Source organism: Tenrec ecaudatus, chromosome 16 (assembly GCF_050624435.1).
Source record: "Tenrec ecaudatus isolate mTenEca1 chromosome 16, mTenEca1.hap1, whole genome shotgun sequence".
In the NCBI taxonomy this organism is placed as follows: domain Eukaryota; kingdom Metazoa; phylum Chordata; class Mammalia; order Afrosoricida; family Tenrecidae; genus Tenrec; species Tenrec ecaudatus.
The window spans coordinates 112,446,353-112,504,900 of record NC_134545.1 but is presented as its reverse complement, the minus strand read 5'-3'; the positions used below and the strand labels follow the sequence as shown (position 1 = coordinate 112,504,900).

General features: G+C 53.7%; 1 protein-coding gene across 1 annotated transcript; it reads right to left on the bottom strand.

Annotated features, from left to right (window-relative positions):
- Nucleotides 1–12,445: 12,445 nt before the first annotated feature.
- ADGRA1 (adhesion G protein-coupled receptor A1) lies at nt 12,446–34,307 on the bottom strand. Its single transcript, XM_075533489.1, has 8 exons — nt 34,075–34,307; nt 33,459–33,589; nt 33,388–33,416; nt 26,469–26,596; nt 25,440–25,563; nt 21,014–21,159; nt 13,929–14,027; nt 12,446–13,565 (listed from the first exon to the last, which is right to left on the bottom strand). The coding sequence occupies exons 1-8, from the start codon at nt 34,305–34,307 to the stop codon at nt 12,446–12,448; spliced, it is 2,010 nt and encodes a 669-aa protein (XP_075389604.1).
- Between the last annotated feature and the right edge of the window lie 24,241 nt (nt 34,308–58,548).

Here is a 58,548-nt window from a genome sequence, read left to right as displayed (position 1 = left end):
GGCGGCTGGAGGACGACAGTGGCCACCGAGAGGCCGCACTCGGCCCGGTACTTGTGGGCGGAGAGCCCAGGGGGTGGGGGTTCGGGAAGAATGGGTGCTCCGCGGGTGTCTTCGCCCCTTCGCGCGCCAGAGGCAGGGTCGCTTGGGGACAGCGGTACCTTTCTGGGGTGCTCCCAGAGCTGCGGCCTGTGCGTGTCGTGACTGTGTGCGGGCGGGGCAGTCTGGGTAGCCGGGGTCCCCAGAGGCGGCTTAGGCGGGCTGCCGCAGTCCCCATTAGGGGTGTGTGTGTTGCAGTGGGTCAGGTGAAGACCAGGCATCTGCGGGTCGGGTCGGGGCCAGGGGGAGCGTGTGAGGAGAAAAGCAGGCACGCCCAGCTTTGCCCTGACCCTAGCTTGAGTAGGGTTGGTGGATGGTGGTGGGCCCTCCACTGTCTCCTCCCCTCTGGGTGTCTGAGACCCAGGAAACAGATCCCCCACTAGCCCCTTACTCCCTGGGAAGGCCCTTGGCAGTCAGACTGAGGTTAACCAAGGTCCAGGACAGCCACCTGCCCCCACCCTAGCAGAGCCAAGACAACACCCTGCCCCCACCTCACATACCAGCAGAGCCAGGACAATTCCCCAGCCACCTCTAAGCCCAGCCAAGGACCAGGACAGTCTATCCCCTCCCCCTCCCCCACTTACCCAGTCTGCCAAAGGCATGGACAACACCTCAGCTACCCCAAAACCCAGACAAGGATAGAGACCAGCCTAGGAAAAAACTAGGACATCACTTTCAACCCAGCAAAGGGCCAGGACAACTCACAAGTCAGCACAGGAACAGAACAGGCCCCTCAGCACCCCAACAGCCCAGGGTGGAGGGCAACCTTATGTGCTGAGGCCACCTACAGATAACAGTGGGGCAGGTGCTCAGGGCCAACTGTCAGCTCCCTGCCTCATTGGTCCTATCCCTGGAGCCCGGCGGGACCCAGCAGACAGTAAGCACTGGTTCCTTCATAAAGGAGCCAGTGCCTGGGCAGGGGAGGGAAGGTAAGGCCCAGGAGGAGCCAGGAGACCTCAAGCCTGAAGCCAGGCAGCCCACCATGCTAGTGCTGATCCTTACCCATCCAGGAAACTGGGGGCTACAGGCATTGTCTAGTGGGGGCAGATGGAGACAGCTCGGGTTGGAGGAAAGGCCCACCCACCACACCTGAGCCCCCTACGGCCTTCTGCATGGGTTCAGCAGTAGCCTACCCTGCCCAACTGGAGGAGGCTGGGACCCATCCTTAGACCCAATCTAGGGGCCCACAGAACTGAATGCAGAGCCCAGCTGCCCTTGGCTGGGCCCAGAGCTTGGCTCTCTCATTCTTGGGAGCCAGGAGCCCTCTGGAGGATCCTAGAGCTGGGCGTTGCAGAACAGTGGGCTTGGTCTCTGGCTTTCACATAGCTCTCTGTGCTTAGGGATGGATCGTGGATGCTGAATGGGGGCGGTGAAGGTGAGCCCATGGCTCAGGGAGTGGTGGAGTCAGTCTTGTGGGCCTGGTGCCACCCTGCTGCTTCTGCAACCAGCACACCCAGTTTGAGGGACACGAGAATGTCCAGTACTTCTGGTGCTGCTTCAGCTTGGCTGCTGCACTTCTGCCAGTCCCAGCGGGCTTCCTGTGGGAAGGGGCCCTGGCTGAGCCAGCCTGGCAGGTGCTGGGCAAGGCCCTGTAGCAGTCTGTTAAGGCCTTGGGTCTTCAGTGTTCAGGGTGATGGGGAGCTTCTTGTTGTGAGTTGATGGGTGTTTGTGTATTGCTTGTGTATATGGCAAGCTTTGCTCCACAGGGAGGGGAGGGGGGCTTTGGTCCTGTGCCTCGGATGCAGTGGGCCCTCCATCAGGCTGGGGGTGAGGACAGGAGTCAGCTCAGACCGGGTCTGGAGCCCGTGAGGATGGAGGTGCCAGTGGAGATGTGGGCAGCCCAGAGGGGCCAGGCCTTCTGTGACCTAGGTGATGGCCTGCTAGGGCAGGCCTCTCCCCACCACACCCCTTTCTCCAGATTCTACCCAGGTGAGGGTAGAATTCTGCAGAGGTTTCCAGACCCCCAGGCCCAAGGTCCAAGGCTGGACGGCACTCTGGTCTTCACACTGCCTGACTCTGCCATCCTCCCTGCCCTTCCTCGTTGTCTCGTCTGTTATCACAGGTGGTTTCTGGCCAAGCTGCCCTCACCCCTCCTCGGGCTGTGTGCTATTCTCTGGGCCTCCCTGGACGGGGCCCCCTCCTTCGAGCCTGCCTCCGAGCACTGCCTGTGTGGACACATGCTCCTGCCTCGGGGCACTGCCTGCGTGGGTGGTGGCTCAGGCCACCCGATGAGTGGGGAGCTCGTCTCCCCAGAAAGGATTTTGAAAAGTGGTCAACCCACTTGTGTTTTCTGAAGTCAACATGTAATAAAATAAAAAGTAATTGCAAAGAGTGTAGTTTCTGATGTAAACATTGACATGTTGAAAAAAAAGGGAATCCTCTGTGTAAGATATCCAAGAAGCGAAATAGCAAAGTGAGTTTGAGACCCACCACCCGCCATTTAAAAATAGGCCGCTCTCTTGAAAAGTCACAGGCTTTCCACCGCCACATGTTCTTAACTTCATTACCGCCCTCTAATTTTGCCCAGAATTTTATTCTCCCATAAAACACTGATATGTGAACGCTTCTAGTCACCCCCACGCCAGCCCCGTGGCACCCGGCCACACTGGTACAGACGGCAGCCCCAGGCTCGGGGCAGCCCCTCCCCAAGGCCTCCACATGCCGCATTCCAAGCACAGACAGGTCCGTGAGAACAGACCCCCACGGGCGTGGGAGCAGCGTGGGTACTGTGTTGAAGCAGTGTAGTTTGCTGGGAGCTTTTCTTTATATTTTCAGAAAAGCACGTGTTCTATGACAAACCTTTCCCGTTACTTCCTGACTTACGCACAACTTGGCTTAGTAAAACAATCGAGTGGGATTTATTTGTGATCTGAGACCTATCTGCACCCCAACAATGGAAGTCTGGGCTCAAAGGCTGCTTGTCCACTCATGTTCATTATCCACTCCCCCCATCTAGAGGGACAAAGTCCTCATCATGCTCTGCCAGGCAGGATTTCTGAGCACGTGATTCTGAGGGAACTAAGCCAGCCACAGCCAGCATTTATGTGGCCCCCTTACATCAGACGTCTAGACTCGATGGATGCGTTGACATGGAAATGTGTTGGGGGCTCCTGGGGCTGGGGGAGAGGCAGCGGCGGGCACTTCCTGCTGAGGAGAGAAACTCTGGCTCTCTTGATGAGTGGAACCAGACAGTGGTGTCTGGGCCACCACACTGCATGGTCAGGACGTGCACAATTCAGCATTCAGATGCACCTGTGGGCTTGAAGAAATGGAACACTGATGGATAAAATATTCTAAGGGCACAGACCCCCTGGCGGCCCCACCCCCCACCAAAAGGCTGATTTTGGAGTGTATCCTTTGCCAATGACAATGTTTTTCAGGAATTCCCAAAGAGGCGCATGGCTGTGACATGCCGTTAGTGGGTTCTGACTCACAGAAACTCTGGAAAGAACTGCAGCCGGGCCACTGCCTGTTGTCCTCACAACCATTGCTATGCGGAGGTGCCCCCCCCTCCCAGTCCCAGGCAGTGGTTACATTGTCACAGTTGCTCTTGTCCCTGCTCTGAACGCCCCCCCCCTCCCGGTCAATGGTGTCCCTCTTTACCAATGTTAAAATTGGGTCACCTTACCCATTCTGGGTCAGCACAGCATGCCAAATGGGCAGGAGGGCCTTAAGTGGACGCACAAGGCTGTGCCCAGTACTGAGGGGCTGAAGTTTCTTAACACACGTGCCCTTCGCGCTTCTCGGGCTGTGGGAGAAGAGGGCAGGCAGGATCGTGGTGCCCACCTGGTCTACGATAGGGGGTGATGGCATGACCTCAGCTGAGAGGCCTGTTTTGAGAGATTTTTTCCCCAGGGAAGGTTACAGGTAACACCTTGCTTCCAGAGTGGTTGGCAAGATGAGTGTCGCTTTGAAATCCTTGAAACCAGCTGGTCACCAAAGGACCTCAGGGGCCTTGGCTCTACAGTTCCCTGCTTCCAGATCCTCTCAGAGGTTCTGGTCCTGCCCCAGGCATCCCTGGCTAGTCTCTCCAACTGTCACCCCTGGAGAGGGAAGGTAGGATGGCAGATGCTGAGCACTGCCTCCACAAAAGGGTGGGGCCTGGACAGCTCACTCTGCTAAATGCTCAGTGTCTGCCTACGTTTGCATTACTGGAATGGGTCTGATTGACTGGGAGAAATGACCATCTCCAAATATTGCTTAGTCAACTTTGGTCGACTAAGGAAATTCAATATAAGGATTTCTGCCTTAATTTTTATGGCCTGTGATTTGTCTTTTCCTAGTGTCCCTGTAAGGGTGAAATGTCAAGGGTATACTCGCTTCATGAAACAGTGGTTAGTCTTCTCCTCCAGCTTAGAATTCCCATAGAACTGCCCCTCCCCTTCTTAGACCTTTGAAAGATATCTAGCCATCTGGACTTGACTTTGATGACTCCTACTTCTCCTCCTTCTTGACTTATAGGAAGACTTAAATTCTTTATTAATCACATAGTTATTAGAAAGTTTACTCACTAACGTCAGATTCTAGGAATTTGCCAGTTCCATCCCAATTCTGGCATATCGGCATGAAGGCGTATTAGTTTTTTCTCTCTGGGGAAGTGTCTGTAGGGTCTGTAGGCATAGCAGCCCCTTCAATTCCTCACATTGGTTTTCTTTCTTTTCCTTAATCAGCTTGGCTAGGATATTGATCTCAATACTCGTATTTATTTTTTCAATCTTTTAAAAGAATATATAAGTTTATTTTATTAATATCATCTGATCTTTATTGTTGCATCCATTCTATCTTATTCTGGGGGGTGGGTGAGGAACTAATTTACTATTGGGGGTCTCTGGTTGGGTGGTACCAGTCCGTAGCAGGCTTGGGTATGACCTGAATGGTTGAGGATTGGGGGCCACTGGATGAGCCTGGTGGTCAGCTGCTAAAAAGTGAGGTGTGGCTCCCTAACACATGGGGCTGCTGTGAATTGAATTCAATGCGGTGGCTTCCACTGCTGTAATTCACTGTCATTTTTCTGAAGTTTTGGGGGTGAATTTTAAAGAAATATTTGAAAAGTCATTGGCTTTAGCTATTTGTGCATTTTCTCCAAGCACAAGTTTCATAGGACAGTGTCTGGTGTGCTGTATTTTCACTCTTCTTTCTTTCTTTTAATTAATTAATTAATTTTTAAACATTTTATTAGGGGCTCATACAACTCTTATCACAATCCATACATACATCAATTGTGTAAAGCACATCTGTACATTCATTGTCCTCACCATTCTCAAAGCATTTGCTCTCCACTTAAACCCTTGGCATCAGGTCCTCTTCCCCCCCCCCTGCTTCCCCCTCCCTCATGAGCCCTTGATAATTTATAAATTATTATTTTGTCATATCTTGCCCTGTCTGACGTCTCCCTTCACCCACTTTTCTGTTGTCCATGCCCCAGGGAGGAGGTCACATGTAGATCCTTGTAATCAGTTCCCTCTTTCCAACCCACTCTCCCTCTACCCTCCCAGCATTGCCACTCACACCACTGGTCCTGAAGGTATCATCCGCCCTGGATTCCCTGTGTTTCCAGTTTCTATCTGTACCAGTGTACATCCTCTGGTCTAGCCAGACTTTCAAGGTAGAATTCGGATCATGATAGTGGAGCAGGGGTGGAGGAAGCATTTAGGAACTAGAGGAAAGTTGTATTTTTCATCGGTGCTATATCACATCTTGACTGGCTCATCTCCTCCCCTGACCCCTCTACAAGGGGATCTCCAGTGGCTGACAAATGGGCTTTGGGTCTCCACTCTGCACTTCCCCCTTCATTCACTATGGTAAGATTTTTTTGTCCTGATGATGCCTTATACCCGATCCCTTCGGCACCTTGTGATCGCACAGGCTGGTGTACTTCTTCCATGTGGGCTTTGTTGCTTCTGAGCTAGATGGCCTTGTTTACCTTCAGGCCTTTAAGACCCAGACACTATCTCTTTTGATAGCCGGGCACCATCAGCTTTCTTCACCACATTTGCTTATGCACTTGTTTGTCCTCAGCGATCATATCATGGAGGTGTGCACTCAATGATATGATTTTTTGTTCTTTGATGCCTGATAACTGATCCCTTTGGAACCTCGTGATCACACAGGCTGGTGTGTTCTTCCATGTGGGCTTTGTTGCTTCTGAGCTAGATGGCCGCTTGTTTATCTTCAAACCTTTAAGACCCCAGACGCTATCTCCTTTGATAGCCAGGCACCATTAGCTTTCTTCACCACGTTTGCTTATTCACCCGCTTTGTCTTCAGCAGTTGTGTTGGGAGGGTGAGCATCATAGAATGCCAATTTAATAGAAGAAAGTATTCTGGCATTGAGGGAGTACTTGAGTGGAGGCCCAATGTCCTTCTGCTGCCTTAATACTAAACCTATAAATATAGGCACATTCTTATCAAGGCAAAACTGTTTTTTTCTGATTTCCACAGGTTTTTCTTCTTCTTTGATCCACTGTTGAGACACCACCTCTAAATTCCCAGACCTTCGGGGTCTTTCTAGTTACCTCCTGGCCAGTGTCTTTTAACGTCATGGGTGGTGACCACATCTGGAAGCGTGGCTGATGGTCAGGATGGGCACCGCTTTGCACGTGGTCACTGGGGGCTACTCTCCATGCACCATGAATCTGCAGGTGCAGCCCCAACCATTTCTTGCTGTCTCCTGTTCCGGTGGTCACAGGCATCCCTGGGTCCTGGCTCCGGGTTTGCTCTGCGAGCAGTGAGGACGCGCTGACGCTGGGGCTCTCCCTGGCAGCGGCCTGGGCCCCTGGTCCTCACTTGTCTGGGTTAACATTTGGATAGCGCTCACCATGGATTTCTTTTGCAACGATTTTGAATTTTGAAGACATGATATTAAAATAGCACATAGTCACTGGGGGGGTGAATCTGGGGTTGAGGGGAGCCATGCCTTTCCTTGAATTGTGTCCTTGAGTGACCTCGTCCAGGCCTGCCTGCCTATGTGCTAACAGTGTTTCCACCTGGTGTCCACCTGGGCCTCCACCCTAAGCTCAACTCAATTCTGCAGCCCACCTCAGCCACGAAGGTTTTGGGCTCCTGGCCGGCCAGGGGCACAGGACTCTCGCTAGGCTGTGTCTCCACTGCCTATCTGGTGGGCAGCGGCTCCTGCCTGCTCACGGGACACCATGCCTCTACCGAGCCAGGATCCCCTCAGTTAGCCCCGAAGCCTTCCTCAAAGGTTCTGCAGGAATGATGCCCCCCTATACCGCCTGGCCTGCTGGCCTCCGGCACTGCATTTCCTGTTCTGAGCTCCAGCTGGAAGGAGCAGGTGGTCCATCGATGGGGGGTGGTTTGTACTGGCTAGTCCCCTCAGAGGCTGACATCACTGGGAGACTTGGAGGTCAGTCTCAGCCTAAGTTGACGGTGAGCACTCTGAGGGGGGATTCAGAAAGAATTGGCTGAGCCCTGTCGTAGGGCCAGAGCATAGATGGCAGGGCCACCTTCTCACCTCAGCTACCTCCTGCCTGCACACAGGCCCCTTCCTGGTTCCTGTACTGGCCATGTAGACCGAGCACCCCCTCACTTCCAGTCCTGCCCAGTCTGCCTATCTGGGCTGGTCTCCTGGCATTGTGGGGGCACCTGTCATGGGTGCCAAGCCCTTGCCTTTGCTCCAGTGCCCCCCTGGAGCTGCCCATTCCCAGCCCCCCTATTCATTCTGACACCCTATCTCTCCTTCAGGAGGCTTGCTGATTCAGAGTGGGCCCCCAATGCCCAGCTGTGCCCATCTGGCTCTCCTCCCCTTTCCCTCTCACTGAGGGGGCTCTTCCATCCCAGACACCACTGCTGGACCACAGAGAGTCTGCGTCTGCAGACCACCTCCAGTCCCGTGTTTAATTTTCCATTCTAGACAGGGGGGCATTGCCTTGGCTACAAAGTCCATGCATAGCTGTTTAAACAGCCCCTGAAGCCTAGCATCAGGCCAAGGGCTGATGATTCAGTGCTGGGCCCAGAGCAGGGGCCCCAGGGTACTGAGGTAAGTGGGCCTCAGAGGAGGTGGATCAGAGCCCCAGACCATCCCCCAGAACCTCCAAGGAAAGTCCTAAGCCCCTTAGTCTGCTGAGAACTTGCTGGATCAAGTTCCCGCAGGTTTGGCCTCCCCTAACCCCAGCCAGCTCTGTGCCCCACACAGCCTGCCTGCCATTGCCCTGCCCTGTGAGGGACAAGAAGGGTGCAGCCCCCCCACCCCCTGGCCCGGCAACCTGAGCTGGCCCAGGATGCTTACACCTTGAGCTGCTGGGCAGTGGGGCTGTGCAGATGGCTGCTGGCCTGCTGGTTCCTGGAGCTGGAGGGGGAGAGGGGCGGCTGCCCAGGTCACATGGGGCAGAGGTGGGGGAGTCCTTCTTTTGTTTCACTAAAACACACTCTCATACAACCACACATGTGTCCATGAACATTCACTCAACCACACATGTGCATAGGCACACGTGCACGCAACCTCCTGTACATACACACACATAGTGAACCACATGTGTGTACATGCACACTCAACTACACAACTCCCTGTACATGCACATGTATAGATTGACTTATGTCCCTGAATGCATACATGGTAAACCCTGACCTCTGCGTGAGCGGCCATGAGCCACTTGGGAAAGCTGGTCTTTGTTAGGGGAAACCGGTGCTTTCCTATCTTTTCGATCCGTGAGATATAACAGAGATACAACAAGCAAGCTGTGTGGTGGGACCTCTCACCACACGGGGGTCCTCCAGGAGGCAGGAAACAAAGCTGATGGACCAAGACCAGCAGAGAGAGGGAGCTTCACCCCATAGCAGGGGCCCTGAGGTCAGACTCCACTCTTAAGCTGGGTGAGAGAGACGGTGGACAGCAGGACGGCAACCCAGGGCTCAAGCATGGAGGGACCCCGAGGACGGCACCTACGCTGTGAGAACATACATTTCTGTTTTAAAGTCGCCCTTTCCCGTGTATGGCATTGCCGTCACAGCAGCAAACAGATACTCAGCATTTGGTGTCGAGCAGTGGGAGCTGTCGTAACAGATCTCTAAGATATGCAAGTGGCCTTGAAATTGGGCAATAGGTGGAGGCAGGGAGAGCTTGACTGTGTTTACCAGTGAAAGGCCTGGACGGCCTTGCAGAGATTGCTGGTAGGGTTAGGGCGTCAGTGGTGAGTCCCGTGAGGAGAGCTACAGAGACAATCTGTGTCGCGGAGACTCCGTGTGGTGCCTGCAAGAGGGTGTTGCTGGGCACGTGCTTTATGTGAAGCTGATGAACACGGAAGAAGGGCGATGCTTTCTTACGCAAAGAGCTTACCTGAATCATGTTCCATTGTTTGGTGGAAGGTAGAACTTGGATATTTGGTGAAGGTTTCTAAGCCAGAGGTAGAGGTGCTGTGTCTGCGTCTTGCTGCTTATATGGCAATTTGAGAAGAAAGAGATGGATTTCAAAGTGAACAGTGCAAAATGAACCGGAGCTTCAAGCTTTGAAAATTCTGTTGCGCAAACTAAGGCTGCGTGTCCTAGAATGGTCACCAATCTATTGCATAATCTTTTGTTAGAGATGAAGCTTGTGACTGGTGGCTGTGAAACACAGGCTGCAGGGACAGAGGGAGAACAAAAGGAGGGAAAGCACTGTGTGTCTCTTGAACTTCCACAGGCAGGGAGTGGCCAGAGGAACTTCAGTTACTGTCCTCAAGGCCGCTAGGAAAGCTCAGAGCAAAGCTGCACTGTTGGAAGAAGACGGGCGTGTCTGGTGTCCACTGACTCGTTCCCTCCTAGTGTCTTACATGTGTGATGGGAATCCTGGAACTAGATGGCTTGTGCGAGAGTTCACGGCTCACAGATGAGGAGAACTTCCCCAGGTAGAAGTAACCTGGGGCTTCCCTCATTCAATTTAGTTGATTCATAAGATGGAGTTGATGGAATACTATTGGTATGATGTCATGAGGTAAGTGTGTTTGCATGTGGCCAGGTTATGGGATTTGGGGTGGAATGCTGTTGGTTGAAAGGTCTTGCCCAGAACTGTGTGTTGTAAACCCCCCATTTGGGAGTGGGTTGTCTTGGCTCTGTTCATCAGGCAGGACTGGTGTGGGGTGTATGGCTTGAGACCATCTGTTTTGAGATATAAAACCTAATGAGGATCCTCTCTCCAGGTATGCTGACTCAGGGCGGCCCCAAAAGGACAGGGTAGAACTGCCCGTGAGTTTCCAAAACTCTAACTTGTGAAGGAGCAGAAAACTTTATCTTTCTCCCCTGGAGTGGATGGTGGTTTTTGAACTGCTGAACTTGTGGTTAGGGGCCCAATGTGTAAGCTAGGGCTCCTGGAGATGCCCTAGGAACGAGACAGTGAAAATGAAGACAGGAGACTTGTCCCAGAGCCTACGGAGAATGACTTCCCTAGAGCAGGCACCCTGACTTGGGACTTGAGATAGTTAAAGTTTATTGTGCCAACCTGGCCGATAAACACACGTGGGGTTAATTGAAGGGTGGAGAGATAAATGGCTTGGTGAATCTCGCCTTTCTAGTTCTTGGGTCTCTTGCTTTGTGATGGTCGGACCAGGGTGTAGCTGCCTTAGACAGTTCCCTGCTTCAGCTGGCAAGGCTCACTTCCTGCAAGACATCTCTGAGGTGAAGCCACCTGGACCTACTCTGATGCAGCCCTGGGTGCTGGAGCACCCGTATGGAGACTGAGATGCTTACAGGCTCACTGATTCGGCTTTCCTCCTGCAGTTGGCGTCATTGCATGTGTTTTGTTGAATGGAAGAGGACTTTGTGGATTGATGTCTAACATATGGGCTAATGTTGGACTTGTGGGCATGGGTAGAACTGGATTGGGATGTTTTCTTGATGTGTATGCACACACACACACACACACACACGATGGGGGTGGGGCCTAGTCCTCTACAGTCCTTTCTGAAGCACTAGTCCTGCCAAGCTCCCTCTCCTCAGGGTGCTTGCTCTGAGGTGCAGCATGGGAGGGGCATGCCAGCCCTGTGGACTCACAAGGCTAAAGCAAACGCGGACACACCAAGGTTTAATGGTCAGTGAGATGCTCTTTGGTCTGCATGATGATGTGCCCTCACACTCTGTCCTCTGTCCCACGGAGGGGCTGTGGGCTCCCAGGTCTGTGCTGTTCATGTGGCCTGCCCCCTGTCGCAAGCAAGAGGCCACAGCCCAGCCTCCTGTGACAAGCAGACGCTGTCTTTCACCTGAGCCAGCTATGCAAAGCGACTTGAACAGTGTGGAGGTGGCCAACTGGGCACAGCAGGAGCAGAGGCTGCTGGGGTCTCTGAGGGTTCTAATAACACATGGGTTCTCCATGGGTGGGGAACACAGACAATGTCCACGTTTCAATAACAGGGCAGCGGGCTCCTCCCACTAGACCTGCTGGATCTGCCCGCCAATTGGGGCCCTCGGCTCTCCTACATCCCCTACGGAGTCGCGGTGTGTGGGAGGGGCCATGGCTGTGTCAGGACAGTCACAGTGAGCACATGGGTGAAGCATGTGTGTGAATGCGTGAGTGTATTAGTATGTACATGTGTGCAAGGCCGTGAGGATTTGTATGTCTGTGTTTTTGAAGGTGTGCATGTGTATCTGAGATGGAGGGGTCCCATGTGAGGGGCCCAGGAACCCACCCCTCTTTGTGGTCATCAACTTTACACCAACGTTTGAGCCCAGGTGTCCATGGTAATGCAGCACAGAGCAACCACGTGACAGCCGAGAGCCACCCCAGCCACTTGGCTTGTTGGAACAGAGAACTTTATTGTCCCCAAGGCCCGGTGGGGTGGCATCCAGGCAGGCTGAGGGGCCACTGAAGCATGTTTGGGCATTTCTAGGCAGTGGCTCCTACTGCCTGCCCCCCAGACGACCCTGCAGATGTCCACCTGAGAGTTGCAAGTGGGGCTCCCGTGTGGGCGGCCCAGGCCTGGGGGAGGAGGGTACTAGAGAAGCAGTTGGGGTTGGGTGCTGGGCCCCTAGCCAGGAGGCAGCTCCCCAGGGACAGCAGGGCAGCAGGAAAGCCCCTCAGACCTAGAAGTTCCACATCAGAAACCAGGGGGCAGCTGGCAGGTCTCTGTGTGTATATGTGTGTGGGCCCCTGTGCACGTTGGTGAAGGGGGTGGGGCTGCCAGAGGGGCGTGCTCAGGCTTTGAGGGCTGCGGACTCCCTAGGACCACTTCTCCAGGACCCTAGGTAGCCAGTGTGGGACGGTGGGGATAGGGTTTGGAGGGGGCTCAGTGCAGGGGGTCAGAGGTGCTTTCCCTCTGGTCCTTGGCCTTAGAGCTGCTCCACCCCCACTGCACCAGGCCTCTGCACGGAGCTCTCAGGGCGCAGGCCCTTGGGAGGTGGTGGGGCGCCACTGTGTGTCCTGCCTACACGGTGGTCTCGTTCCGCCAGGGCCCGGTGCGGATATTGCCGGTGCTGTCCGCACCATAGGGTAGCCCCTCGAGCATGGAGCCTTTGAGCGCCCCGTTTTGCCCAGGGCCGCCGAAGGGCAGGGACTGCGTCCGGCGGAGCATCTCGAAGTGCGCAGGGCCGGGCCGTGGGGTGCAGCCGTACAGCACGTTGCCCTCCGACTGGCCGGCCATTGGGAAGGGGTCCCCCTGGGCGCAGCAGGCCAGCGTGTGCGCGCCCGCTGGGCCCTCAAGCGAGCTGGGTGGGCTGTCGGTGGGCGAGCTGCGGGGGCTGCCGTCCAGGCTGGCCGGGATGTGGTAGGCTGCCCGAGGCCGGCCGAAGATGGGCGGCCGAGTCCTCCCGGGCAGGCAGCGGTGCGGCGGCGGGCCGGGCCCGAAGGCGTCCTCAGCGCCGTCCAGGCCTAGCGCCGCCTCCTCCAGCAGCTGCTCGCAGTGCATATTGGCGCAGCAGGGCGTGGTGGGCGACAGGCAGTGGGCGTGGCTCTGGGCGGCCTGCAGGTTGGTCATCTTGCAGTGGCCGGCGGGATGGTGACCGCAGCCCGGGTGGCCGGCGCGTGGCGAGTCTGGCAGGCAGTCCGCATTGGCGCCGGCGCGCCGGCGGGCGGGACAGCAGGACCACCAGCAGCGCCACACATCCTCGCGTTTGGCGCAGTGGTGGATGACCACGAAGAGTCCCAGCGTCACGCAGAAAGCCCCGTACAGGCAGCTGAAGATCATGTCCAGGAAGGGCCCCTGCGACACGGCGAGCGCCCCGAAGGCCCAGGTGGCCGTGAAGAGGAAGAGCGTGAAGGCGGCGGCGCGCAGCTGTGCCCGGAAGGAGTGCTCATTCCGCAGCAGCGAGGAGGCAGCTGCGCCCTCGCAGCAGGGTTCCGAGCCTGGCCCCGAGCGGTGGCCCGGGCCTGTGTCCGGCGCCGCCAGCCGCTGCTGCTCCTCGGTGCGTTCACGCAGCTCATACCGGCACTCGGGGTGGCGGCGCAGCTGGACGTAGGTGCCCAGGAAATACACGCAGCTGACCAGCGTGATGAAGGCCGCCGGGCCGTAGAAGGCGCCCAGGCTGGGCTCCCAGGACATCCAGCAGCTGTGGGGAGGGCAGCGTGGACAGCAGGGGCAGCGGTCAGGGACGGCTGCACACGGGGAAAGGCCCAAGGGGTGCAGCTCTCCAACGCCTCTCCCAAGCGCACCCCTCCTGGCCATTTAGTGCTCAGCGGCCTGGCCCCTCCCTCCTCTGCAGGGCCATGGGCTGAGGCTTTGTGGGGGGAAGGGTGAGCCCAGGGGGAGGAGAGGGGCTGGGCAGGGGGAGGGGGTATTCATTGCTTTCGGGAGGGCTGCAGTAGCCACAAGGCCTGGAGGGTCGCTGTGGGCAGAGCCCAGCTCCTGGAGTGGGAACCCCCCCTGGTGGGGCTCCTTGGAGCTGCCTGCCCGAGCAGTCCAAGATACTCACTACGCAGCTTCCCCGTCCTCGGCCCCGTAGTTCCTGATGTCCGTGGCTGCTGTCACCCCGCAGATGATGAAAGGCACCCCTCCACTGAGGAGATAGAACCTGCCAGAGGGTGAACGCCTCAGCATGGGGTGCCTGGGTCTGGAGCAGTGCTGGTCCTCAGTGTTCCTGGGGTCTGAAGTCCTGCCCCCCAGGGCTCCCCAAGGGCCCAGTTTGCTCTCACTCCCTCTGCTCCCCTAGGGGCCACAGCAAGGCCTGGGAGATGCATTCCCAGGACAGGTGACCCAGGGACCACCTGGTGACCCCCCCATTCACACCTAGTCCCCTCAGGAGGAGACTGCTCATTTCTCAGCTGTGTGTGCAGGGCTAGGGTGAGACTGCCTTGGGTGCTCAGCTGAGCTCACTGGGAACTGGCCTTAGCCAGGGTCTGAGGTCCCCCCCCCCTGCCCCTCCGGGGGCAGGTCTAGCCAGTGCTGGGGGCTCCAGATCTCACAAGTGCAGGGCGGGATCTCTGAAGGCCCTCGCCTCCTTGAAGGGTCTTCACGGAGGCTTCTGTGTGTCTGTGTCACAGCCCCACTTCCTGACCCAGAAAACAATCTGAGTCACATTTCAGGCCCCGGAAAAGGCAGAGAGGGTCAGAAGCAAGGAAAGGCAGGCCCATGTGTGTTGAGATCGTAGCTGTCCGTGTAGGGAGCCCTGGTGATTCAAAGCCACCAACTTGGAGATCATAGGCTCAGAACCCCCTCAGGGCAGCCTGCTCCACTGCGGGAGGATGGGCGTCATGTGGAGGGGTTTTTTGGTGGGGATTCATCTATTTATGACGGCCATTCATCAGGGCATTTTGAACAGAACGGTGCAGGAGGGTTGGAAGGACATGGGTGAAAAAGGCTATGCCAACCATGAGCCTAGGGACTTCCAGCCAACCAGAGACCTAGAGACTGAGGGTCCTTTCCCCGCAGGAACAGGGCGACCCCACGAGGCCACCCTCACAACTGTATCTGTGCGTGTGACACATAAATGGATAAAGGATGTGGCGAGGCCCCTAGCAATCGCAGTGGCCAGGTCAGCTGTCAGCCACCACGCCCCAGGTACTGCTTTCCATGGCCTGTCACAGTGGAAGACCAGCACACTGCCTCCACAGCACATTTCAAGGCTGGAACCCCCGCCCCCCCCCCCAGCCCCATCTCCTGAGGGTCTCTGGCCACAGTGAGATGGGTATAAGATGAATCTCAACGTATCTGTAAATCCAGGACACACGCCTCTAAGCCACTCACACACAGGTCAATGAAGTAGCCACAAGGGAATCCAGAAAATATCCAAAGCAGGATGATGGCAGGAACAAGCAATACCCCCTGGGGTACAGGGAGCAGCACTTTGGAGGGTGCCCACACTGGAAATAAAGGGGGACTTGGGATACACACACACACACACGCACGCACACACACACACGCATGCACGCATGCATGCGTGCGCACCCCATCAGCTGAGCCAAGTAAACACAGGAGGGAGATAATCACAAGGAGCCAACGACTGACCATGGGATGACCAAAGCTTCTGAAAGATCAAGGAAAGTGTCAGCCTGCCAGATGGCAGGAGGGAGGGAGAGGACTAGGGTGGCTGGCTGGCACCAAGCAGGGCTGCTCCTGTATGCCCTTCAGAAATTGACAGAATAACCAAAGGCCTCGGACCCGGCAATTTATAGGATTGGATAAATCCCTTGGAAAGATACCAGGTACCAACGATGAAACCAGAAGATTGAGAAATCCTGAGTATCCTGTGTCTAGTGCGGGAAGTTGAATTCAAGAATAAGAGAAACCGCCTAACCAAGAAAATGCTGGCCTGGCCCTGGAGCCAGTGAATTTCATCACACATTTGGGCAGGGTTGGGGGTGGGGTAACAAATTCTTCCAGGAAGTGGAGAAGGAAGGGCCCCTTGTGATCTCACCCTAGGGGTCAGCAGGCTCATAGTGCCAGAGCCCACAGACGTTACAAGGAGAGAGGACATCTTAGACTAGATGGTCAAACAAGATGGGGGCACATCGTAGACAGGATGCTGTCACTTCTGGGGAAGACTCACTGCCCCACTTAGAAACATGAGGCAGCAGAGAGCCTTCCTCGAACTCTTGGACAAAGCTGAGAACTAATGTTCCACCAAGACACCTCGCGAGCCAAGCTTGGGGAAGGAGCACCACTGCTCCATTATGAGACAGGCCTGCAGTAGCCTGGTCATTCCCGTTTGACTGCTGGCCTAAAGGCTGGTGGGTTGGACACACCCTGGGACCGTGAAGAAAGGACTGGTGACCTGTTTGCATTGAGCCCTGGGGCAGCCTGGTGCAACACCGTTTTTAAGGGACGTTCTCATAACCCCAAGATGTGCTGGTGGAAGAAGAGAGAACTGACAAAGGGGCCAGCGGAGTCCAGAAATAGAGCCTGACTTTCCAGGAAGCAGTGGGCAGGGGAGCCTCTCGAAGGCTGGGAAACGGGGCAGGGTACCTAGCAGCACTGCACTTCCCTGGGGTGGGTCACACCCAGCAAGTAGGGTGTGTTCAGAGGAAATAGGGGAGATGGTCTTTGCTGTGAGCAGCGACTTAATGTTGGGGCACAGGAGCATTTGGAGGGTGTCTTGCCATCTTCAGCTGCCTGGGGGTGCAGAGAATCATTGGGGTCCAGTGGGTTGGGGCCTGGGAGCACAGTCCGGTGGTGGTTAAGTGCAGGAGCTGAGTGGGAGGCCAGTGGAGGGCTTACTATAAGCTCCTTTGCGTTGTCCTGCAAGTATTCACAGTAAAGTGTTGGTGGTGGTGGTGGAGGTGGTGGTGGTGGTGGTGGAGGTGATGGAGGTGGTGGAGGTGGTGGTGGAGGTGGTGGAGGAGGTGGTGGTGGTGGTGGTGGTGGTGGTGGTGGAGGTGGAGGTGGAGGTGGTGGTGGTGGTGGTGGAGGAGGTGGTGGTGGTGGAGGTGGTCGTGGAGGTGGTGGTGGTGGTGGAGGTGGTGGTGGTGGTGGTGGTAGAGGTGGTAGTGGAGGTGGTGGTGGTGGAAGAGGTAGTGGAGGTGGTGGAACACTTCTGAGGACTTCCTTGCAAGGCAATTCCCTTCCCAAGGGTGCAGCTCTGCCTGTGGAGGGGGCTGAATTCAGTGGAGGAGGCTGGACCTTGGAGACCAGACCCAGAGGTGGTACCTCTAGGCTAGGGTAAGGACAGCGGACTCCCAGTGGGGACTCCCATCCCCAAGCTCCTGGATATTCTGCCCCAGTCCACCCAGGACCACCTGCACTTCGGTCCCTAGTCACCAGGAGGGAGGGGCTCACTAGGCCCTGGCCGAGATGTCCAGGGTCCTGGGCTCTTTGTGCGTGTGACCTCCTCCCTCCCAGTCCAGCAGGGACGCCGGCTGCAGCCAAGAGCAGTTCAACGCACGGGCAGCAGATGGCGCAGCAGGACTGTCTCCCCTCTGGAGAGCCCCACCGCCCAGCTACTTCCCACCAGGTCACCGGGTCTGTAGCCAGCCGGCGGGAGGGGCTTTCTAAGTCTCTCTCAGCCCGTCCCGCCCCATCCCCCCAGCACTTCCAAGTCATCACTACCACCCACTTATATCTGCCAGAGGCCCTGTTTACATCGGTGGAATAGGACAGGGCAGAGAGACTGGAGGTCCCCTCAGTCAGAGATTGGGGGTCTGGAAATCAGAGAGCACACTCAGAGAGCCTGGCCCCCCGGCCCCCCCACACCCCCTCCCGCATGTGGAGAGGCCACATCCAGCTGTGGGGAATGTGGGGAACCAGAGCAGGAGAAGGGCTGGTCCAGGTTGCCCAGGGTCCTGGAAGGGTACGCTGTGACTTCAACCCCTGAGGCCTGTTTAGTCATCCGTCTGGCTCCAGGGCTGTCAGCGGTGGACTTGTATCTTTTCCAACCTCTAAGGCTGCGGCCGTTGGGACAGCCCCCACCCACGGGCAGCAACGAGCTGCACCCCATCCACACTGCCCTGCAAGGACACCCCACCACAGCCGGTGGGCTTGACCCCGTTTGCATAGCCCATGACCTCCCGCAGCAACACCCCAACCAGGGGCATCTGGGCTACTGTGGGCCAGGCCATGTGGAGCCTGCGTGTGGGAGCTGAGTGTGCAGAGGCAGGTGGCCCTGTCTCTTGGCCCGAGCATTGGGGTTGATGGTGGTCAGTAAGCACCCGTCCCCTGCGGCCTTTGACCAGCATCTGCCTGAGGGACCTTGTGGAAGAAGCTGTCCCTGTTTACAGCCATCAGTCCTTAGAGCCACCCTGGACCTGGGAGTGCCCGCCCACCTGACTCCCCATGCCCCCAGCCTGGGGCTCCCAGCGACAAGTTCAGGCAAACAGAAACCGCAGGGTAGGAAGTACAGTTAGGGAGGGTAAGGCGGTACAGGGGGTGGAGGGTGTCTTCCTGTGGTCAGTGTGGGTCCCAGGGTGGCTATGGCGCCAGGTTGGTGCGGAAGGGGTGGAGGGGGCTTCACCTGCTGCTGCATGCACAACAGACTCCCATCCTGCGCCCCAGAGGCATCTGCAGGTGCTCCCCCACTCCCAGAACCTTCCACAGCCTCCCACTCCCAGACTCAGGTGTGGCCTTTACCCTGCTGCCGCCAGGGCGCTCAGCGCAAGTCCCAGCAGGAGCCCTGGACATGGGGTGATCACGCTGGCTCTGGATTTAGGGTGAGGGCACAGCGGCAGGCCCAGTGGCTGGTCTGAATTCGGGATGCTACTATGTGAGGGCCCAAGCCTCCTGCCTCTGCCCCTCCCTCAGGGACTCCTCAGCTTCCCCATCCCTTCCCAGCTCACCCACTCACCACCCTGTCCCTCTTGCTCTGCCCTGACTGTCTCAGTCTTCTCATCACTGTCCCACTGTAGTCACTGCTTGTCCTTCACGCCACACCCCATGTGGATGCGGTGACCTTCAAGGCTGCCATCACGGATGCACCTCACAGAGACCCTACACTGGAGACCCATCCCCTGACAGCGTCACACCTGCTCTGTGGTGGGAGGGCAGGGCAGAAACCCGGACATGCAGGGGGAGAGCCTCGTGCCCACTGCTGCCCACCTCCAGTGAGCTCCCACAGGGACGGAGCCAACCTGTGTCCACTGCTGCCACCTCCAGTGGCCCTAGTGCACAAGTTCCCCAAGAAGACTTTTCCAAGCCTCCCTTCATCCATCCTCTGGCTCCATCTTCACGGCCCCTGGTGGCCCCTGGAGGCCCCGACTGCTGAGTCACGTTCAGCCCCTTCACCAAGAAAACACTGCAATGTCCTCCACTTGCCACCAAGACAATCAGCCTTGGTCACACCTGTGGCAGTGACCCCATGTTGCCTGCTGTCTGCTGTGATCACGGCCCTGGGCCTGAGCCTGCCTGGACACCTGCTGTGCACTTGGAAAGATGCAGAGAGGACAGGGACAGCCTGCCTGAGGTCCCAGAGAGCAGCCTGATCCCAGGGGCGTGAGATAGTGGGCCCACACCCTGACCCTCAGGGTGCAGAGCTGCTGTCTGGCCAGCTGCCGAGGGGTGACATGGTGACTGGATCTAGCCATCAAGCTGCCCCAGTCACACATTCAGCAGACATCACTGTGCCTCTTAGACAACATTGGCAATGGTCCCATCTGCCTCAAATGACACTTCCCAGAGGTATGGGGATGCACTATGCTGGCCAGAGCTGCCACAGGGCCTGGGAGCCCACTGTCATGCCATGTGTCACCTGGGTGAGCAGTCAGGAATCCCACAGAGCCCAGTGTCAGCCAGCAGCTGGAAGCCTAGCCCTGGTGGCCCCAGCCCCTCCCGGGAAGGGCCTTTGAGGCTCAGGCTTGGTGGTAGATTTCTTGGGCCTACTGGGCCCTGGGCTCTGTGTCCTGTGTTCCATGTTCTGTGCCCTGTGTTCCATGTTCTGTGCTCTGTGCCCTGTGATCCATGTTCTGTTCCATGTTCTATGCTCCGTGTTCCATGTTCTGTGCTCCATGTTCCGTGTTCCATATTCTGTGCTCTCTGCCCTGTGTTCCATGTTCTGTGCTCCGCGTTCTGTGTTCCATGTTCTGTTCCGTGTTCCATGTTCTGTGCTCTGTGTTCTGTGCTCCATGTTCTGTGCTCTGTGCTTCGTGTTCCGTGCTCCATGTTCTGTGCTCCATGTTCCATGTTCCGTGTTCTGTGCTCCATGTTCCGTGTTCTGTGTTCCATGTTCTGTGCTCTGTGCTCCATGTTCTGTGCTCTGTGCTCCATGTTCTGTGCTCTGTGTTCCATGTTCTGTGTTCCATGTTCCATGCTCCGTGTTCCATGTTCTGTGTTCCATGTCCTATGTTCTGTGCTCCATGTTCTGTGCTCCGTGTTCTGTGCTCTGTGTTCCATGTTCCATGCTCTGTGTTCTGTGTTCGTGTTCTGTACTCTGGGCTCCATGTTCCGTGTTCTGTGCTCTGCTCTGTGTTCCATGCTCCGTGCTCCGGGCTGCTCATGGGGCTCTTCTCTAGATGATGCAGGGAAGGCTTTTTGTGGCTGTGATTGAGTCGCTGGACCTGGGAGGCTCGAGTGGGTCTGGCTTAATCAGGAGGAGGCCTTCAGGCTTCGTGGAGAAGAAGGCCTTGGCTCCAGATGGACAGAACAACCTGTTGTGATCCCCCATTCCCACCCACTCCAGAAGCCTGAGGGCCTGTTTCCTAAATGACTCTCTCTACCTCTGGGGCCAGCTTATCAGAGAGCTTGGGGTGGCCTATGGGCTGGGTACAGCCTGATTTTGAGGGCAGGCTCACACTCTGCCTGGCACAGGGGCAATGCCAGGGTTTTTCCCACTGGGACCCTGCCTGTCCTGAGTCAGAGAAGCTCATCAGCAAAGCCCTTGGAGGCCCAGCCCTGGTAGCTGCTGTCTGGTCACAATTGGGGCATGCCTGCATACCTCATCTCCCCAGGGAGGGTACAGGCTGGCTCAGCATCCCATGGCTACCAGGTCTCTGCATCCATCCTGCCCCATGTTCCAAGGACATCCTAGAAGGAGGAGGGCCCCACCAGCATCTCCCTATGGGGTGCTCCAGCCCGAGGGACCAGCAGGAACCCTTACCCTCAGACCCCGGCTCGGGGGGAGCTGCGTGGACTTTGTACCTGAGCAGCGGCTGCCTGGGGAAGGGCGGCTGGTCGGCGCTGGCACAGGGCGGGGCCTTCTTGGTCACCTGCCTGTAGATGTTCCTGGCTGTCACCCCGATCCACAGCAGGGTGGACAGCGTGGCGTAGTGCAGCATGATGCCCACCTGGGGAGGAGAGTGTGCTAGTCCCCTGGTGTCCAAGGAGCCCAGCCCAACCCTCAGCCTGCTCTGCACCAGGGGCAAGCAAGTAACGGTGGGGGCAGGCAGACGGTCACAGGACCCTCATGGGAGGTGCATGGGCTGCAGGAACATATAGCTGGGGAGCACCCCTCTCTTTGTGCTGGAGATGGAGCCAGGGCTGTGGGGGGTGGAGTGTGATGGGGGTTGGCTGAGGGACGGAGGAGCTGGGGAAGGCTGCAGCAGGGTCTGGGGTATGGGGAATTGGGGACCTGGGAGAGATGGGGGAGCCTGGGGTCCAGGTAGAACAGAAAGGTCTGGGACCCACAAGTCTGTGAGCACACGTGCCTCTGTGTGCATACCTGCTGCAGCAATATGCATCAATAAGCACATGTTAGTCCCTATGCACACGTCTCTTACACACATGTCCACATACCCACCTAGGATCCCCCCACTGTCCTGGCACATCTGTCCCAATGCACATGCATGCTTCCCGTCACACTATCCTGGCACACGTGTCCCCATGCACACGTGTGTCCCTGCTCTTACATGCCACGTGCACAGTCCCTGTGCTGCTGTACACACAGGCAGTCCTCAAGCACAGGGCCCTGTGAGCTAGAGATTTGCTTTTCTTGGCCCAGGCCCCTTACACAGGTGCTCCAAGAGGAGAGGGCATGACCCCTGCAGAGCTCGCAAACCCTTGTTCCCGGTGCTGGCAGAGGGCCCGCTGTTGGCATGTGTGGGCAGAGCAGCCCTGAAGGAGGAAACCGCATCAGCCGTGTCCTTTTGTGGGGACAGAGAACATGGCTATGATTTGCCAGGCTTTGCAAACGTCAAGGTCAGTTTGAAGTTACCAGCGGACAGATGAGGCTTTCGACTCCTCTGAAGAGTTTCAGTCTCAGAGCCGCACAGAGGCTGCCCTGTGGGGTCACTGAGTCGGAACCGCAGGCAGTGTGGACAACCACAGGGGAAGTCCACCTGCCCTGGGACTTGCCGGCCCTGCCTGTTGGCAGGGGTTTCGAGCGCAGACTCTCGGGCGCCCCCTGCTGAGCGTCCAGGGAAGAGTTGGTCTGCAGTGGAGCTGAGACTCGCTGACACACGTGGGGGCCAGTGGGAGCCCAGGCTTGATTGCTGGGGTAGGGTGGGGATTCCATGGACGCCTGCCGTGGCCCTGCAATGGGTCGGAGCAGCAGGGGCCCCTCCTGCCTGTCCCCAGGCCTGCAGCCACACGATGGACAGTCTCTGGGGAAAGGTAGGCCTCTTTCTTCACAGTGGGCAGAGATGGGCCAGCACAAACAAGGGCCCACAGCACCAGCCTTCCAGAGGCAGGGCTGACCGAGGGCGGTGGGAGGAGGGCACCAGGGAGAGTGGGATTGGGGAGCCTTGTGCAGAGAGGAGCCAGCTGGGGATCTGAGGAGGACAAACCCTGACTTTAGAGTGGGCGCATGGGGGTATCTGGCCGCGATGCTGCTCCCAGTGTGTGACCTTGTTGAAGCTGTTCATGCCGATGTTTGGGGCTTCTGCCTGAGAGGATTCTGGAACCAGGCTGCCGGAAGGGTGGCCCCCAGGCCCGTGCCCACTCTCTGGGGACTTCCAGGTGGTCTCCGAGGGCCACCCTCTCTCAGGGTTGTGGATTTTCTCATGCTAACTGCTCGCAGTGGTCTCTCACTTCCCGCTACAATATGCCAGTCTTTGGTGATAAATGGGGCGCCCCAAAAGAGGTTGGTTGATCCCATGGCTGGGGCAGAGGGCTCAGACCAGATCGGCAGCACCGAGTCCGACTCACAGGGGCCCCACACAGTGCTGGTGGGCTGGTGGGCTCCTAACTGCTGGCCTTACGGTTAGCCCGACAGCAGACAGACAGCCCACTGCCACCAGCCGGGGCGGAGAGAAGGTCCTTGCCCTGGTGTCAAGTGATGAAGGCCGGCAGCATTGTGCTCCGTTCTCCAGAGGCCGCCGGCTGGCGGGCAGCGCTGGCATCTCTTCATGAGGCATTGCTGCTTGCACAGCCTCTGGGAGAGGGTGTGGCAGTTACACAGTCTGTTAATTTGAGAAGGGGTGGAGTCTAGCCTGTCAATCAGGCCATAGCCAATGAGGCCTCCCTGCAGGTATGGCCTCCTGAGGATTTTGGGAGCTCCTATCTTCCTCCCTGGAGGTGGGACAGACAGACTCTCTGCTTCTTTTCCCTGCAAGACATTCCTGTTGACAAGCCACATGGAGCTACAGTGATGCAGCCACTGGAGCTGGAGAAGCCATGTGGAGCCTCACACCAGCGCTGAGATGCTTCCACCACCACTGGATCCACAAGACTTTCTGCCCACTGGCCAGTGATCTTCCTGTATTCAGCATCATTGCATGTGTTGCATGAGTTTGAAGAGGAATTTATAGACTGGTATCGGACATCGGCCTTATGGATTTGATATCTGGACTGGGCTGTTTTCTCAATATACAGTTGCTCTTTTATATAAAGCTCTTTCTGATACACAGGAGTGTCTATGGATTTGTTTCTCTGATCCACTCCGACTAACAGAGGGTGAGGCTGCCCGTCTGTGGTGGCACTGCCTGCTTTCTGCGCTGAGCTTGCAGGGTTACTTGTGCTCCTGCACCCACTGCTGGCGGCACGATGCTCAGAGCCCAAGTCCTGGGCTCCTGCTGCTGCCAGGCCCACAGCACAGCTGCGCCCGAGGGCCCCTGCTCACTCTGACCCTGCGGGGCTCTGGCTGGTGTGGAGGCTGTGGTCCACTCGGGGTTGGTTTTGCAGTGATGTAGCTTCTGTGGCTTGATTGACTTTCACGAGATGCCCTTCACCCATCGGGGAGTGGAGGACAGCTCAGAAACATTAGGCAAGGTGGAGCTGAGGCCTCGAGGGGTGTCCGAACACTGCCCCTTGTGGCGCCCGATCTGAGACGATCACATGCCTGTGGCCCACCCAGGGGCGTGGGAAACCATGGAGACTGAGGTGTCAGGACGAGGATGACAGATGGGGCCCAGGGCGGTTCTGGGGCTGGACAGCGATGCTTCAGGACACCATGGATGGGGTGCAGTCAGTAGGAACCCACAGGGCCCTGCACCTGGGCCCTGCTATGCTCCAGCCTGGCCAGCATCCTCCGCCCTCCTGGGCCACACTGCCAGCCGCCCAAGCCTGGGCCAAGGACGCTGTTAATCATGTGGCCACAGCGGCCATCTGTGTGTTTATGATGTCACTTAGTACTTTTAATGAGGCTCACAGCCATCGCTCTGTTGCCATAACTACTGTCTGTTCTCTGCGGCCCCGGTGCTGGGCCCTCTCTTATGATTTCCGGGAGGCGCAGGATGGTAGGGGAGGCTGGCCTTGTGGGGGCCTGGGGCGGGCTCCACAGGCTGCCTGTTTTTTGGCCCACAGACAAACCTGTGTCCTCTGCTCACGCCCAGCTGGAGCAGAGGCCCTATTTGGGTGCCAAGGGTAGGCACTGTCACCTGAGGGTCTCAGGGCTGCCGCTGGAGTGGTCCCACCCCTCCTTCCTCGCCCCACCTCACCCCCACTACTCCTGGCACGTTTCAGGGTTAGGGTTCAGACACTTGTCCCTGGTGCAGTCTCTTCCTCCACAGCTGGGCACAGAGAGACCTTGGTACAAATGTGTTGGGCAATAAGTGGATGGTTAGAAGGATGGACAGGTGGGGATGGACAATTAATTGAGTGGATGGTCAGGTGCCCTCAGGAATAGGCCTCTTCATCTGTCCTGATCAGCATGTCGGGCCCCCTTTCTGGGGGACTTGGGGGCTCCCTCACTCCCAGCACCCTCCAAGAACTGTGTGTCCCCCCTGCTCATGCACTGTCCTCGGCAGGCCTCAACTTCCTTTGGGTCTTTGCAGGTCCTCCAGCCCCAACCAAGCACCTGCATGTTCTCCTATGGCATGGACACTGGTGATCACAGACTGGCCCCTCCCCTGGTTTCCATCTGGGCGTCAGTATCACAGGCCCCAAGCTGCTGTCAGGAGAAAGCCTGGCCCTCCCTAGCTCTGCCCCGTGGACTTCAGGAGATGGGTGCCAGGGGTCTGGGGAGGAGTCCGCTGGATGGGTGGGGAACATCAGTGTAAAGGTCTGTTTTTGTGACCAAGTTTGGAATGAAGACCCGGTGTGGTGGGGGGCAAGCCCTCACTGTCCCGCCCCTCCCCCTGTGCCCTCCGGGTGGAGATTCTGAATGCTGTCTTGTGCACAGGCCCAGGCCACAGACTCCTCTGGCCCTCTGCTGGGCGCCGAGGCACAGTCCCGTCCCCGCCATACTCACTGCCCGGCACAGGATTGGGTATTTGGTACGGTTGATCCCACCGGCGAAGGCAGAGACGGTCAGCGCCACGTGGAAGCAGAGGTTCAGCAGCGTGTGGCGGCCTTTCCTGCTGATGCGGATGGCACTGTGGGGAAGGGACACGGGCTGTCGGGCCCTGTACTCAGGGAGGCCTGAGCCCCCCCGCCCCCCGGGTGTGCTCTGCTCCGGGTGATGGGAGCAGGTGGGCCTGGAGGGGTGCAGAGGGAGACACAGGTCACACTGGGCCCCCCTGTGGCCCGCCTTGGGGGCTGACTGCCCCAGGGGCCCCTCCCTGGCATGAGGAGCCTCCTGTCTAAGCCCAGAGCTCCCTGCCACTGAACATCGTGGGGTCAGGTCGCCCTGCAGAGGGGTTCAGGTTCAGGCCCAGGCTCGAGCTTCCCTCGAGCAGCAGTCTTACACCAGGAAGACCCAGTCACAGAGGCTGTGACTGTGGCCGAGGACAGCATGAATACTGCTTATGCCGAGCCTTCTCAACACCGTGACCCTGTCCAGGCTCCTATCTGTCCAGTCCATGCCTTCGGCCCTGACCATACTCAGAGCTCTCCTGTGGCCCAGGATGCCTGGCCTTGACAGTGGCTAAGGCCATGGACCCTCTGCACCAGCCCTGTCGCCCTCCCCAGGTGAGGCTGGCAGGCAGGGGCTCAGTGGGGCATGTATGGCCCTGTTACGAGATACAATGACCTCATATGGGCCCAGTGTCCCTCCCACATGCAGGCCAGGCTAGCAGGTAGGGACTTAGGGTGTGTGTGTGGGGGGGACAGGGGGGGGGAGAGGGGGAGACCTGGCAGGAGGTGCAATGAGCCAACTGGTGGCTTCTGCAGGGTGCAGGCCTCCAGCAGTACCATTCCTTGAGGAAGAATTGAGGCCCTAGCCAGTAACGACACAGTTCCGCAGTTGCTTGGTGGCCCTGGCAGGTGGCCGTAGGCCCTGGGTGCTGTGTGAAGCACCGGGGAAGGTCGGCTGGGGGTGGGGGTGGGGCGCCAGGCTCACCTGCGATGCAGGACGTAGGTGACAGCAGAGGCCAGGAGGCACAGCAGCATGACCGCCGTGCAGGCGTACACCACGGGGTGCAGGAGCTCCCCAGGGTGCTGGGGCAGGGGCAGGACAGTCTTCAGATCCTGGAACAAGACAGGGCTGTGAGCTGCTGAAGGGGGGAGCACTCCACGGGGGCAGGGGCCAAGGGGCTGGCAGAGACCCTCCTCAGGTGAGTACTCACCACAGGGGATGCAGTGCAGGGTCTGTCACCACCCTCCCAGTGTCCTGGGAGTCTGACCCGGTGCCACGCCACACTGGCCCACTGATGGACACACAGCTGCTCTGCCAAGTGCCCATGCCTGACAGCACCAGGCCAGCCTGAGCCCCACAGAGGGACAGCCCCAGGTGTATCACAGCATACAACCCGCCTCTACCCCTCCCCAGGGGGTCTCCACCTGAAGGCCACACAACTGGCCTCTGGTTAAGTCACCACAACCACCGGACTGGGGCCAGACCCAAGCTCTGAGTGGCCGGCCAGCCTCCCTGTGCCTCACCGGAGGCCAGTGGTGGCATCTGAGTGCACAACCAGAGCCAGAGAGCCTGTCCCAGCTGGGACGTTGTGGTCCTTGGGGGCTTGTCACCTTTTCACGCATCCAAGACACGAGCGTCCTGCCATCAGACGTGCAGACAAGCAGCAGCTCAGTCTCAGGTAAAGCCACAGGGGAAGAGGCATCTGGAGACAGTTCTAGACACTTCCAGGAGGCTCAGGGGAGCAGGCAGCCCTACACGCCATAAGGGGAAAGCCAGGGAGATGGGCAGCAGGGAGAACAGGGCCCGTGGTGGTGACAGGCCCCAGTGACCAGGGCAGAGCCTCACTGGAGCACCAGTCTGCCCCATCAGGACTGGACAGGCGCCCTTGGCCCAGGTTAAAGCCAGCAGTGCCTGCCTCTGTGGGTTCACAGGTGGCATTGCCCACAGCAGGTGATGGGTTCAGGTGCGCTTCTCAGGCTCTCTGAGGGTGAACCCTGGCATCCAGACACATGGTGTCCTATGGGCTAAAGTGAGGTGGCCTTTGAGACTAGTGGCCTGTGAGGAGACAAAAGCAAGATCCCGAGGCCAGAGGGCATGGCTCAGGTCCTCACATCCCGGGGCCCACAGCTCAGCCAGGCCCTGTGTGGACACTCTCTGCCCTGGCGCTGGGGAGCTGTCTCTCCGACTAACCACTCTCCCTTTCTGGGGTGGGGGGCGAATCTGGGGCCGCAGGCATGTCACGGTGGGTGGCTCCCGCTTGCTCCCGTGGTGGTGTGCGTCCTTTGTGATGAGAAGCCCTGGTGATGCAGGTGGTGAAGCGCTCAGCTGTGATGGAAGGCTGGAGGCCAGCTTTCCAGGGGTCAGCCTCACTGGCCACAAGGGCTTGGAACTGATGGACAACTGGTGTCCAGTGGGTCATTGTCAGCGCAGACTGCAGAAGGGGCATGTGCAGGTGTGCATCTGGCCCTTAATGGGACACTGGGATGGGCATGGCATCCAGGAGCCTTGGGGTGTAGAGAGTCAGCTCAGCTGGTGTCCCAGCCACTCAGGGAGTCGGCATCCGGCTAGCCGGCAGACGTGGGTGATGTCATTGGGCCGGGTGTATTTTTCTTGTCTGCCTTTTAATGATAATCACGTCTCATGGATCCATCAACCTCATGCAAGTGTTCCCTGGGGAAGGGGGGCTGAGAGATTTGTTTGTGGGAGCACAGTGCCCCTGACCAGTGCTGTTCACACGGCGGCAGTGGCTGTGTCAGGAGGATGACCTGGGCAGTGGTCTGTAGAGCCGTGGGGGAAGCCCTCACAGGCAGCCACATGCTTTCTTGCTGGGTGGTCACTCCTGTCCAAGGCTGCTAGTTGAGGAGAGCTGGGCACACACTAAAGGCCCCGCCGTGTCCAGGGGCCAGGTCACCTTCCGCCTCCAGGACAAAGGGCCCTGCTGGGCCTTCCTGAGGTGGGGGCCTGGGCAGTGTGAGCGGAGGGTGGAGCTCTCCTCTCCATTCATTAATCTGACTGAATCATGGACCCTGCACCATTGACTTTGATGAGTGGGGCATTAGGGGCTCTTCCTGTTGGACTAGTGAGGCCACGTGAGCTCACTGTGCCTGCACCACAGAAGGGTCATCATGTGTTTGCTCTCTCTCACACACACACACACTCACTCTCCTTCACACTCTCACATACCCTTACACGCACACACACATACTCTCACACACACTCCTCACATCCACACTCACTTTGACACTATCACACTACCACATGCAGACTCATACTCTCACACAACTCACATTCACACACTTACATACATTTAACTCCCATACACACTCACACGCATACACAGGACTGCAGGGGGACACAGGAAGATACGGGGATGCATGTGCACCCCAGCACTCCTCCAGGGCCTCTTTTGGCTTTACTGTGTCCTGGGGGCCTTGCTCACATTGGGGTCCCACCCTCCATTGGCCTGCCGGCATCTGGGGCTGGTGTGTCAGCACTCGGTGTTGAAAGTGAGGCCGCTGTGTGAGAAAGGACAGAGTAAGTATCCTCGGGCTCATTGTTGCAGTCACTGTCCATCCATCTCATTGAGGGCCTTCCTCTTTTCACCGACCCTCAACTATACCACGCACGAGGTCCTTCTCCAGAGATTGGTCTCCTGACAACATGCTCAAATCATGTAAGGTAAATTTCACCATCCTTGTCTCCAAGGAGCATTCTGGCTGTACTTCTTCTAAGGCAGAGCTATCTGTCCTTTTGTCAGTCCATAGTATTTTCTTATGCAGAGTCTAACTTTCACATGTATATAGGTGATTGAAAACACCACGGCTTGGGTCAGCCACCCCTTAGTCCTCAAAGTAACATCCTTGCTTTTCAACACTCTAAAGAGGTCGTGTGCAGTAGATTTGCCAAATGGAACACACCTTTTGATCTCTTGACTGCTGCTTCCATGAGCATCGATTGTGGATCCAAGCAAGACAAAATCCTTGACAACTTCAATCTTTTCTTTATTTATCATGATGTTACCAAGTTGTGAGGATTTGGTATTCCTTACATTGAGTTGTAATCCATACTGAAGACTAATCCTTGATCTTCATCAGCAAGTGCTTCAAGTCCTCCTAACTTTCAGCCAGCAAGACTGTGTCATCTGCACATATATCACAGGTTGTTAGTAAGCCTTCCTCCATTTCTTCATATAATGAAACTTCTCTGTTTATTTGTTCTTCATGCAGATTGAGTCAGTGTGGTGAAAGGATACAACCCTTTGTGATTGTAAACCATGCAGTTCTCCCTCGTCCTGTTCACACAATGGCCTCTTGGTCCATGGACAAGTTCGGCAAGAGCACAATGAAGTGTTCTGGGATCCCCATTCTCTTCAAGGCCGTCCACAGTTTGGTATGATCCACATAATTGATGCCTTGCCATTGGCAACCAAACACAAGTAAGCATCTTTCTGGTATTTTATACTTTCAGCCAAAATCTATTTGGAATCAGCAATGATACCCTCGTTCCATGCCCTCTTCTGAATCCAGCCTGAGCCTCTGGCAGCCCCTGTCCATGCGCTGCTGCAATCGTTGCTGGATGACCTTCAGGAACATTTTACTTGCGTGTGACATCAATGGCGCTGTTCTACAATGGGAGCATTCCGTTGGGTTTCCTTTATTTGGAATGGGCACAAATATGAGTTCCAGTCAGCCAGCCACGCAGCTCTCCTCCAGATCTCTTGCCGTAGATGAGCACGTGCTCCCAGGGCCTCTTCAGCTTGTCAAATCATTTCAATTGGCATTCCATCTGTTCCTGGAGCCGTGCTTGGGCTAAGGTTTTCCACGCAGATTGAACGTCTTCCTTCGGTACCGTTGGTTCTTGCTCAGGTGCTACTTCTGGAAATGGTGGAATGTTGACTATTTCTTTTTGGTACAGTGACTCTGTATATTCTTTCTATCTTCTTGGATGCTTCCTGCGTCATTCAATATTTGCCCATAGAATCTTTGAAAATCACAACTCGAGGTTTGAATTTTTTTTCTTGAGTTCTTTCTGGTTAAACTATGCACCGTACACTATAATTTTTCATACCACATGACACATCATGCCATGCCATGTCAATTAATACATAACATCATATCATACCACATCATGTCATACCACACTATATCATATCACACCATGTCATGGCATACCTCAGCATATTACATCTTTTAATACTATGTGACATCATACCATAGCACACTATGTCATACCATGCCACAGCATATCCTACTATACCACACCATATCATAACACATCACGTCAGACTATGCTATATCATCTCACATCATATCGTGCCATTATCATAGTGCACTGCATCATACAACAGCACATGATATTATGTATAATGTGGTACGTATACATACCAAATCATGTCATACCATATGATGTCATATCACGCCACACCACACCATTCTGTGTCATACCATACAACACCATATTGTATTATACCACTTTATAGAACATAACACAGCATGCCATGACACAGCACATAGCACACGAGTTCATACACCATCATGAAATATCATACCGTGTCATGCCATATCATGTAACATTATACCACATGAGGCCATGCCACATTACTTCAAACCATATCATGTAGCATGGAATGCTCTGCCATACCATATCATGTCCCATATTGAGCCATACCATGTCATGCTGCATTATGTCCCAGCGTAGCATGCAATACCACATCATATTATACATGCAATAGCATGGCCGGCCACACAACACCACCTCACACTGTATCCTATCATGAATGATCATATAACAGATCATGGCAAACCACACCACATTGTACCGTCATGCTACACTGCCCCATTGTATGCCCTGCCATGTCACATCAAACTATGTGCTATTAGACCATGCCACGCCATATCATAGCACGTATTACCATACCAGACCCCACAATACCATGTCGCACTACACTGTGTAATGGCATGGCATGTCACAACTGCACAGCATGCATACCATACTGTGTCATACCAGGCTGGGCCAGGCCAGGCTATATCATACCTGCCACATAATACCATGACCCACATCATGACACATGATAATGCGGCATCCACAGTACATTGTGTCCCACCAGGCCAAGCTGCACCACCACACCTGCACCTTCTCACTTACTCTTCAGCTACACCATGGTGGGGGGGGGGTGTCGCAAGACACAGCCTGCTGAGGGTGAAGGCTACTGGACCCCAATCCTGGGAGGAAGTGAGGGTCCCCAGCCTGATGGCCCATGGACTCCTCAGAGTGCACCCTCCTTGAGCTGAGCTGGTGCAGGCCACAGGACCTGCTGACTAGAGCCTCACCGTGTCGCGCCCCCTCCAGCTGTTTCCTGAGAGCTGGGTGCATGGTGAGCTGAGGTTTGGGGGGGTAGAGCTGGGGCATGTGTGTGGGGTGGGAATGGGGAGAGCTGGAGTTTGGAGGCAAGAGGGTTCAGGGGATTTAGGGTGGGGCCAGCTACACCCTCCATGGGAGATGCCCAGAGGGGGCTGGGAGCAGACAGAGCTGAAAGACCGGAAGGAGCCAGCAGCCGGTGGTGGCCCTGAAAAGGTGAGCCCCGTTTTCGCATTAGAAGAGATGACTGTGGCCTGGCCACTGTCTGGCCGGCAGGGGATCGTTCTGTGCACAGTGGTGTGGGGCGGGCAGAGTAAGCACCAGCTGCTGCCCGCTGCGTGCTGCTCCCGGGGTCATGCTGGGAGGGCGGTGCCACTGCCTTTTTCTCCAGAAGTTCTTCTCAGTGCAAAGATCCTTCGTTAGCAGGGACCCTGAGAGTCCAGCCTCCTGTGCATCTGACCAACAGCTTTCCAAGTCTCAGGCGAGTGGGGCCTGGGGACGGCACGTGCTGGGGGGCAGGGCAGTGATGGGCACAGTCAGGCCCGAGTCACCACAAACTGAAGGCTTTGCAGGCATGATCCAAGGGCCAGAGGCTCTGACCCTGAATGTCTGTCCCCATAAGCCATCCTGGACCACCCAGCCTCCAGGAGCATGTGGGGGTAGGTTGGGGGTAGGGTGGGAGACAGACAGCAGTCTGCCAATGCCAGGCTTCCGTGTCACAAATGGGCCTGACTTTGAGAAGCTCCAAACACCATGCCTTGCGCGGCAGCAGGTGTCCAGGCGAGGAGGCAGAGGGGCCGGGTACCCACCACCACCTCATACGCAACCTGTGTGGCGAGGGGACACACACCCCTGCTGGCATCTGGGTGCCTCGTTGGCTCCCGGCCCACTGAGTCCCACACAGCCTGGAGACAGCATCGCTCCTGTTTGGGCTGGGACTCCAGACTCCCCCGGAAGGACATGAGCGAGCGGTCAGGCTGGAAGACGGATGAACGGCCCCATAGATGGAACCCACCCACTGTGTCTTCCGGGCCATCGGCATTCCCTGCACGTGCAGGAGCTCCGCGCCCCCTGGCTGTCACACACACACACACACACACACACACACACACACACACACACACACACTGCATTATTTACTTGACAGCCGACTTTCCAAGTGCCAGCAGTGCAATCTCAGGATAACCCCATGTACTGTTACTCTCCAGAGCCCCAGATGGGTCCCCTGTCAGGAGGGAAGGCCCCGCCCCGCCCCCACCCCCTGCTGTGGCCGGCTCCTCCCCCAGCCCCTTCCTCCACTGGCCAACTTTGTGAGGGGAGGGGTGGCAGGGCTTTGAAGAGGCAGGAGGGAGCCCCTGGGGCTGAGGAGCTGGGTCCGGCCTGGCTTTGAGCAGCACCCCCACTCCGCCCCCCTCGGCCTTTGTTCAATGATTCACGCTGCGGTGCTCAGCACTGTGAGCAGGCAGGCTGGCGCAGGTGCCCCCACTGGCCCCCCACCCCAGGGCCCAGAGGGTGCTGAGAGTGAGGGCAGGCCCAGGGCACTCACCATGGGCACCGAGAGACCAATGCCAGGCGCTGCACGGACAGAGGCCCCGCGGCCGGCCGGTTACGTGGCACCTTGCTCCTCGCCGGCCTCCATGCTGCCCAGGTCAGCGTCCCGGACGGGCAGCGGCTGTGGGCTGAGCCCCCAGGCGGAGCGCCTCAGGGAAAGTGGGACCGGGCGGGCCAGGCTGCTGGGCTGCACCCATCTGCACAGACAGTGGGGTCAGGGGCACCGGCAGGCAAAGGCCACCACCCACAGCTGCAAGGCCCCCCTGCCCTCCCCCACCTCCTGGCTGCCCTGGTCGTCCAGCCTGTTGGAATTGCTGGCACAGGCTCAGGGTGTGTGGGCTGGGGGTGAGGACCCTGGGTTCAGGTACCCCAGGACCATCTCTGCAGACTGGGTGTGCCGGGGCACTCTACCTGATCGGATACCCGGCTCCCACAGCATAGGGGCCTGGGACCCACCTCAGAGCTGCCCACAGCAGACCGGCCACATCGTGAGGAGATGCAAACGGCCGCCGATGGGGTGACTGGGGCAGACATCGCTCCCTGCAGTTACCCACCTGCCGCTGCCCCGCGCCTGCTTCCTGCTCTGTACAAACTTGTCCCACCTGCCTCAGCGCTTCCCTCCGCTGCCCCAGTGCCTCCTACCTATTGTGGCTGGGAAGGCAACTGCCCAGTGCTGGCCTGCGTCGGTGAGCTGCGTGGCCTGGGCGCCGGGGCCCCGGGGCCCATCAGAGGGCCAGCGGCCGCCCGCCGGGCTGGGGCGATCAACAGATTGCAGGCTGCACCGGGCAGGCACGGGCCGGCTCCCCGCCTGTCCTCGGGCCGACCGCCCCGGCGCCCGCCACCTCGGCCGCCTCCCGCGGGCAGCAGCCAGGGACCAAGGCGGGCAGCGGGCAGCAGAGAGGCAGCCGTCACCATGGGGATGGAGGAGGGCCGATGGCGGCGGCGGCGGCGGCGGCGGGCGCTCCCTGCAGTAGGAGGAGGGGTTCCCGGCTGCCCGCCCGCCCGCCCGCTGCAGCCGATTTAAAGAGACACCCGGCGGCTGATCTGCGCAGACACGGTCCGGGCCTGGGCCGCAGCGCGGGGGCGACAGGACAGAGAAGCAAGGACGAGCTGGACTTAGGGGGCGCCTTTGTGTACTGGTTCCAACGCCGCCAGTCTGAATATGCAGAGCACCCTCCCCCTCAGTCCCCTCTCCCAGCGTGAATCAGCAGTGTGGACCCTGCCAGCGGTACAGCCAGCCGGCCTTGGGGTGTGCCCCACGGGGACCTCAGACCCTGTGGTAGGACAAGGTGCTGGCTGGTCACAGACCGATGTCAGTGGGATAGTGTAGGGTGCTGGCCAGGTCACCATCCCATCTGTGGTAGAATGGGGTGCTGCCCACCCGAGCCCCAGGAATGTGAGCTAGAATGGGAGTCGGTGAGGGATGTGAACCTGCTGCTGGAGATGGCAGAGGTGTCTCAGCTGCAGCAGGGTAGCTGCCAGGCCCTCTCCACTGTCCCTCAACCAGAGTCATGCAGGCAGATGTCACGCGGGTGCTGTGTCCACAGGTCACTTCCTGTTTGGGAGCATCGTCCAGACAGCACACACCCTTTCTCCATTCTCCTGCTCTCAGACCTGCTTGCTTCTCCCCAAGACCCTTGGACCAGGGTAGGGGCAGCTCTCCCGGCTGTCCTCTCTCCTAGAAGCCATCCTGGACAGGGGGTGGGTGGGAAGGAGTAGGGAAGGCCGTCCTGCCTGGGCCACACTGAGATGTTGTGATTAGGGGCAGGGCCCACCTCACTCATTCTGAGGAAACAGGGGGACAGTGGGGGGAGGCAAGTGATGCTTTTTCAGTTCCCCGGGGTCTGTGGCTGCCCCATCTATCTCCCCATCCTGGGCCTCAGGGACCCAGGGAGAGGGGTGCCTGGCCGCAGCTCCCAGACCTGCTTCCACTAGCAGAGAAGGATACAAGCTGACTGGTGCTGGCTGGGCCAGAGGCTCTGGCCCGAACACCACTCTCCCTGCTCTGGGCTCCCCTGGGTACTGGCTCAATACCATCCCTACCCCCTCCCCCCCATGTGGATGGTCCCCTGGCCTGGCCACTCAGGATGACTACCCAGTCCAGGTGTCCTCATGGGGCCCAAGAGGGGGACACTGCTGGGTGCAGAGGAGGAGGTGGATATGAGAGTTGGAGCTGGGAGGAGCAAGGTGCCCCCAGAGGAGGATGAATCCAGGGAGGGGTATGCAGAGAGCCAGCTCAAAACTTAAGCTGATCCCCCGATACAAAGGGCCTGTTGGCTTCTGTGACCCCCTTTGTGAGTTTGGTAATTCTGGGGCCATTCCTGCCCCTACTGAATTGACAGCAAGGGGATGCAGAGCCAGGTTGAGGGGTCCAGACAGTCGGAAGGCCACAGAGTGGAAGTACTGTGTTCCCTGAGTTCTGTAACTCCTGATCCAGGAATCACTTCACACCGTAATCTTTCATACCGACAGCACATCTGTGTCCCCACATCCTCTGTCTACCATCACACGAGTGTCCCCACATCCCTCTGTCCACCAGAACACTCAGTGTTCCCAGTGTCTGTCCATCCTCTGTTTGCTGAGGGCTAGTATCTGTCCCAGCCTGAGGGGTTACTTCCTGAAACAAGAGTGGACATCATGGTGCATGACCAGGAGCCCTGCCCCTCTCACATACTCAGCTGCTTATGAATGAAACCTCTGGTTTGGGGAGCTTAGGGCCTAACTTGGGGGACAGCGGGGGCGTATTGCTCCCTTTTCAAATCCAGGTGGACATTTCCTCACCGAGTGTCAGAGAAACATTGAAGGGTATCTTCCCAAATTCCCATTGTCTCAGGAATGGAAAGGGAGACAAGTTCACAGGACAAGATCAGAACAAAGACAAGAATCAAAACAAAAGCAAAACTTGGTGGTGCAATTCCAGCAACGAACCGGGGTTCCCACCATGGAAAGACAGAACCCCAGGCTGGGACACTCCAACCAACTGTTCTATTAGCCTTCAACCCAGTGCGTCAGGAGGAGCCACCTGGAGAGGAGAGCTACTCGATTGCGAGGGGAGACCAGCCCCTGACAACTATCACAGGTTTGTAGGTGCGACTGTACAGTTAAGATATATCGGAACACATGTCTCCGATGGTCTTAGGAGCTGAGTCTGTCCGTCTCCAGGCAGGTCTGTCCACATGCAGATACGCCCACATCCGAGTACCCGGCATGAAGACTGTTATCCATGCTACACCATGCTTCCAGACAACATTTCATTTATTTGTCATTAGAAATACATATTTCACAATAGATAATTACATATTGTGTTTGTGATTCATCACTATGCTTTAACTATGTTCAACTTGTAACAAAGTAAATACATCCTGCATATCAGATATTTACACGATGATTTAGAACAGTAGCAAAATGACAGGTATGAAGTAGCAACAAAAATAATTTTATGGTTAGGGGTCACCACAACATGAGGAACTTTATGTAAGGGTTGAGGCCATAGGAAGGTAGAGAACCACTGCTCTAGATGGCTGATAACCCTTGGGGAGAATAACCTCTGACCTGCTTTCGTTGACCTCCAAGTGTATAGTCATTTACCATGTGTAGCAAGCAGCATCTCAGGTTGGGCATATATTTGGGGGATACAACTTGGGAGAAATCATTCTGTATTCCACATTCGATGTCAACCTCACACTCTCAGACTCACACTGTACCCCCCCACACACACCTACAGGTCTAGCCACACTGTACACACACACACCTACAGGTCTATCTGCATGGTACCCACACCCACACCCATACCATAACCCGCTCCCCTGTCTATCTACATTGTCTCCACAGACACACACCTACAGGTCTATCACACTGTACCCCTCCACACCCACAGGTCTCTACACTGTACACCCCCACATCACCTACAGGTCTACCCACTCCGTACCCACATACACACAGGTTTATCCATACTGCACTCCCCCCACACCTACAGGTATCTCCACCCCCCTACTCCCACACACCTAGATGGGGCTGACTGCCCCTGGAAAGATGCTCCCTCTCAGACACCTGTACAGGCGCTACGAACAGAATGGACTTGGCAGGCAGGGTTTTTCAGTGAACAGGTGTAACTGACCTTCACCCCAGGCCACCCTCCCTTCGAGAACAGACCCAAACCAGAGTTGCCCCTGCGGGTTTCTACGGCTGCAGCTTTTGATGGGAGTAGAAAACCTCGTTTTTCTCCCAAGGAGCAGGCAGCCGGTTGTTTCGAACTGCTGACCTTGAGGTTGGCAGCACATGCGTCACCAAGACACCACCAGGATGTGTGGTGAAGGGCCAGCTAGAACGTGAGGCTTGTATCACAAAATCTCACCTGGGCGTGCAGAGAAAAACTGGAGAGCACCAAGTGGGCGTGCCTGCGTGCCAATAAAGCTTCACTCAGCAGCCCTAAACCCGGCATCCGAGACTCTTTCCTGGCCAAGAAATATTATTGTGACTTTCCCCAGCTACTTGAAAATGCAGCAGCCACGCAGGCTGGGGCTGAAGCTGTGGAGGAAGGACATACTTGCCTGAGAGGCCCAAGGCTTCCCTCCCTTGGTCTGCCCCGTCGCAGCAGTCTGCCCTGGTCTCTGCAGCCTGGGCAGAGCTGGCTGGTGAGGGGGAGCCCGGACTCATCCCGGCCTGCTGGCAAGCCCTGGGGCCTGTGGGCCATCCTTGGAGCTGGTCCTGATTCAAGGCCAGCAGGTCTGGAAGCAGTGCTCAGAGGCTGAGTGCTCACTCGCTGCTGGGTCTTAGAGGGTCACCACGTGGCTCGCTTGTGGTCTGAGGAGCAGGAGTCCTGTCTTCCCCATCATCACATGGTGTCCCCAGCAGAGTGCGGGCTCAACAGGACCCTGCAAGAGGCTCTCTGTGACTCTCCCCCTCTGGAGCACCCAAAGTTCTGGTCTGGGAGGGGAATGGTCCCTGACGGCCCAGGTGGGTGGCTGGGGGCTTGGACACTGGGTTAAACTTGGGGCTGGTGGGCTTGGGTGCTGCACCAGGGGTGGCCAAGTCAGGAGGGTACAGGCAGGCCCATGGCAGTGAGCCCACCTGGTCAAGTTCATGTCCACCTGCCTTGGCGTGGAAGCACTCCAGCCCATAGTCTTGGGTAAGGCAAGCTCCCAGGCCACGGGCCAGGCTGCCTGTCTCTGACTCTCACCCTGAGGTGCAGCACCAACCTGCTGCTCCTGGGCTCCCAGTTGAGAGCGGGGCTCTGCCTGGGTGGGTGGACAGGGGGCCTCAGGTCAGCTGTGACCTCCCATAGCCCACAGAGTTTTAACAGGTCATGGACCCACGAATCACCTGCTGGACCCTGGGCTCTCTATGGGGACCTCAAGACTTAGACTGGGAACTCCCACAGGTTGGGCTTTGTGGGTCTGGGAGGCATGTGTTTGGTGTGTGCGACATGCAGGAGATATATCACGGCATAGGAGGCATGTGTGATGTGGTGAGACGCATGTGCCAGAGCATGTGGATGCCTGATGAGGCCAAGGTGAGCATGGTCTGTGTGGCATGTGAAGAGTGTGAGGTGTGCAGGAGGAATGTGAGGAGTGTGAGGAGTGTGAGGTGTGTGAGGAGTGTGAGGAGTGTGAGGAGTGTGAAGGAGTGTGAGGAGTGTGAAGGAGTGTGAGGAGTGTGAAGGAGTGTGAGGAGTGTGAGGAGTGCAGGAGTGTGAGGAGTGTGAGGAGTGCAGGAGTGTGAGGAGTGTGAAGGAGTGTGAGGAGTGTGAGGAGTGTGAGGAGTGCAGGAGTGTGAGGAGTGTGAGGAGTGTGAAGGAGTGTGAGGAGTGTGAGGAGTGTGAGGAGTGTGAGGTGTGTGAGGAGTGTGAGGAGTGTGAGGTGTGCAGGAGTGTGAGGAGTGTGAGGAGTGCGAGGAGTGCGAGGAGTGCGAGGAGTGCGAGGAGTGCGAGGAGTGCGAGGAGTGAGAGGAGTGTGAGGAGTGTGAGGAGTGTGAAGGAGTGTGAGGAGTGTGAGGAGTGTGAGAGTGTGAGGTGTGTGAGGAGTGTGAGGAGTGTGAGGTGTGCAGGAGTGTGAGGAGTGTGAGGAGTGCGAGGAGTGCGAGGAGTGCGAGGAGTGCGAGGAGTGCGAGGAGTGCGAGGAGTGAGAGGAGTGTGAGGAGTGTGAGGAGTGTGAAGGAGTGTGAGGAGTGTGAGGAGTGTGAGAGTGTGAGGTGTGTGAGGAGTGTGAGGAGTGTGAGGTGTGCAGGAGTGTGAGGAGTGTGAGGAGTGCGAGGAGTGCGAGGAGTGCGAGGAGTGCGAGGAGTGCGAGGAGTGCGAGGAGTGAGAGGAGTGTGAGGAGTGTGAGGAGTGTGAAGGAGTGCGGAGGAGTGTGAGGTGTGCAGGAGGAGTGTGAGGTGTGCAGGAGTGTGAGGTGTGCAGGAGTGTGAGGAGTGTGAGGAGTGTGAAGGAGTGTGAGGAGTGTGAGGAGTGCAGGAGTGTGAGGAGTGTGAGGAGTATGAGGAGTGTGAGGTGTGCAGGAGGAGTGTGAGGTGTGCAGGAGTGTGAGGTGTGCAGGAGTGTGAGGAGTGTGAGGAGTGTGAGGAGTGTGAAGGAGTGTGAGGAGTGCAGGAGTGTGAGGAGTGCAGGAGTGTGAGGAGTGCAGGAGTGTGAGGAGTGTGAAGGAGTGTGAGGAGTGTGAGGAGTGCAGGAGTGTGAGGAGTGTGAAGGAGTGTGAGGAGTGTGAGGAGTGCAGGAGTGTGAGGAGTGTGAGGAGTGCAGGAGTGTGAGGAGTGTGAGGAGTGTGAGGAGTGTGAAGGAGTGTGAGGAGTGTGAGGAGTGCGAAGGAGTGTGAGGAGTGTGAGGTGTGCAGGAGTGTGAGGTGTGCAGGAGTGTGAGGAGTGTGAGGTGTGCAGGAGTGTGAGGTGTGCAGGAGTGTGAGGAGTGTGAGGAGTGCAGGAGTGTCAGGAGTGTCAGGAGTGTGAGGAGTGTGAGGTGTACAGGAGTGTGAGGTGTGTGCCGGAGTGTGAGGTGTGCAGGAGGAGCGTGTGTGGGGTGTGCCAGGCAGGTGAGAGGCTCGTGTGGGCATGTAGCAAGCCTGTGTGCAACACGGGCACTCCTGAAAGGCAGCCTCGTCCTGGGCACCGCATCACTTGCAGAGTGCTGTGAAACCAGGCTCTTGGTTGCCATGACAACCAGCAGTCTCCCCCACGTGTCAGTTTGAATTCATGCAGACCCTTCTAAGATTCCAGCCAACAAATCCACTCTTTCCCTGAGATGAAGCCCAGTTGAGAACCATGCGGTGAGCCGGTCCTACAGTGGGTGTCCTCCTGGGAAGTGCGCCCAAGGGCTCAGGTCTGCACGTCGGGGGGTACCCGGGCCTGGGAAAGGAGGACTCCTGGGGTCTGCGTGTGAAGCCGTATCCACATGTTCCTGCAAATGTACAAGGCCAAGCGTGGGTCCAGGACACCATGAGGGGTCCCTGGTCACAGGACCTGAGACAGACAAGCCAAGTGTGGGTGCAGGGGGCCATGGGGGGTTCCTGGTTCACAGTGGGTTCAGGACATCATGTTGGGGGATCACTGGTTATAATGGGTTCAGTATACCTTTGGGGGGGGTCCCTGGTCATAATGGGTGCAGTGCACCTTGGGGGTTCCCTGTCTCACAGTGGGTACATGAAGCTGTGTGGGGGGGGGGCTCCCTGGGTCACAGGATCAGGGCCAGCCAGGTGAAGTGTTAGCCCGGAACACAGAACCTCCCTCTGTACTTGGCCCATCACTGGCCTGGGTGCATGGTCTCCCTGGTGAGGCGCCCTCCTGCTCTACGCCTTAGGAGGGCAGGGACCCACAGACTCAGGTTGAAGGGACTCATTTGTTCTTCCAGGGGTCTCACACTAACCTCGGGTCTCACACTAACTGGGGTTTCACAGTCATGGGGGGCCTCCCACTAATCCAAGGTCCCACACTCCCTCACCTGAGGCTCACACTCTCATCTGAGTCTCACACTCTCTCACCTGAGGCTCACACTCACTCACCCGAGTCTCACACTCTCATCTGAGTCTCACACTCTCTCACCTGAGGCTCACACTCACTCACCCGAGTCTCACACTCTCATCTGAGTCTTACACTCCGTCACCTGAGGCTCACACTCACTCACTGAGTCTCACATTCTCTCACCTGAGGCTCACACTTATTCACCTGAGTCTCACACTCACCGAGTCTCACACTCACCCGAGTCTCACACTCACTCATCTGAGGCTCATACTCACTCATTCGTGCATGTCCCTGGCCTGGGGCCTGGGGCCTGGGGCCTGGAGGTGTTGCCAGCAGCAGGAGCGGAAGGTGTGCTGAGGAGACAATCGCTGCAGACACAGATCCTAACACTGGGTTCGCCGCAGCAGTGCTGGGGAGGAGTGGCCCTCAAGGCATGTGAGGGGTGGGGGTGCCCATTGTGAATGGCAGTGCCCCAGGTGGGGTGGCGGAAGTGCCAGTGTGGGTGGGCGTGGCCTCCAGGGGTCGGTGGAGGCGGCTCCCTAGAAGGGGCAGGTGGTGGAGGCCTGGACTCTGTGTGTCCTGAGGCTGTCTCTCGGCCTGTGGGGCACTGCCCTCCCCACCGGCCCAGGGCGGTGCAGGCCTGCAGGGAGGCACTGTCTGGGATTACTCACTCCAAAGCACTTTTCCCCCTTGCCCATCAGAGCCAAGGTCCTGCTGCCCTGTGGCGTGCAGGGTCACCCTTCTCTGGATGCTCCTCCTGCCGGCCCCCCAGCTCTCCAGGCACGCAGGCCGCAGGCGAGTCTCATTGGAAAGGTAGTCAAGGACCCGCAAATCAGTCTTAACCCAGTCAGTGTGGCCGGCAGGAAGCCATTTCCCCTGGAAGTTTCACTGAACCAATTGTTCGAGCATTAATATTCCCGAGCGGCTGCTTTTTCTGGTAGCGGATTTGGCACAGCCCAAGACCCTGGCACCCCAAAGCCTCCCCCCCCACCCCCCATTTCCAAACCGACTGCTTCGTTTCCCTTTCTAGTTGCTCCTGCCCTGTGGTTGGAGCAGACACTGGAGCCCTCTGACACAGCTACCAGGAAGTCCTGGGGTCAGAGCTCGCCCCCCAAGGGCAGCCTGGTGGAGCAAGCAGAGCCGGGATGTGTGCGAGTGTGAGGTGTGTGAGTTGAGTGTGCGCTGTAAGTGTGCACTGTGTGAGTGTGTGAGATATAAGTGTATGTGATTGTGAGTTTGCGAGGTGTGAGTATATGTGACTATGAATGTATGCTGTGCACGAGCTATGAGTGTACATGAACACGTGTGTCCACTATGTGTGAGACTGAGCTATGAGAGTGTACTGTCTGTGAGGTATGTGTGTATTTGAGTGTATTCTGCATATGACGGATCAGGGTATGTGATTGTGCACGTATGTGAGAATGTGTGAGGTATGAGTGTATGTGTTCTCTGTGAGAATGTGTGAGGTATGAGTGTTCTCTGTGAGAATGTGTGAGGTATGAGAGTTCTCTGTGAGAATGTGTGAGGTATGAGTGTTCTCTGTGAGAATGTGTGAGGTATGAGTGTTCTCTGTGAGAATGTGTGAGGTATGAGAGTTCTCTGTGAGGTATGAGTGTGCGTGTGTTCTCTGTGAGAATGTGTGAGGTATGTGTGTTCTCTGTGAGAATGTGTGAGGTATGAGTGTTCTCTGTGAGAATGTGTGAGGTATGAGTGTTCTCTGTGAGAATGTGTGAGGTATGAGTGTTCTCTGTGAGAATGTGTGAGGTATGAGTGTTCTCTGTGGGAATGTGTGAGGTATGAGTGTTCTCTGTGAGAATGTGTGAGGTATGAGTGTTCTCTGTGAGGTATGAGTGTTCTCTGTGAGAATGTGTGAGGTATGAGTGTTCTCTGTGAGAATGTGTGAGGTATGAGTGTTCTCTGTGAGAATGTGTGAGGTATGAGTGTTCTCTGTGGGAATGTGTGAGGTATGAGTGTTCTCTGTGAGAATGTGTGAGGTATGAGTGTTCTCTGTGAGGTATGAGTGTGTGTGTTCTCTGTGAGAATGTGTGAGGTATGAGTGTTCTCTGTGAGAATGTGTGAGGTATGAGTGTTCTCTGTGAGAATGTGTGAGGTATGAATGTTCTCTGTGAGAATGTGTGAGGTATGAGTGTTCTCTGTGAGGTATGAGTGTGTGTGTTCTCTGTGAGAATGTGTGAGGTATGAGTGTTCTCTGTGAGAATGTGTGAGGTATGAGTGTTCTCTGTGAGAATGTGTGAGGTATGAGTGTTCTCTGTGAGGTATGAGTGTGTGTGTTCTCTGTGAGAATGTGTGAGGTATGAGTGTTCTCTGTGAGAATGTGTGAGGTATGAGTGTTCTCTGTGAGGTATGAGTGTGTGTGTTCTCTGTGAGAATGTGTGAGGTATGAGTGTTCTCTGTGGGAATGTGTGAGGTATGAGTGTTCTCTGTGAGAATGTGTGAGGTATGAGTGTTCTCTGTGAGAATGTGTGAGGTATGAGTGTTCTCTGTGAGAATGTGTGAGGTATGAGTGTTCTCTGTGAGGTATGAGTGTGTGTGTTCTCTGTGAGAATGTGTGAGGTATGAGTGTTCTCTGTGAGAATGTGTGAGGTATGAGTGTGTGCGTGTTCTCTGTGAGAATGTGTGAGGTATGAGTGTTCTCTGTGGGAATGTGTGAGGTATGAGAGTTCTCTGTGAGAATGTGTGAGGTATGAGAGTTCTCTGTGAGAATGTGTGAGGTATGAGTGTTCTCTGAGAGAATGTGTGAGGTATGTGTGTTCTCTGTGAGAATGTGTGAGGTATGAGAGTTCTCTGTGAGAATGTGTGAGGTATGAGTGTTCTCTGTGAGAATGTGTGAGGTATGGGTGTTCTCTGTGAGAATGTGTGAGGTATGAGAGTTCTCTGTGAGAATGTGTGAGGTATGAGTGTTCTCTGTGAGAAAGTGTGAGGTATGAGAGTTCTCTGTGAGGTATGAGTGTGCGTGTTCTCTGAGAGAATGTGTGAGGTATGAGTGTGTGTGAATGTGTGTACGAGTATGTGCGTGTAGTGTATGAGTGGGCGTGTTCTCTGAGAGAATGTGTGAGGTATGAGAGTTCTCTGTGGGAATGTGTGAGGTATGAGTGTGTGTGTGTTCTCTGTGAGAATGTGTGAGGTATGAGTGTTCTCTGTGAGAATGTGTGAGGTATGAGAGTTCTCTGTGAGAATGTGTGAGGTATGAGTGTTCTCTGTGAGAATGTGTGAGGTATGAGAGTTCTCTGTGGGAATGTGTGAGGTATGAGTGTGTGTGTGTTCTCTGTGAGAATGTGTGAGGTATGAGTGTTCTCTGTGAGAATGTGTGAGGTATGAGTGTTCTCTGTGAGAATGTGTGAGGTATGAGTGTTCTCTGTGAGAATGTGTGAGGTATGAGTGTTCTCTGTGAGGTATGAGTGTGTGTGTTCTCTGTGAGAATGTGTGAGGTATGAGTGTTCTCTGTGAGAATGTGTGAGGTATGAGTGTTGTCTGTGAGAATGTGTGAGGTATGAGTGTTCTCTGTGAGGTATGAGTGTGTGTGTTCTCTGTGAGAATGTGTGAGGTATGAGTGTTCTCTGTGAGAATGTGTGAGGTATGAGTGTTCTCTGTGAGGTATGAGTGTGTGTGTTCTCTGTGAGAATGTGTGAGGTATGAGTGTTCTCTGTGGGAATGTGTGAGGTATGAGTGTTCTCTGTGAGAATGTGTGAGGTATGAGTGTTCTCTGTGAGAATGTGTGAGGTATGAGTGTTCTCTGTGAGAATGTGTGAGGTATGAGTGTTCTCTGTGAGGTATGAGTGTGTGTGTTCTCTGTGAGAATGTGTGAGGTATGAGTGTACTCTGTGAGAATGTGTGAGGTATGAGTGTGTGCGTGTTCTCTGTGAGAATGTGTGAGGTATGAGTGTTCTCTGTGAGAATGTGTGAGGTATGAGTGTTCTCTGTGAGAATGTGTGAGGTATGAGAGTTCTCTGTGAGAATGTGTGAGGTATGAGTGTTCTCTGTGAGAATGTGTGAGGTATGAGTGTTCTCTGTGAGGTATGAGTGTGTGTGTTCTCTGTGAGAATGTGTGAGGTATGAGTGTTCTCTGTGGGAATGTGTGAGGTATGAGTGTTCTCTGTGAGAATGTGTGAGGTATGAGTGTTCTCTGTGAGAATGTGTGAGGTATGAGTGTTCTCTGTGAGAATGTGTGAGGTATGAGTGTTCTCTGTGAGGTATGAGTGTGTGTGTTCTCTGTGAGAATGTGTGAGGTATGAGTGTACTCTGTGAGAATGTGTGAGGTATGAGTGTGTGCGTGTTCTCTGTGAGAATGTGTGAGGTATGAGTGTTCTCTGAGAGAATGTGTGAGGTATGAGTGTTCTCTGTGAGAATGTGTGAGGTATGTGTGTTCTCTGTGAGAATGTGTGAGGTATGAGAGTTCTCTGTGAGAATGTGTGAGGTATGAGTGTTCTCTGTGAGAATGTGTGAGGTATGAGTGTTCTCTGTGAGGTATGAGTGTGTGTGTTCTCTGTGAGAATGTGTGAGGTATGAGTGTTCTCTGTGGGAATGTGTGAGGTATGAGTGTTCTCTGTGAGAATGTGTGAGGTATGAGTGTTCTCTGTGAGAATGTGTGAGGTATGAGTGTTCTCTGTGAGAATGTGTGAGGTATGAGTGTTCTCTGTGAGGTATGAGTGTGTGTGTTCTCTGTGAGAATGTGTGAGGTATGAGTGTTCTCTGTGAGAATGTGTGAGGTATGAGTGTGTGCGTGTTCTCTGTGAGAATGTGTGAGGTATGAGTGTTCTCTGTGGGAATGTGTGAGGTATGAGAGTTCTCTGTGAGAATGTGTGAGGTATGAGAGTTCTCTGTGAGAATGTGTGAGGTATGAGTGTTCTCTGTGAGAATGTGTGAGGTATGAGAGTTCTCTGTGAGAATGTGTGAGGTATGAGAGTTCTCTGTGAGAATGTGTGAGGTATGAGTGTTCTCTGAGAGAATGTGTGAGGTATGAGTGTTCTCTGTGAGAATGTGTGAGGTATGTGTGTTCTCTGTGAGAATGTGTGAGGTATGAGAGTTCTCTGTGAGAATGTGTGAGGTATGAGTGTTCTCTGTGAGAATGTGTGAGGTATGAGTGTTCTCTGTGAGAATGTGTGAGGTATGTGTGTTCTCTGTGAGAATGTGTGAGGTATGAGAGTTCTCTGTGAGAATGTGTGAGGTATGAGTGTTCTCTGTGAGAAAGTGTGAGGTATGAGAGTTCTCTGTGAGGTATGAGTGTGCGTGTTCTCTGTGAGAATGTGTGAGGTCTGAGAGTTCTCTGTGAGAATGTGTGAGGTATGAGTGTTCTCTGAGAGAATGTGTGAGGTATGAGTGTTCTCTGTGAGAATGTGTGAGGTATGTGTGTTCTCTGTGAGAATGTGTGAGGTATGAGTGTTCTCTGTGAGAATGTGTGAGGTATGAGTGTTCTCTGTGAGAATGTGTGAGGTATGAGTGTTCTCTGTGGGAATGTGTGAGGTATGAGTGTTCTCTGTGAGAATATGTGAGGTATGAGTGTTCTCTGTGAGGTATGAGTGTGTGTGTTCTCTGTGAGAATGTGTGAGGTATGAGTGTTCTCTGTGAGGTATGAGTGTTCTCTGTGAGAATGTGTGAGGTATGAGTGTTCTCTGTGAGAATGTGTGAGGTATGAGTGTTCTCTGTGAGAATGTGTGAGGTATGAGTGTTCTCTGTGGGAATGGGTGAGGTATGAGTGTTCTCTGTGAGAATGTGTGAGGTATGAGTGTTCTCTGTGAGGTATGAGTGTGTGTGTTCTCTGTGAGAATGTGTGAGGTATGAGTGTTCTCTGTGAGAATGTGTGAGGTATGAGTGTTCTCTGTGAGAATGTGTGAGGTATGAGTGTTCTCTGTGAGAATGTGTGAGGTATGAGTGTTCTCTGTGAGGTATGAGTGTGTGTGTTCTCTGTGAGAATGTGTGAGGTATGAGTGTTGTCTGTGAGAATGTGTGAGGTATGAGTGTTCTCTGTGAGAATGTGTGAGGTATGAGTGTTCTCTGTGAGGTATGAGTGTGTGTGTTCTCTGTGAGAATGTGTGAGGTATGAGTGTTCTCTGTGAGAATGTGTGAGGTATGAGTGTTCTCTGTGAGGTATGAGTGTGTGTGTTCTCTGTGAGAATGTGTGAGGTATGAGTGTTCTCTGTGGGAATGTGTGAGGTATGAGTGTTCTCTGTGAGAATGTGTGAAGTATGAGTGTTCTCTGTGAGAATGTGTGAGGTATGAGTGTTCTCTGTGAGAATGTGTGAGGTATGAGTGTTTTCTGTGAGGTATGAGTGTGTGTGTTCTCTGTGAGAATGTGTGAGGTATGAGTGTTCTCTGTGAGAATGTGTGAGGTATGAGTGTGTGCGTGTTCTCTGTGAGAATGTGTGAGGTATGAGTGTTCTCTGTGGGAATGTGTGAGGTATGAGAGTTCTCTGTGAGAATGTGTGAGGTATGAGAGTTCTCTGTGAGAATGTGTGAGGTATGAGTGTTCTCTGAGAGAATGTGTGAGGTATGTGTGTTCTCTGTGAGAATGTGTGAGGTATGAGAGTTCTCTGTGAGAATGTGTGAGGTATGAGTGTTCTCTGAGAGAATGTGTGAGGTATGAGTGTTCTCTGTGAGAATGTGTGAGGTATGTGTGTTCTCTGTGAGAATGTGTGAGGTATAAGAGTTCTCTGTGAGAATGTGTGAGGTATGAGTGTTCTCTGTGAGAAAGTGTGAGGTATGAGTGTTCTCTGTGGGAATGTGTGAGGTATGAGTGTTCTCTGTGAGAATATGTGAGGTATGAGTGTTCTCTGTGAGGTATGAGTGTGTGTGTTCTCTGTGAGAATGTGTGAGGTATGAGTGTTCTCTGTGAGGTATGAGTGTTCTCTGTGAGAATGTGTGAGGTATGAGTGTTCTCTGTGAGAATGTGTGAGGTATGAGTGTTCTCTGTGAGAATGTGTGAGGTATGAGTGTTCTCTGTGGGAATGTGTGAGGTATGAGTGTTCTCTGTGAGAATGTGTGAGGTATGAGTGTTCTCTGTGAGGTATGAGTGTGTGTGTTCTCTGTGAGAATGTGTGAGGTATGAGTGTTCTCTGTGAGAATGTGTGAGGTATGAGTGTTCTCTGTGAGAATGTGTGAGGTATGAGTGTTCTCTGTGAGAATGTGTGAGGTATGAGTGTTCTCTGTGAGGTATGAGTGTGTGTGTTCTCTGTGAGAATGTGTGAGGTATGAGTGTTGTCTGTGAGAATGTGTGAGGTATGAGTGTTCTCTGTGAGAATGTGTGAGGTATGAGTGTTCTCTGTGAGGTATGAGTGTGTGTGTTCTCTGTGAGAATGTGTGAGGTATGAGTGTTCTCTGTGAGAATGTGTGAGGTATGAGTGTTCTCTGTGAGAATGTGTGAGGTATGAGTGTTCTCTGTGAGAATGTGTGAGGTATGAGTGTTCTCTGTGAGGTATGAGTGTGTGTGTTCTCTGTGAGAATGTGTGAGGTATGAGTGTTCTCTGTGAGAATGTGTGAGGTATGAGTGTGTGCGTGTTCTCTGTGAGAATGTGTGAGGTATGAGTGTTCTCTGTGGGAATGTGTGAGGTATGAGAGTTCTCTGTGAGAATGTGTGAGGTATGAGAGTTCTCTGTGAGAATGTGTGAGGTATGAGTGTTCTCTGAGAGAATGTGTGAGGTATGTGTGTTCTCTGTGAGAATGTGTGAGGTATGAGAGTTCTCTGTGAGAATGTGTGAGGTATGAGTGTTCTCTGAGAGAATGTGTGAGGTATGAGTGTTCTCTGTGAGAATGTGTGAGGTATGTGTGTTCTCTGTGAGAATGTGTGAGGTATAAGAGTTCTCTGTGAGAATGTGTGAGGTATGAGTGTTCTCTGTGAGAAAGTGTGAGGTATGAGAGTTCTCTGTGAGGTATGAGTGTGCGTGTTCTCTGAGAGAATGTGTGAGGTATGAGTGTGTGTGAATGTGTGTACGTGTATGTGCGTGTAGTGTATGAGTGGGCGTGTTCTCTGAGAGAATGTGTGAGGTATGAGAGTTCTCTGTGGGAATGTGTGAGGTATGAGTGTGTGTGTGTTCTCTGTGAGAATGTGTGAGGTATGAGTGTTCTCTGTGAGAATGTGTGAGGTATGAGAGTTCTCTGTGAGAATGTGTGAGGTATGAGTGTTCTCTGTGAGAATGTGTGAGGTATGAGAGTTCTCTGTGGGAATGTGTGAGGTATGAGTGTGTGTGTGTTCTCTGTGAGAATGTGTGAGGTATGAGTGTTCTCTGTGAGAATGTGTGAGGTATGAGTGTTCTCTGTGAGAATGTGTGAGATATGAGTGTTCTCTGTGAGAATGTGTGAGGTATGAGTGTTCTCTGTGAGGTATGAGTGTGTGTGTTCTCTGTGAGAATGTGTGAGGTATGAGTGTTCTCTGTGAGAATGTGTGAGGTATGAGTGTTGTCTGTGAGTATGTGTGAGGTATGAGTGTTCTCTGTGAGGTATGAGTGTGTGTGTTCTCTGTGAGAATGTGCGAGGTATGAGTGTTCTCTGAGAGAATGTGTGAGGTATGAGTGTTCTCTGTGAGAATGTGTGAGGTATGTGTGTTCTCTGTGAGAATGTGTGAGGTATGAGTGTTCTCTGTGAGAATGTGTGAGGTATGAGTGTGTGCGTGTTCTCTGTGAGAATGTGTGAGGTATGAGTGTTCTCTGTGGGAATGTGTGAGGTATGAGAGTTCTCTGTGAGAATGTGTGAGGTATGAGAGTTCTCTGTGAGAATGTGTGAGGTATGAGTGTTCTCTGTGAGAATGTGTGAGGTATGAGAGTTCTCTGTGAGAATGTGTGAGGTATGAGAGTTCTCTGTGAGAATGTGTGAGGTATGAGTGTTCTCTGAGAGATTGTGTGAGGTATGAGTGTTCTCTGTGAGAATGTGTGAGGTATGTGTGTTCTCTGTGAGAATGTGTGAGGTATGAGAGTTCTCTGTGAGAATGTGTGAGGTATGAGTGTTCTCTGAGAGAATGTGTGAGGTATGAGTGTTCTCTGTGAGAATGTGTGAGGTATGTGTGTTCTCTGTGAGAATGTGAGAGGTATGAGAGTTCTCTGTGAGAATGTGTGAGGTATGAGTGTTCTCTGTGAGAAAGTGTGAGGTATGAGAGTTCTCTGTGAGGTATGAGTGTGCGTGTTCTCTGTGAGAATGTGTGAGGTCTGAGAGTTCTCTGTGAGAATGTGTGAGGTATGAGTGTTCTCTGAGAGAATGTGTGAGGTATGAGTGTTCTCTGTGAGAATGTGTGAGGTATGTGTGTTCTCTGTGAGAATGTGTGAGGTATGAGTGTTCTCTGTGAGAATGTGTGAGGTATGAGTGTTCTCTGTGAGAATGTGTGAGGTATGAGTGTTCTCTGTGGGAATGTGTGAGGTATGAGTGTTCTCTGTGAGAATATGTGAGGTATGAGTGTTCTCTGTGAGGTATGAGTGTGTGTGTTCTCTGTGAGAATGTGTGAGGTATGAGTGTTCTCTGTGAGGTATGAGTGTTCTCTGTGAGAATGTGTGAGGTATGAGTGTTCTCTGTGAGAATGTGTGAGGTATGAGTGTTCTCTGTGGGAATGTGTGAGGTATGAGTGTTCTCTGTGAGAATGTGTGAGGTATGAGTGTTCTCTGTGAGGTATGAGTGTGAGTGTTCTCTGTGAGAATGTGTGAGGTATGAGTGTTCTCTGTGAGAATGTGTGAGGTATGAGTGTTCTCTGTGAGAATGTGTGAGGTATGAGTGTTCTCTGTGAGAATGTGTGAGGTATGAGTGTTCTCTGTGAGGTATGAGTGTGTGTGTTCTCTGTGAGAATGTGTGAGGTATGAGTGTTGTCTGTGAGAATGTGTGAGGTATGAGTGTTCTCTGTGAGAATGTGTGAGGTATGAGTGTTCTCTGTGAGGTATGAGTGTGTGTGTTCTCTGTGAGAATGTGTGAGGTATGAGTGTTCTCTGTGAGAATGTGTGAGGTATGAGTGTTCTCTGTGAGGTATGAGTGTGTGTGTTCTCTGTGAGAATGTGTGAGGTATGAGTGTTCTCTGTGGGAATGTGTGAGGTATGAGTGTTCTCTGTGAGAATGTGTGCGGTATGAGTGTTCTCTGTGAGAATGTGTGAGGTATGAGTGTTCTCTGTGAGAATGTGTGAGGTATGAGTGTTCTCTGTGAGGTATGAGTGTGTGTGTTCTCTGTGAGAATGTGTGAGGTATGAGTGTTCTCTGTGAGAATGTGTGAGGTATGAGTGTGTGCGTGTTCTCTGTTAGAATGTGTGAAGTATGAGTGTTCTCTGTGGGAATGTGTGAGGTATGAGAGTTCTCTGTGAGAATGTGTGAGGTATGAGAGTTCTCTGTGAGAATGTGTGAGGTATGAGTGTTCTCTGAGAGAATGTGTGAGGTATGTGTGTTCTCTGTGAGAATGTGTGAGGTATGAGAGTTCTCTGTGAGAATGTGTGAGGTATGAGTGTTCTCTGAGAGAATGTGTGAGGTATGAGTGTTCTCTGTGAGAATGTGTGAGGTATGTGTGTTCTCTGTGAGAATGTGTGAGGTATAAGAGTTCTCTGTGAGAATGTGTGAGGTATGAGTGTTCTCTGTGAGAAAGTGTGAGGTATGAGAGTTCTCTGTGAGGTATGAGTGTGCGTGTTCTCTGAGAGAATGTGTGAGGTATGAGTGTGTGTGAATGTGTGTACGAGTATGTGCGTGTAGTGTATGAGTGGGCGTGTTCTCTGAGAGAATGTGTGAGGTATGAGAGTTCTCTGTGGCAATGTGTGAGGTATGAGTGTGTGTGTGTTCTCTGTGAGAATGTGTGAGGTATGAGTGTTCTCTGTGAGAATGTGTGAGGTATGAGAGTTCTCTGTGAGAATGTGTGAGGTATGAGTGTTCTCTGTGAGAATGTGTGAGGTATGAGAGTTCTCTGTGGGAATGTGTGAGGTATGAGTGTGTGTGTGTTCTCTGTGAGAATGTGTGAGGTATGAGTGTTCTCTGTGAGAATGTGTGAGGTATGAGTGTTCTCTGTGAGAATGTGTGAGGTATGAGTGTTCTCTGTGAGAATGTGTGAGGTATGAGTGTTCTCTGTGAGGTATGAGTGTGTGTGTTCTCTGTGAGAATGTGTGAGGTATGAGTGTTCTCTGTGAGAATGTGCGAGGTATGAGTGTTCTCTTTGAGAATGTGTGAGGTATGAGTGTTCTCTGTGAGGTATGAGTGTGTGTGTTCTCTGTGAGAATGTGTGAGGTATGAGTGTTCTCTGTGGGAATGTGTGAGGTATGAGTGTTCTCTGTGAGAATGTGTGAGGTATGAGTGTTCTCTGTGAGAATGTGTGAGGTATGAGTGTTCTCTGTGAGAATGTGTGAGGTATGAGTGTTCTCTGTGAGGTATGAGTGTGTGTGTTCTCTGTGAGAATGTGTGAGGTATGAGTGTACTCTGTGAGAATGTGTGAGGTATGAGTGTGTGCGTGTTCTCTGTGAGAATGTGTGAGGTATGAGTGTTCTCTGTGAGAATGTGTGAGGTATGAGAGTTCTCTGTGAGAATGTGTGAGGTATGAGTGTTCTCTGAGAGAATGTGTGAGGTATGAGTGTTCTCTGTGAGAATGTGTGAGGTATGTGTGTTCTCTGTGAGAATGTGTGAGGTATGAGAGTTCTCTGTGAGAATGTGTGAGGTATGAGTGTTCTCTGTGAGAATGTGTGAGGTATGAGTGTTCTCTGTGAGGTATGAGTGTGTGTGTTCTCTGTGAGAATGTGTGAGGTATGAGTGTTCTCTGTGGGAATGTGTGAGGTATGAGTGTTCTCTGTGAGAATGTGTGAGGTATGAGTGTTCTCTGTGAGAATGTGTGAGGTATGAGTGTTCTCTGTGAGAATGTGTGAGGTATGAGTGTTCTCTGTGAGGTATGAGTGTGTGTGTTCTCTGTGAGAATGTGTGAGGTATGAGTGTTCTCTGTGAGAATGTGTGAGGTATGAGTGTGTGCGTGTTCTCTGTGAGAATGTGTGAGGTATGAGTGTTCTCTGTGGGAATGTGTGAGGTATGAGAGTTCTCTGTGAGAATGTGTGAGGTATGAGAGTTCTCTGTGAGAATGTGTGAGGTATGAGTGTTCTCTGTGAGAATGTGTGAGGTATGAGAGTTCTCTGTGAGAATGTGTGAGGTATGAGAGTTCTCTGTGAGAATGTGTGAGGTATGAGTGTTCTCTGAGAGAATGTGTGAGGTATGAGTGTTCTCTGTGAGAATGTATGAGGTATGTGTGTTCTCTGTGAGAATGTGTGAGGTATGAGAGTTCTCTGTGAGAATGTGTGAGGTATGAGTGTTCTCTGAGAGAATGTGTGAGGTATGAGTGTTCTCTGTGAGAATGTGTGAGGTATGTGTGTTCTCTGTGAGAATGTGTGAGGTATGAGAGTTCTCTGTGAGAATGTGTGAGGTATGAGTGTTCTCTGTGAGAAAGTGTGAGGTATGAGAGTTCTCTGTGAGGTATGAGTGTGCGTGTTCTCTGTGAGAATGTGTGAGGTATGAGAGTTCTCTGTGAGAATGTGTGAGGTATGAGTGTTCTCTGAGAGAATGTGTGAGGTATGAGTGTTCTCTGTGAGAATGTGTGAGGTATGTGTGTTCTCTGTGAGAATGTGTGAGGTATGAGTGTTCTCTGTGAGAATGTGTGAGGTATGAGTGTTCTCTGAGAGAATGTGTGAGGTATGAGTGTTCTCTGTGAGAATGTGTGAGGTATGTGTGTTCTCTGTGAGAATGTGTGAGGTATGAGAGTTCTCTGTGAGAATGTGTGAGGTATGAGTGTTCTCTGTGAGAAAGTGTGAGGTATGAGAGTTCTCTGTGAGGTATGAGTGTGCGTGTTCTCTGAGAGAATGTGTGAGGTATGAGTGTGTGTGAATGTGTGTACGAGTATGTGCGTGTAGTGTATGAGTGGGCGTGTTCTCTGAGAGAATGTGTGAGGTATGAGAGTTCTCTGTGGGAATGTGTGAGGTATGAGTGTGTGTGTGTTCTCTGTGAGAATGTGTGAGGTATGAGTGTTCTCTGTGAGAATGTGTGAGGTATGAGAGTTCTCTGTGAGAATGTGTGAGGTATGAGTGTTCTCTGTGAGAATGTGTGAGGTATGAGAGTTCTCTGTGGGAATGTGTGAGGTATGAGTGTGTGTGTGTTCTCTGTGAGAATGTGTGAGGTATGAGTGTTCTCTGTGAGAATGTGTGAGGTATGAGTGTTCTCTGTGAGAATGTGTGAGGTATGTGTGTTCTCTGTGAGAATGTGTGAGGTATGAGAGTTCTCTGTGAGAATGTGTGAGGTATGAGAGTTCTCTGTGAGAATGTGTGAGGTATGAGTGTTCTCTGAGAGAATGTGTGAGGTATGAGTGTTCTCTGTGAGAATGTGTGAGGTATGTGTGTTCTCTGTGAGAATGTGTGAGGTATGAGAGTTCTCTGTGAGAATGTGTGAGGTATGAGTGTTCTCTGTGAGAAAGTGTGAGGTATGAGAGTTCTCTGTGGGAATGTGTGAGGTATGAGTGTGTGTGTGTTCTCTGAGAGAATGTGTGAGGTATGAGAGTTCTCTGTGGGAATGTGTGAGGTATGAGTGTGTGTGTGTTCTCTGTGAGAATGTGTGAGGTATGAGTGTTCTCTGTGAGAATGTGTAAGGTATGAGTGTTCTCTGTGAGAATGTGTGAGGTATGAGTGTTCTCTGTGGGAATGTGTGAGGTATGAGAGTTCTCTGTGAGAATGTGTGAGGTATGAGAGTTCTCTGTGAGAATGTGTGAGGTATGAGTGTTCTCTGTGAGAATGTGTGAGGTATGAGAGTTCTCTGTGAGAATGTGTGAGGTATGAGAGTTCTCTGTGAGAATGTGTGAGGTATGAGAGTTCTCTGTGAGAATGTGTGAGGTATGAGTGTTCTCTGTGAGAATGTGTGAGGTATGAGAGTTCTCTGTGAGAATGTGTGAGGTATGAGTGTTCTCTGTGAGAATGTGTGAGGTATGAGTGTTCTCTGTGAGAATGTGTGAGGTATGAGAGTTCTCTGTGAGAATGTGTGAGGTATGAGTGTTCTCTGTGAGGTATGAGTGTGTGTGTTCTCTGTGAGAATGTGTGAGGTATGAGTGTTCTCTGTGAGAATGTGTGAGGTATGAGTGTGTGCGTGTTCTCTGTGAGAATGTGTGAGGTATGAGTGTTCTCTGTGGGAATGTGTGAGGTATGAGAGTTCTCTGTGAGAATGTGTGAGGTATGAGAGTTCTCTGTGAGAATGTGTGAGGTATGAGTGTTCTCTGAGAGAATGTGTGAGGTATGAGTGTTTTCTGTGAGAATGTGTGAGGTATGTGTGTTCTCTGTGAGAATGTGTGAGGTATGAGAGTTCTCTGTGAGAATGTGTGAGGTATGAGTGTTCTCTGAGAGAATGTGTGAGGTATGAGTGTTCTCTGTGAGAATGTGTGAGGTATGTGTGTTCTTTGTGAGAATGTGTGAGGTATGAGAGTTCTCTGTGAGAATGTGTGAGGTATGAGTGTTCTCTGTGAGAAAGTGTGAGGTATGAGAGTTCTCTGTGAGGTATGAGTGTGCGTGTTCTCTGAGAGAATGTGTGAGGTATGAGTGTGTGTGAATGTGTGTACGAGTATGTGCGTGTAGTGTATGAGTGGGCGTGTTCTCTGAGAGAATGTGTGAGGTATGAGAGTTCTCTGTGGGAATGTGTGAGGTATGAGTGTGTGTGTGTTCTCTGTGAGAATGTGTGAGGTATGAGTGTTCTCTGTGAGAATGTGTGAGGTATGAGAGTTCTCTGTGAGAATGTGTGAGGTATGAGTGTTCTCTGTGAGAATGTGTGAGGTATGAGAGTTCTCTGTGGGAATGTGTGAGGTATGAGTGTGTGTGTGTTCTCTGTGAGAATGTGTGAGGTATGAGTGTTCTCTGTGAGAATGTGTGAGGTATGAGTGTTCTCTGTGAGAATGTGTGAGGTATGAGTGTTCTCTGTGAGAATGTGTGAGGTATGAGTGTTCTCTGTGAGGTATGAGTGTGTGTGTTCTCTGTGAGAATGTGTGAGGTATGAGTGTTCTCTGTGAGAATGTGTGAGGTATGAGTGTTGTCTGTGAGAATGTGTGAGGTATGAGTGTTCTCTGTGAGGTATGAGTGTGTGTGTTCTCTGTGAGAATGTGTGAGGTATGAGTGTTCTCTGTGAGAATGTGTGAGGTATGAGTGTTCTCTGTGAGGTATGAGTGTGTGTGTTCTCTGTGAGAATGTGTGAGGTATGAGTGTTCTCTGTGGGAATGTGTGAGGTATGAGTGTTCTCTGTGAGAATGTGTGAGGTATGAGTGTTCTCTGTGAGAATGTGTGAGGTATGAGTGTTCTCTGTGAGAATGTGTGAGGTATGAGTGTTCTCTGTGAGGTATGAGTGTGTGTGTTCTCTGTGAGAATGTGTGAGGTATGAGTGTTCTCTGTGAGAATGTGTGAGGTATGAGTGTGTGCGTGTTCTCTGTGAGAATGTGTGAGGTATGAGTGTTCTCTGTGAGAATGTGTGAGGTATGAGAGTTCTCTGTGAGAATGTGTGAGGTATGAGTGTTCTCTGAGAGAATGTGTGAGGTATGAGTGTTCTCTGTGAGAATGTGTGAGGTATGTGTGTTCTCTGTGAGAATGTGTGAGGTATGAGAGTTCTCTGTGAGAATGTGTGAGGTATGAGTGTTCTCTGTGAGAATGTGTGAGGTATGAGTGTTCTCTGTGAGGTATGAGTGTGTGTGTTCTCCTTGAGAATGTGTGAGGTATGAGTGTTCTCTGTGGGAATGTGTGAGGTATGAGTGTTCTCTGTGAGAATGTGTGAGGTATGAGTGTTCTCTGTGAGAATGTGTGAGGTATGAGTGTTCTCTGTGAGAATGTGTGAGGTATGAGTGTTCTCTGTGAGGTATGAGTGTGTGTGTTCTCTGTGAGAATGTGTGGGGTATGAGTGTTCTCTGTGAGAATGTGTGAGGTATGAGTGTGTGCGTGTTCTCTGTGAGAATGTGTGAGGTATGAGTGTTCTCTGTGGGAATGTGTGAGGTATGAGAGTTCTCTGTGAGAACGTGTGAGGTATGAGAGTTCTCTGTGAGAATGTGTGAGGTATGAGTGTTCTCTGTGAGAATGTGTGAGGTATGAGAGTTCTCTGTGAGAATGTGTGAGGTATGAGAGTTCTCTGTGAGAATGTGTGAGGTATGAGTGTTCTCTGAGAGAATGTGTGAGGTATGAGTGTTCTCTGTGAGAATGTGTGAGGTATGTGTGTTCTCTGTGAGAATGTGTGAGGTATGAGAGTTCTCTGTGAGAATGTGTGAGGTATGAGTGTTCTCTGAGAGAATGTGTGAGGTATGAGTGTTCTCTGTGAGAATGTGTGAGGTATGTGTGTTCTCTGTGAGAATGTGTGAGGTATGAGAGTTCTCTGTGAGAATGTGTGAGGTATGAGTGTTCTCTGTGAGAAAGTGTGAGGTATGAGAGTTCTCTGTGAGGTATGAGTGTGCGTGTTCTCTGTGAGAATGTGTGAGGTATGAGAGTTCTCTGTGAGAATGTGTGAGGTATGAGTGTTCTCTGAGAGAATGTGTGAGGTATGAGTGTTCTCTGTGAGAATGTGTGAGGTATGTGTGTTCTCTGTGAGAATGTGTGAGGTATGAGTGTTCTCTGTGAGAATGTGTGAGGTATGAGTGTTCTCTGAGAGAATGTGTGAGGTATGAGTGTTCTCTGTGAGAATGTGTGAGGTTTGTGTGTTCTCTGTGAGAATGTGTGAGGTATGAGAGTTCTCTGTGAGAATGTGTGAGGTATGAGTGTTCTCTGTGAGAAAGTGTGAGGTATGAGAGTTCTCTGTGAGGTATGAGTGTGCGTGTTCTCTGAGAGAATGTGTGAGGTATGAGTGTGTGTGAATGTGTGTACGAGTATGTGCGTGTAGTGTATGAGTGGGCGTGTTCTCTGAGAGAATGTGTGAGGTATGAGAGTTCTCTGTGGGAATGTGTGAGGTATGAGTGTGTGTGTGTTCTCTGTGAGAATGTGTGAGGTATGAGTGTTCTCTGTGAGAATGTGTGAGGTATGAGAGTTCTCTGTGAGAATGTGTGAGGTATGAGTGTTCTCTGTGAGAATGTGTGAGGTATGAGAGTTCTCTGTGGGAATGTGTGAGGTATGAGTGTGTGTGTGTTCTCTGTGAGAATGTGTGAGGTATGAGTGTTCTCTGTGAGAATGTGTGAGGTATGAGTGTTCTCTGTGAGAATGTGTGAGGTATGTGTGTTCTCTGTGAGAATGTGTGAGGTATGAGAGTTCTCTGTGAGAATGTGTGAGGTATGAGAGTT

Coding starts and splice junctions, on each gene's coding strand:
- ADGRA1 (XM_075533489.1), bottom strand. CDS start 34,307: ATGGTGACGGCTGCCTCTCTGCTGCCCGCTGCCCGCCTTGGTCCCTGG. Junction 33,417..33,458: donor GGAGGCCGGCGAGGAGCAAG/GTGCCACGTAAC, acceptor CTGTCCGTGCAG/CGCCTGGCATTGGTCTCTCG. Junction 14,028..21,013: donor CCCAGGCAGCCGCTGCTCAG/GTACAAAGTCCA, acceptor ACCCTCTGGCAG/GTTCTATCTCCTCAGTGGAG.